Here is a 72089-nt window from a genome sequence, read left to right as displayed (position 1 = left end):
TAAAATGGAGAGGAGGAGAACCATGTAAGTAGCCTTGGGTTCCTTGCAAGAGGGGGGGAAAGGCAATATCTCATATAAATGTAATAATAAATAAATGTATTATATTATATTATAATATAATATAATACATTTATAATTTAAATGTAATAATAAATACATTGTGGGTGGTTAAAACAGCCCATGGGTTCTGGGAGGTCTGTTACCCACGTCAACAAACCACCCTCACTGGGTTCAGACAACACGACAATCTTCAAGCGGGGGTTGGGTTGCGGAATGGGCACCCATGGATGCCCCACAAACGATGGTGTGGCTGAGAATGATCATGCAAACCAGGTCAGTATGTTCCAGTTGCTGGGGAGCAATGACAGGCACTTGCCCTCACATCCTGCTTGTTGGCTTCTCTGAGCAAACTGATTGGCCGCTGTGGGAAACAGGATGCTTAACTAGATGAACCTTTGGTCTGATCCAGCAGGGCTCTTCTTATGTTCTTAAGGTGAGCCTGAGGCTGGATGGGGAAAGTGAGGAGGCAAGCACCAGAAGATTGGGAGTGGGCTTCTTGGAAGCGGAGTCATAAGCACTGGTGCTCCTGGGCCCCAAACGTTCTTTCAAGGAATTTGCTCAAAGCGCTTCATGTGGGCTAGTCCCACAGGCTATTAGTGAGCCGAGCCAGAGTGAGCAGCGAAAATGGAACCCTGAAGAGTAGAATCCATCAAAAAGCAACTGGCCCAAATCCAGAGAGGGTTGCATAAAACAAAGTGTTGAGAGTGACTAGTAACCGCTGAGAGATAATTCCATGCAGTTGCCCCAAATAGCCTGGTAGCTAGGGAGATGTGTTCTCCTCAGTGCCAGCTTCAGGTATCTGGAAGCCCTTGGCCAAGGCACTCTTAATGGGTCCCTCCCTTAATGAGTCTCCCTTTTCACCACCACTGTTGGCAGCTGCCGCTCCACATTCTCCTTTTCCTCATCACTGGCTTGACAGGCAGAGAGCCAGGGAGCAAGCAGACCACAGCATCTCCTGCTCCTCCTCTTCCCCACCACCATTATCTGGGCCGGAACGAGAGGCAGGTGCACAAGCAGGTTGCCATGGTGAAAAGGCACAAGTCCAGAGGGTTCTTGTCAGTGGGCCCCTGCTGGAATGTAGGTCCTCAGCAGGTGCCCAACAGTGCCTACTATTGATGCCAGCCCTGTTACTCTCACATGGACACCTAAGGCGTGAATTCACAACCAGTGTCCGAACGTAAGAACATCCTTCCAAGATGGATGGACCATATGGCGAAGGACCATATGGTCTGGTGTTCTGTTTCCAACAGTGCCCAATCAGCCGTCTCTTCTAGAAGCTTACAAGCAGGGCAGGAAGGAAACAGCCGCCCCTAAGGTTTGTCTGCAATATCTGGTTTTCATTTCATTTCTTATATTTCTATACAGCCCCATAGCCAAAGCTCTCTGGGCGGTTCACAAAAATTAAAAAAACATTAAAATACATTACATAAAGTATAAAACTATTCACGTAATAACATAGAACAAACAACACACACAACAATAATATATATCTAAAACAATTTAAAACAATCAGCCAAAGACAATCAAAGAGACTCCTTATATGCTGCCAAATGCCTGAGAGAGGAGGGCGGTTTTAACCTGCCGCCAAGAATCGTGTATCATCCCTAACCCTGTGGCTTATTCCACTTTGCTATCATGGCTAACAGTCACTGGTAGATTGATCCTCCATGAATTTGTTTTCTCCGCAGATAACTTGATATTGGGTACCCTGTTCCCAGTTTCTGTTCTATCTATTTATTTTTATTTACAATATTTATATACTGCTCCTCATCAGAAGATTTCGGAGTGGTGAACAACATGATAAGAATGAAACAATGGTTAAAAGAGTTTAAAAAGTTAAAACATTTTTTAAAAAGACAAATCCCAACCAAGTGGAGTTCAAGAAACCATGGCTGGTCCTGAAAGTAAGGCCTCTTGAAAGAACAACTTCTTCAGGAGGCGCTGGAAAGAACACAATGTTGGTGCCTGCCTGACCTCTAAAGGCAGGGAATTCCACAGGAAGGGGGCCACCACACTGAAGGCTCTTCTCCTGGTGGACTCCAACCAGGCCATGTTCATGTGGAACCACCAGGAACATGCCCTCTGATGACCTCAGTGACCGGGCAGTTTGGTAAGGAAGGAGGCGCTCTCTCAGGTATCCTGGTCCCAAGTTGTTTAGGGCTTTGTACACTAGTACTAATACCTTAAACCTGGCCCGGTAGCGAATAGGCAGCCAGTGCAGTTCCCTCAGCAAAGGAGTTACATGCTGAAAAGGAGCAGCTCCCGACAACAGCCAAGCTGCTGCATTCTGCACTAGCTCCAGCTTCCGGACCAGCCTTAAGGGCAGCCCCACATAGAGCGCATTGCAGTAATCCAGTCTTGAGGTTACTAATGCCTGTACCACCGTGGTCAAGCTATCCCTGTCCAGGAGAGGCCGTAGATGGTGAACCAGCCAAAGCTGGTGAAAGGCACTCTGAGCTGCTGCGACCACTTGGGCCTCCAGTGACAATGATGGATCTAGGAGAACCCCCAGACTATGGACCTGATCTTTCAGAGGGAGTGCAACCCCATCCAGAACAGGCAATGAGCCTATCTCCCACTCACCCACAGGGCTTCTGTCTTGCCAGGATTCAGCTTCAGTTTATTGGCCCTCATCCAGCCCATCACTGAGTCTAGGCACTGATTCAGGACTTGCACAGCCTCTCCTGATTCAGATGTCACAGGGAGATAGAGCTGTGTGTCATCAGCATACTGATGGCATTTAGCTCCAAATCCCCTAATGACCGCTCCCAGGGGCTTCATATAGATGTTAAACAACACTGGGGACAGGATGGTATCCTGCGGCACCCCATAGCTCAATTGCCAAGGGGCCAAGGAATAGTCACCCAATGTTACTGTCTGAAATCGGCCCCATAGGTAGGACCAGAACCACTGTAGCACAGTGCCTCCAATACCCATCCCACAGAATCGATCCAGGAGGATATCATGGTCAATGGTATCAAAAGCCGATGAGAGATCGAGCAGAATTAACAGGGTTGCACTCCCCCTGTCCCACTCTCGATGAAGGCCATCCATCAGGGCGACCAAGGCTGATTCAGTCCCGTAACCAGAACAAAACCCAGACTGAAATGGGTCTAGATAATCAGTATCCTCCAAGAGTGCCTGCAATTGGTTCACCACAACCCTCTCAAGTACCTTCCCTAGAAAAGGGGTATTTGCGACTGGGCGGTAGTTGTCTAATACCGTTGGGTCCAGGGTGGGCTTCTTCAGGAGTGGCCACACTACTGCCTCCTTAAGGTAGCAGGGACCACCCCTTCCCAGAGGGAAGCATTTATTACTCCCTGCACCCACCCAGTCATATCCCTTCGGCTACCTTTATTAGCCAGGAGGGACAGGGATCAAGAGGGCACATGGTCGGTCGCATTATTGCAAGCATCTTGTCCACATTATCAGGCCATAACAACTGGAACTGATCCCACAAAATCGGGCAGATGGTGGCATCAGACATCTCGACTGGTACTGCACTAACAACAGCATCAAGGTCACTGCAGAGACTAGCGATTTTGTCCTCAAAGTGCGATGCAAAAAGGTCACAGTGGGTCCTCGACGGGGCCAGGGCCCCATTTACTGGGGAAGATGTTAACAACTGCCAGACCACCCGGAAGAGCTCCGCTGGACGGCTACTTGAGGATGCAATGGAGGCAGCAAAATAACCTTCTTTGCTGCCCACACTGCCACACAATAGGCACAATTATGCACTCTAGAGCATGCTCGGTCGTCTTCACTTCGAATCTTGCGCCATTTGCGCTCCAGCCGACGTCCAGCCTGTTTCACTGACCGCAGCTCCCCAGTATACCACGGAGCAGAACAGGCTCTACAGAGCTGGAGAGGACACTCAGGTGTGATCATGTCGATGGCCCTCTGCATCTCAGTGTTCCACAGTGAGGCTAGTGCCTTGGCTGGATCACCAGCTCTCTCCACTGGAAAATCCCCAAGAGCATTCAGAAATCCATTGGATTCCATCAGTATCCTAGGGCGGACCATCCAAATAAGTCCCCCACCCCCACGGGAGGAGAGTAATGCTGTAAGTTCAAATCTCACCAGGAAATGGTCTGACCATGACAATGGGGTTACTTGGAGCCCCCCAATCTTCAGACTACCCATCTCACAACTTGGAGCAAAAAACAAATCAAGGGTGTGCCCTGCTTCATGTGTTGGGCCGATGACATACTGAGACAACCCCATGGTTGCCATGGAGGCCATGAAGTCCTGAGCTGGAACTCCGGAGACAGCCTCAGCATGGAAGTTGAAGTCACCCAGAACCACCGTCCTGGGTTCCTCCAACACCACATTTGTGACTGCCTCCGCCAGCTCAGTCAGGAAGGATGCTGGGCAGCAGGGTGGGCGGTACACCAGCAGCATCCCCAAATTGTCTCTATGGCCCAACACCAGGTGCAACCTCTCAAGGCCCGCTCCAAGGTGGAGTGGTCTCCTGGTGATAGAGATGGAAGTTCTATGAACCATGGCAACTCCCCCCACCCCGGCCCTCCAACCTATGTTGGTGCTGCACTGAGTACCCAGGTAGGCAGAGCTGAGTCAGGTTGATTCCACCCAGCTCACCCACCCAAGTCTCAGTGATACTTGGTTGGGTCGGCCCTCTCATCCACGATTAAATCGTGAATGAGTGCGATCTTATTGCAGACCGATCTGGCATTAAATAGCAGCACCGCAAGACAGGAGGGCACAGTGGAAGAGCTACCAGCTACATGAGAGCTAGAGGAGGGGGGTAGAAGGGGATGTTCTAGCATTAGCTGTGTATGCAGCCCCAGGCAGTGCCTGCTCCAGATGGTTGGGTGTCCTTCAACAAGGCCTCCAAGAAGAGGCAGGGTGTGTGAACTGAGAATTCCTCCACACCACCTACAGCTTCGTTGGGTGCTGCATGTTAGGTGAGAACGGCAGCACTGCTGTGGTGGCTGACTCTTTTTCAGCTTAGGAGCTCCAACAAAGGCCCCATTTTACCACCCTCACTGGAGCTGGACATATGTTAGAACATGAGAAGAGCCCACTTGGATCAGACCAAAGGTCCATCTAGTACACTATCCTGCTTCCCACAGTGGCCAATCAGATGCCTTAAGGAAGCCCACAAGAGGGGCATGAAGACATTAGTCCTTTCCTGCTGTTGGTCCCTAGCTGTTTGTGTTCAGTGGCATAAATGCTTCTAATCATGGAGGCTCTCTATAAAAAACTTGTAGGCACTTATACCATACTACAGAGCAGCTGTCTTTAACCAGGCCCCCTCCAAATGTGTTGGACTGCAGCTCCTATCTTCCCCAGACACCTATTAGGCAGTTGGGGATGATGGGGTTGTAGTTCAGCACAGCTGGAGGGCACCACGTTGGGGAAGGCTGACATGCTTCTCTCTCCCCACCCCCAGTTACGTTAAACTAGAAAACATGTCACCTACTCTCAGGAAAGGTGATGCAATCAAGAATTGCAAACTAAAACAGGCATTGCATTACTTTCTGCAGGTGTAAACTGCAGTTATGATCTCTATATGAGAACACACTTTCTCGATTATTAAGGACAAAGGAACATTGTGTGTGGGAGGGAGGAGCTGAACAAAGCTCAAGCAGCCATTTTTCATCTTGAAATTATAATTTTTTAATAAAACTCATGGCTTATTCTTCTGGAAGGCTGGTAAGGTGCTGGGATGAAAAAAAGAGAAGAACATTGTTTTTTTTTAAATTAAAAAATAAACCAGTAAAAGGTCATTTTAATAAAATGACATTTTGCTGGTTTATTTTTTAAATGTGATAAATGATTGGCCTGCTTGGACAAAGGAGCTCAGCCATCAGGCTGAACTTTCTGATTTATATTATGCAGGAAACAAGAGGAAATGAATGGTCGCAAAACAGAATGATTTTATGAATAAGATAATCAAAACATGGATATTCCGTCTGTAATATCACAGATGTCTTCTCCATAACCATTGCTTTAGCAATTATATTATCTCATGCAAATAACATTTCTTCCTACTTGCACAAGATTTGTCCATATTTAAGGAAAAGATTGGCTCATCTGGATTTGAAAAGTAAATAGCTACACTTCCGTCAATGCTGATTAACGTCCTTGCACAAGAGATGGTGAGAATGGATTTCTGTGCCCTTGCAAAGGGAGAATGGTCTGGTTCACACCTAATGCCAACCCATGGTTTGGGTTGTTGAATTCTGGGTTTTTGTGATGTGTGAACATGGCCGCACTAACGAACCATGGGTTCGTTAACCATGAACCAGCCAGAAAGAGAGAACCCATGGTTTGTTCTTGAGTTGTGAACTCTGGGTTATTTAAGCCATGGGTTGTCATTATGCACAAACTCAGAACCATGGGTTGTTCATGGGTTGTTTCAGCAGGCTATAGAAGAGGCAGGCAAGAGTGGCTAAAAAACAACAACAGTTGTTCTTCATGCCAGTACTACAGTACTACAAAGGCATTTGGGATACAGGGGGAGGGTGGTGAAGGAGGAGGGAAACAAACAACCCAGAGACTGTGAAAACAAAACATGGTTTGTTTGATTGTCTGTCAGACAAACCCTGGGTAAGGCAACAAAATATGAGTTAAATAAACCATGGGGTAGTGAACCAAGCTAATGCCTTTTTAAAAATTTGTTTTAAAGGTAATTAGCCCTTTGTTGAAGAAGTCAGAACTGGCTACTGCCATTCATACCTTATTCACATTCATATAAAATTACTGTTATATAGTCTATACAGGGCAGCTTTTGAAGATGGTTCAAAAACTACTATTGCTGGTTCAAATTAATGCAGCTGCCAGGTTGTTAACTGAAGGCCTTTAGGTTAGTATACATCCAATATGATGCAGTCTTCATGGTGTCACGATTCCCTTGGCCCCCTCCTTCCTCAAGCACTCAACACACAAAAGGAGAGGCTTCAGCCTCATGCCTTTAATTCATTATTCACAGGTGCATTACAGATGGGAATCCTCGAAGACTCTCTGGCTACAGAGGAATGCCTCCAGGGGTTTCAAAGGGGTTCACCAAATGTTGCCCGCAGTTTGAAAGGGTGGCTGCCTGGCTAGGCTAACTTAGGGAGGGAGGTCCCGCCCCTCGCACGCTGCTTCCCTGCGTAGCCTCTCACACATTGCTAACCGGTTCAACGGTCTCAGCTCTGCCCCTGACATTTCCCTCTTAGCTCTGCGCTGCCGCCTCACGTCTCTTAGGTCACAGTCCCCAATCCCCTCCTCCTCCTGCTCACTGCTTCTCACAGAGGGGGGCAAGGAGGTAGCTTCATGCCCAGCCATCTGGGAGTTGGTAACCTGAGAAGCATGCCTACCCATATTTGAACTGGCTTGTGAAAAAGCCTCCCCCAGTTCTGGCTGCTCCTCTTCTGAATCCAAGCTGCTAACTATCTCCCTGCGCTCAGAATCAATCCTGACACATGGATTGTCAATCTGTTTCTGATCTCAGTTCAGTTACCTTTAAAACCCTAAACAGCCTGGGTCCAGGATAGCTTAAGGTATGTCTCCTTCTCATATAAACCTGTGTAAATGCTGAGATCACTATCAGAGGTCTGCTTTGTTTCCCTCCCACCATTTGAGGTGTAGCAGGTGAGCATGAAGGACGGGGTCTTCTCTGTTGTGGCACCGAGACCATATAACTCCAAATGTTTGTGGCCAACCAGTTCCTTGATCTGGGCCAGGATGTCAGAATGCCCTCATTTAACCTCAGAGAAGTCTACCCTAGGACTTACACTAGACTGGCAGGGCAAGGGGCATTCTGGGAAAAAGTACTGGAGTCTGCTTGTAGCTATATGCAAGGAAGGACCTATAAACTAAAAGTTGTCTATTAAGGTTAGTGTTTATCTAGATTTTTTTATTTCTAAAGGTGCAATCCTATGCATGTCTAGACAGAAAAAACGCCCTACAACACCCAGCATTCTGGGAATTGTAGGACTTTTTTCTGTCTAAACATGCATAGGATTGTGCCTTAAGAGTCCTGAGCCTCTGAACATCACTTTGGCATTGGTAGTGATAAAGAACACTAATACAGAGGGGAAAAAACAAAACAAAAAAGGGACAAAAACCAAGACTATTATTTATACGACTGGGTACTTTTGAAGATGTTTAAAAACATAGATGTTAAAAAAAATCTAATAGAATTATATTCAATTCTAATGGGTTACATTAAAAAGAAAAGAAATCCTCCTGTAACCATGTAAGGTCAACCCTCCTCACACAATTTGCATCTGTGCTTGAACACTCTGTGACAAATCTGTTGGGGAATATTGCAGCCTCTTCTGCAAGTTATAGGAAGGGGGCAGTGCTGCAGCTGGTTAATCATGGGAATATTTGGGCATAGCTAACCTTAGGATCTCTATAGCCTACAGTGTGGTTTCCTGTGATTTGCTCCTCCCCTTCCTTCTTCCTTTAGTCTCTCTCTCTGACCACCTCCATTGCTGGGAGCATATATGCTTGCTTGCTGTCTTGCCTATTGGTGTTATACAACACAAGGAAATGGACCGAACAAACTCTGAAACTATATGCTGTGTCTGCATTGCATGTACAAGAATATTATGAGTGAACTGTTTTTCTTTCTTTCGCAAACAAAGGTGTGGTCTTTTTTTCTTTTCTTTTTGGTGTTATGTGCATGTGGGACTGGTAAACACTCATTCTGTTCTGCCTTTTGCTTTTTCTCTGCTAACTGCCTTTTTAACAAGAGGCAGCAATACCAACTAATTCCCATCAAAAGCTGCCTTTGCCCAGGGATTCCACAAGATGGACTTCCAGTATTAAGGGGGCCCTAGACCACCAGGTAATCACTCCCCGTCAATTTTCCCTAGTGCAGGGTGTCACCAGGAAATGCAGGGTTTTACTGACTTCTGGTATTAACACACAGAGTTTTCATTCAGTAATAACTCTCTGAGACCAAGCTTTTGTCTTTTATGCCTTTTACTTATTTCAAGTAGGTCCCTAGTATAGAATAAACACAAAGCACACAACTTTTATACAAGCAAAAATCAAAATATCAAGACACATTTCTAGAAACAAGAAATGAAGAGCAAAACATCCTAGTAAATAAGGCATCTTACCAGTCTTCCTAAATCAAGCAAAGAAAGTCAGTTCTCCCATGGAGAACTGAAATCTGTGATCACTGTACTGCCTTGTATACATGTTAAGCATTATTACACATGTTCATCTGCTTACGTACATTCTAATTTTATGTTTCCTCTTAGTATAAGATCTTAATATAAGAGGAACATTTAACTAAATCTACTTCAAAAATCCATATCTCCTAGTCTCAAGACCGAATTTCTAGCTACAAAAACATGTCTGTGAAACATCCACGATCATCATTACCTGCACTTGATATGTCAGTGACAAATCAATCATCTCAAAATGGTTGGATTTGTGTTTTAGCCAAGGTTTCCTGTTTCAAGCGTCCCTTCCTGGCCCGGGTCAATAACATCCCTAGTGTATGGCTGTTATTGTTCATGACCTAATACCATTGTGACACCCTTGATTTACCATATCCTATTTTGAGACTAGAACCTCCATGGTCAGCTATTCACCACTCTACATCCTGGCATAGATTCTTCCCAGAATGTTATGTATCACAATAATCACAACAAATTCCCATGGAACTGTACTTGGAAAAACATTTTACTCACAGCCTAAGAGGCCCAGTTGTGCGGGATTGGGTGCTGGAATAAAATCATGAAATCCTAATGCAGAATTTCCTTTGATGCATCTGATCATGGAATCGCCAAACTGCTGCTTCACTAGGTCAGGCTAGTCAATAGGGGTCCCAATATTTGCCACAACCCAAATAAGGTTTAAGTGTTGGTTACACAGTTTAATAAGGATTTTGGGGATTTCTTGGAATCCTGGGAACTGGCACGCTCCGAGTAGCAGCTCAATGTCATAATCTGGACTGGTAAAAGAAATTTAGGCTATAATCCTATACACAGTTACCTGAGAGTAAGTCTTATTGAATTCCAATGGAACTTACTTCTGAGTAGGTATGCATAGGATTGCACTGTTAAGGCTTTTAGTGTAATCCAGTCTTTGCTGTCCGATGAAGCTTTCCAAGTAGCTGACGAAAGAAGGGAAGCGAAAAGCAAGGGAGAAAGGGGAAGATATATCCAACTGAATGCAGAGTTCCAGAGAATAGCAAGGAGAGACAAGAAGGCCTTCTTAAATGAACAATGCAAAGAAATTGAGGAAAACAACAGAATGGGAAAGACTAGAGATCTCTTCAAGAAAATTGGAGATCTCAAGGGAACGTTTTGTGTAAAGACGGGCGTGATAAAGGACAAAGAAGGCAGGGACCTAACAGAAGCAGATGAGATTAAGAAGAGGTGGAAAGAAAACACAGAAGAACTATACAGGAAAGATCTGAATGTCCCTGATAGCCATGATAGTGCGGTCACTGAACTTGAGCCGGACATCCTCGAGAGTGAAGTCAAGTGGGCCTTAGGAAGCATTAGTAACAACAAAGCTAGCGGAGATGACAGCATTCCAGCTGAGCTATTTAAAATCCTAAAAGATGATGCTGTTAAAGTGCTGCATTCAATATGCCAACAAATTTGGAACACTCAACAATGGCTGCAAGACTGGAAAAGGTCAGTTTACATTCCAATTCCAAAGAAGGGCAACGCCAAAGAGTGTTCAAACTACTGCACAATTGCACTCATTTCACATTCCAGCAAGGTGATGCTCAAAATCCTACAAGCTAGGCTTCAGCAGTATGCGAACCGAGAACTACCGGAAGTACAAGCGGGGTTTCGAAGAGGCAGAGGAACCAGAGATCAAATCGCCAACTTTCGCTGGATCATGGAGAAAGCAAGAGAATTCCAGAAAAACATCTATTTCTACTTCATTGACTATGCTAAAGCCTTTGATTGTGTGGATCACAACAAAATGTGGCAAATTCTTAAAGTGATGGGAGTACCAGATCACCTTACCTGTCTCCTGAGAAACCTGTACGAGGGTCAAGAAGCAACAGTAAGAACCGGACATGGAACAACCGAGTGGTTCAAAATTGGGAAAGGAGTACGACAAGGCTGCATATTGTCGCCCTGCTTATTTAACTTATATGCAGAGTACGTCATGAGAAACGCCGGGTTGGATGAATCACAGGTTGGAATTAAGATTGCTGGGAGAATTATCAACAACCTCCGATATGCAGACGATACCACCCTAATGGCAGAAAGTGAAGAGGATCTCAAGAGCCTCTTGTTGAGGGTGAAAGAGGAGAGTGCAAAAGCTGGTTTAAAACTCAACGTTCAAAAAACGAAGATCATGGCATCTGGCCCCATCACTTCCTGGCATACAGAAGGGGAAGAAATGGAAGCAGTAACAGATTTTACTTTCTTGGGCTCCAAGATCACCGCAGATGGTGACTGTAGCCATGAAATTAAAAGATGCTTGCTCCTTGGGAGGAAAGCTATGGCAAACCTAGACAGCATAGTAAGAAGCAGAGACATCACCTTGCCGATAAAGGTCCGTCTAATCAAAGCTATGGTTTTCCCAGTAGTAATGTATGGCTGTGAGAGCTGGACTATAAGGAAGGCTGAGCGCCGAAGAATTGATGCTTTCGAACTGTGGTGCTGGAGAAGACTGTTCCGAGTCCCCTGGACTGCAAGGAGGTCAAATCAGTCCATCCTAAAGGAAATCAACCCTGAGTGCTCATTGGAAGGACAGATCCTGAAGCTGAAGCTCCAATATTTTGGCCACCTAATGCGAAGAGAAAACTCTCTGGAAAAGACCCTGAAGCTGGGAAAGATTGAAGGCAAAAGGAGAAGGGGACGACAGAGGATGAGATGGCTGGATAGTATCACCGATGCAATGAATATGAACTTGAGCACACTCTGGGAGAGAATGCAGGACAGGAAGGCCTGGCATGCTATGGTCCATGGGGTCACAAAGAGTCAGACACGACTGAACGACTGAACAACAACAAGCCTTTGTTCTTCTCCTGTAAACTACATGCAGAATTGCAACTGACTTTCCACGCTTCAGTGGGTATAGAGTTCTTGCATGTATTTACATCTGTCACATGGGGTGTCCCCTTCAACAGGGGAGAGATGTCACCCTTTCAACCAAAAGAAAGGACTTCACAATGTAAATGCACCAACTCTAGACTTTATTAACCCTTGTTACAGCACAGGATCTTTCAAGTCAGCAGTTGCAGAAGCAGAATCCCTTCTTAGTAAGTAGCTGCATGATAAATCAGAATGCCCCTGGAGCAATACTGGCAAGTAGCTGCAGGATCAGGATATATGCTTATGGGGCAATATGGTTCAGTATCTACAGAATCAGAAGGAATGCCCACAGAGCAGGTAATACAGGACCAGACTAGATGCCAATGGAGTAATATGGGTAAGTAGCTGCAGGATCAGGATAAGTGCCTACAGAGAAGGGTAGGTAGCAGTGAGACCAGGGTGACTGCCAACCTAGTAACACAAGTACATTTCTGCATGGTCATAAAGAATGCCTCTGTAGTGGTGCAAGCTGTAGGTAAGTAGTTGTGGAATGAGGGTGATCTGGTACTGAGTTTTCTGTGGAAATTGGACAGGCTTTTATCATGCCATCATCCTACCTCATTTACAGAATTCTATGGAGGTTTCAGATGATGTCATCTTCCATTCATAACCTTCCCATGTTTGTCCAGCACTTATTCCATCTTTTTTCTTACTGTAGAAAATCCATTCAGAAGAAAAAGATGGAATAGAGGCACAGTTATGCAGCTGGTGCGCAATCAGGGCCGGCCCCTTCATGAGGTGGAGTGCATCCCTGCCTCAGGTCGTGGAGCAGAAAGAGCAGTAAATTGTATATTCACCACCACCAGCAGGAGGGCTTGCTGTCACTGCATGACGCAATGGGATGGGAGACACAGTGTCAAAGGGGTAAGTGGGCTGGGCAGGAGACTAGTGGATGTGTAGGTAGTGGACAGGTGAGGGAGGGAGATGGACAGATGTCGCAGTGGCAATGGGTGGGAGAGGGGAAGGAGATGGATGTGGTAGTGCATGTGTGTTCTCCTGCTTCAGTCAGTGGGACAGCTGGTGCTGTGTGCAAGAGACAGTGCGCAAGAGCTGGTGCTCTGCTGCCAAAATGCAGCCAGGAGGGCAGTTGCCCTGGGGAGCATGGGTGGGAGGGTGGTCTTGCACTCATGCCCTGCTTGTGGTTTCCCAGTCAACAGCTGGTTGGCCACTGTGTGAACAGAATGCTGGACTAGATGGACCCTTGGTCTGATCCAGCAGGGCTCTTCTTATGTTCTTATGTTATGTTCCTTTTCAGCTAAGGAGAGGCAGTGCAGGATCTCTCGTGAGCTCTGCCCTTTGCCTGTTATTCCCTTCTCCAAGGGCAAGCCCTTTTTGGTTGGGAAAGGTGGGGCAACAAATGTAGAAGCTGTGCTCCAGCCAACTTGGCTCTTGTAGCGTTCATATTGCACACTAAAAACAACAACACATCACCTTTGAGGGTTCTCAGGAGTTCAGCAGGCGCCAGGAACATTCAAAAAGCCCCAGTGGCTTCCAGAATGAGCCAGCAGGGGATTGTACATTCCTCATTGCCACCTCAAGAAAGAACCTTCTATGATTCTGTGATTCTATAAGTACTTCCTCACACAGCACAGAGTTAAACTATGGAATTCGCTACCACAGGATGCCGTGATGACCACCAATTTGGATGGCTCTGAAAGGGGGTTGGACAAGTTCACGGAGGAAAAGGCTAAAAAGGAGCATGGACAAGTATACGTCATTTTATCTGTATTAATAAAAACATATAAAATGTTATCAGGTTATCTGAAAGACCATATTCTCCCCTATGAGCCTACTCGTGCCCTGAGATCTTCAAGGGGGGAGCTTCTCACCGTCCCGCCACCATCACTGGCACGTCTGGTGGGAATGCGGGAGAGGGCCTTCTCAGTGGCTGCCCCAAGGCTCTGGAACTCCTTTCCCAGGGAGGCAAGAGTGGCACTCCCCTTGATATGCTTTCTCAGGCATGTTTGTTCTGGCAGACCTTCGGGGATAGCTAGTCTGGACCTGTGAGAATGGACGGATGGATACTATATTTCTTGTTGTCTCTTAACGTTTTGATATTTTATACAATTTTAATATTATTGTATAAAATACAATATAATTATATTGTATTTTATACAATATTTAAATTATAATTATATTTTAACTTTTTATACTTCTAGTTATACTTCTATTTATAGGTTTAATTGTACAAGTTTTAATGTCGTAAAGCCGCCTTGAGTCCCAGTATTGGGGAAAAGGCGGGATATAAATAAATATAATTTTAGAAATAATAATAATAATAATAATTTTAAAAATTCAGAAAAATATAGGCAATTGTACTTGGAAGTTTATCAAAAGTTTGAAGCACTTCAGCATAGGAAATAAATGGAATCCATGGTGCCATAATATCATTCTTTGAGTTAGGATTCCTCGATTGTGGCACTCTCGAATAACTGTGGTGTAGTGGCAAGAGTGTTGGACTGGGAGCTGGGAGATCCGGGTTCTAGTCCCCACTTGGCCATGGAAGCTCACTGGGTGACTTTGGGCCAGTCACACACTCTCAGCCCAACCTACCTCACAGGGTTGTTGTTGTGAGGATACAACAGAGAGGAGGAGGATAATGTAAGCTGCCTTGGGTTCCTTGCAAGAGGAAAAAAGGCGGGATATAAATGCAATAATAAATAAATAAATAAATAAATAAATAAATAATGAAAAAGTTTATACATACTCAGAGTCTCCCAAATTTTTATCAACACACTGCTCTTTAGCTGGTTGCTTTGGAGACTTCCAGTCACGTGATATGCATCACTTTACAGCTGCATGCAATTGCTTCAGAAGGTCTTTATGCAGGAATCCAGGATCATTAGGTTCAAAAAGATGAAACAGCATTGCTTTAGGAGTCACCTGTGATCTAACATGAAGAAATTCCTGACAGTAATCAGCAAGCATGTTCCAAAACTCCCGCACTGTAAAACATTCCCACTCAAGATGGAAGTGTAAACCGATGTGACCACACCCCTTCCAGCAATATTGGCTATAATTTGGATGTATTAGGTGAAGCTTTGCAGGAGTAGCGTACCACCTGCTTCCTTTGTATTAGTGTTGATTGATACAGATGAAAAAGAAGCCCAAATATTCTGCCAATCATCTTCTTCCAAAGACTCACCTAAGGGCGCAATCCTATGGGGGTAGGCGGCTGCCTCCGAACTAGGAGGCATTAACTCTGAGTTATTGTTGCATTGTAATGTATTATAATTATGGTGATGGTATTTGTTTTGTGCACTGCTTTGAGCATAGCGTACTGTGGAAAATCTGGCATGCAAATAAATTGAGTCCAACAATGGTAACAGCTCATTGTGAACTGGTAATTCCAGGAAGCTTCTACCTGGAAGCACCCATAGATGCCGTATAAAAAGTGAGTTCAACAAAGCATGACTATTCCAGAGCAAACCTCTAATCTGAAAGTACCCTGAGTGCCACACTTGTTACTGTTTTTAAAAAAAATTGATCTCAGTGGTACTGGATCTGCAATTTTATAATATATATTAGTTAACCTCTGCAGTTGAGAAGGGGCCTCCCCCTCCTGGGGTGGAGATGGGGAGTGAAAGTCTTATAGAAGGTGAGCTTACTATATAGCAATGGAACAACCCAGGCGGAGTTGGTTTCCTTCACGGGAGAGAGCACTGGAATCTTTCAGTGCCTGGGTGAAAATAAATGTATTCACACCTCTATATGCTGAGAAGGAATCGATACCAAGCGAGCAAAAATCAATACAAGAATCAATGAAAGTGCTTTTGGAGCCCGCGTTGTTCAGGTCACTTCAAGGCAGGAGAACCGTCTTGCTGAGCAAATGTGTTGACTGCAACCTGCATATTCCCCCATAATCAAAACCCGAAGCCTAGCCCTGATCCTGACGGCCCAGCCCCCTCCCACCGCCACTTCCCCTAGCTGTTGCCTGGGCTAGCGCCGGTGGAGGCTCGGATTTTGGCGGGGCTGTGAATCCATCCTGGGTTTCAGGCAGAATCAGCCTGAACGCTAAAGGAGCTGTCCAAGTTGCTGAGCCTATTTCTAGAATCCTTTAGAGTTCTGGCTGGGTCTGACTGAAACCCAGAATGGAGGACAGCCCCACCACAATCAGAGCCACCAGCCTCCACTGGCTAGCGCTATGAAAGTTACAGGGTTGGGGGCATCAGTAGAATCTAGAATCTTAACCTCAAGTTCAGTTGTCTCTATGAACATAAATTGGGAACACATGGTATAAGCCGTGGTGTAGTGGTACATTTTAAAGTGCAAGCTCATGACTGTCCCCATTCTGCCCCCCCCCCCCGAGAGTATAAAAATGCAGGCAGCTGTCTTGATCCGTGTGTGTGTGTGTGTGTGTGTGTGTGTGTGTGTGATATATGACTTTTATTTATTATTATTATTATTATTTATTTATTGCATTTATATCCCGCCTTTTTTCCTCTTGCAAGGAACCCAAGGCGGCTTGCATAACCCTCCTCCTCTCCATTTTATCCTCACAACAACAACCCTGTGAGGTGGGTTGGGCTGAGAGTCAGTGACTGGCCCAAAGTCACCCAGTGAGCTTCCATGGCCGAGTGAGGACTAGAACCTGGTTCTCTGGGCTCCCAGTCCAACACTCTCACCGGCTCTCCAAAGCCCCACAGTAAGGTCTAGGTTATTTATTATGCTTTGCACATGGATTTGTTTGTAAGTCATCTTGAGGGCATGTGCTGAAAAGCAAGATATAAAAACTGTAAGCAAAACAAATAAAATTAGAATAAAAAATCCACGTCCCCAAGGAGTGTCTTTTGTATAGTTAATGGTTTTTGATTTCCCATTCGAGACCAAGCCACACCAGAATACTATGCGTTGCAACAGGGACGGCTCATGACAATCCATCCCCCCCCCCACTTTCCCAGCTCCTGTGAGCCTCGCAGCTCAGCTCAGAGAGAACAGGGAGGGCTGAGCCAGGTGGGTGGGACAGATGATGTGATCATCCCCACTAATCAAAAAGTCCTGGTGATTCAACCCTGCAAACCCTGGCTCCACCACATCACTGGGTAGCAGGGCAGGGGTGGGAGCGGGGGGGAGGGAATCTCCTCTCCCGACTTGTGGAATTCACATCCACAAGAGGTAGCGACAGTCACCAAGCTGGACAGCTTTAAAAGGGGACTAGACAAATTCACAGAGGACAAGGTTACCAATGGCTGCAAGTCACGATGGCTGTGTCGACTGCATCCAGACTCCAGTACCTGGGCTAGCCTGCCTCTTGATGCCAGCTGCTGGGCAGCGTGAGCAGGAGGGAGCTGTTGCGCTCGTGTCTCGCTTGTGAGCTTCCTATTTGGGCCTCTGGTTGGCTACTCTATGGAGCAGGATGCTGAGCTAGATAGGCGCTCTGGGTCTGAACCAGCAGGGGTTTTCTTGCTTAACTAATATCAGTGGAGGCTGGTGGCTCCGATGTCCATGGGGCTGTGAATCCACTCTGGGTTTCAGCTCTGAAGGAGCTTTCCACGGTGCTGAGCCCCATCCCTGAAATGCGTTCAGCACCTTGGATTGCTCCTTTAGAGTTCTGACTGGTTCTGACTGAAACCCAGAGCAGACACACAGCCCCACAGACATCGGCGCCACCAGCCTCCAGTGATGGATGTGTTTCCATCTTCTTGAAACTGGCCTGATTCACAATGCATGTAATTTTCTGTACTCTTGATTTGTTGTTGTTGTTCAGTCGTTAAGTCATGTCCAACTCTTCGGGACCCCATGGACCATAGCACGCCAGGCCTTCCTGTCCTCCACTCTCTCCTGGAGTGTGCTCAAGTTCATATTCACTGCATTGGTGATGCCATCTCATCCTCTGCCGTCCCCTTCTCCTTTTGCCTTCAATCTTTCCCAGCATCAGGGTCTTTTCCAGGGAGTTTTCTCTTCGCATTAGGTGGCCAAAATATTTGAGCTTCAGCTTCAGTATCTGTCCTTCCAATGAGCACTCAGGGTTGGTTTCCTTTAGGATTGACTGATCTGACCTCCTTGCAGTCCAGGGGACTCGTAAGAGTCTTCTCCAGCACCACAGTTCGAAAGCATCAATTCTTCGGCACTCAGCCTTCCTTATAGTCCAGCTCTCACAGCCATACATTACTACTGGGAAAACCATAGCTTTGATTAGACGGACCTTTGTCGGCAAGGTGATGTCTCTGCTTCTTACTATGCTGTCTAGGTTGGCCATAGCTTTCCTCCCCAGGAGCAAGCGTCTTTTAATTTCATGGCTACAGTCACCGTCTGTGGTGATCTTGGAGCCCAAGAAAATAAAATCTGTCACTGCTTCCATTTCTTCCCCTTCTATATGCCAGGAAGTGATGAGGCCAGATGCCATGATCTTAGTTTTTTTAATGTTGAGTTTCAAGTCAGCTTTTGCACTCTCCTCTTTCACCCTCAACAAGAGGCTCTTGAGATCCTCTTCACTTTCTGCCATTAGGGTGGTATCGTCTGCATATCGGAGGTTGTTGATAATTCTCCCAGCAATCTTAATTCCGACCTCTGATTCATCCAACCTGGCTTTTCTCATGATGTACTCTGCATATAAATTAAATAAACAGGGCAACAATATACAGCCTTGTCTTACTCCTTTCCAAATTTGGAACCAATCGGTTGTTCCACATCCAGTTCTTACTGTTGCTTCTTGTCACTCGTACAGGTTTCTCAGGAGACAGGTAAGGTGGTCTGGTACTCCCATCTCTTTCAGAATTTGCCACAGTTTGTTGTGATCCACACAATCAAAGGCTTTAGCGCAGTCAATGAAGCAGAAATAGATGTTTTCCTGGAATTCTCTTGCTTTCTCTATGATCCAGCGAAAGTTGGCGATTTGATCTCTAGTTCCTCTGCCTCTTTGAAACCCAGCTTGTACTTCCAATAGTTCTCGGTTCACATACTGCTGAAGCCTAGCTTGTAGGATTTTGAGCATCACCTTGCTGGCATGTGAAATGAGCGCAATTGTACAGTAGTTTGAACACTCTTTGGCATTGCCCTTCTTTGGAATTGGAATGTAAGCTGACCTTTTCCAGTCTTGTGGCCACTGTTGAGTGTTCCAAATTTGTTGGCATATTGAGTGCAGCACTTTAACAGCATCCTCTGACCGGCAGCTGAATGTGTGAGCTTACTCCAAATGAAAAGTGCTGAGCTTCAGACAGACTTCCCCAACCTGGTGCCTTCCAGATGTATTGGAGTTCAAAGCCCATCATCCCCAGCCAGCATCGTCAATGCTCAGGGATACTAGGGGTTGTCGTCCAAAACATCGTCCAAAACATCTGGAGGGTACCAGGTTGGGGGAAGCTGGCCTGAGATGAGGGAAAGTGATGTGAGAGTTCTACCTGGTTGCATTGGTTACCAGTTGTTTTCCGGGCCAAATTCAAGGTGTTGGCTTTGACCTTTAAAACCCTATACGGTTCCAGCCCAGCCTATCTTAAGGAGATCCTCCAGCAACACCAGACAGGCCACTCAATAAGATCAGCCTCGGATGGCCTTCTCTCTGTCCCATCAGCCAGGACAGCTAGACTGGTGGGGATGAGGGAGAGGGCCTTCTCTTTGGTGGCCCCCACTCTGTGGAACTCCCTCCCTAGGGAACTCTGCCATTTGTTGTTGTTCAGTCGTTCAGTCGTGTCCGACTCTTCGTGACCCCATGGACCATAGCACGCCAGGTCTTCCTGTCCTGTCAGGACATGACAGGACAACTCTGCCATGCCCCCTCTTTAATGAGCTTCTGCCATGCATTAAAATGTGTTTGTTCAGGCAGGCATTTGGGGTGGGTTAGGGTATTTTTAGAAATATGATGTTTTTACTGTAGAATTTTATTGTTTTAACCTGTTCTATTATACACTCTGTACATCACCCAGAGTGGCTGGGTGACCAGCCAGATGGGGGATTAATAAATTTAATACATACATACATACATACATACATACATACTTACATACCTGTGGCGTTAAATCAGTGATGGCCCGCTCTCTCGCTTGGAGGTCATCATTTGACAACACAGCCATCAAGTGATAAATGTGCATGTGTGAGTCAGTTCCTGGCCTCGTGTTTTAAAGCAGAGTGGCAACACTGTACACTACATTAGAAAGGGAGGTGGGCAGACAGATGGTTGACAGCAATCAAATCTGCAAATCTGTGGTGCAGCTACACTTAGACTACTGTGTACAGTTCTGGTCACCACACTTTAAAAAGGTTGCTCTACAGTTGGAAAAAGCACAGAAAAGGACAACTGAAATGACCAAGGGCCTGGAACAACCCCCCTATGGGGGAAGGTTACAACAGCTAGGATTGTTCACCATGGAGAAAAGGTGAGTCGGGGGAGACACGATAAGAGGTCTACAAAATTATGCACGGTGTGGAGAAAGTGGATAGGAAGAAATTTTCTCCCTCTCTCATAGTACTAGAACCTGGGCTCATCCCATTAAGATGATTGGTGGGAGATTCAGGGCAGACAAAAGGAAGGACTCCTTCACACACCACATAGTTAAACTGTGGAATTTGCCACCACAAGACATAGTGATGGCCACCAATTTGGATGGCTTTAAAGGGGGATTAGACAAAGTCGTGGAGGAGAAGGCTGTCAATGGCTACTAGTCCTGATGCTGGCTGAATGCTACCTCCAGTATCAGAGGCAGTATGCCTATGTACACCACTTGCTGGGGAACATGGGTGGGAGGGTGGTGCTGCACTCTTGTCCTGCTTGTAGATTTCCTGTGGGCACCTGGTTGGCCACTGTGTGAACAGGATGCTGGACTAGATGGACCCTTGGTCTGATCCTGCAGGGCTCTTCTTATGTTCTTCATCCAAGCCTGAGGCAGAGTTGGGATGGAAGCTGCCATTCAAGTCAGCAGCTAGCCCTACCCATCGTGCTGTTCAGGGCAGTAGAGTCCTATCTGCTGAGACATGGAGCCATCGTGATACCAACGTAATGATGCATAATTGCATAGCATGCTGGCAGTCACTAGCCCTTCTTCCCATAGCATAAAAGGATCACCGTTTCCTTTTATGCTATAACACTGCTCTTTGCAGTGTTAGGTATTAGAGCAATGATCTGAAACCTTAATCTGACCAGGGAAAGCATGCACACTTGGGAAAGGCATATATAAGAAGACACCCCCCCAAAAAAGATGAAGGGATGAGAAAATATTGGCAGCTAATAGGATTTGCTTGACCAATTTCGTTTCACACCTGAGAGTTGAATTTCCTATGTGGCAAAGCGAAAGAAGGTAAGGACAAGTTTGGTCTCAAATTACACAAGAAAGGTGACAAAGTGCCTGTGAATATTCTGTAATGCTGTGGATACTGAGTTATGCAGAAGAAATGCCTACAGAATCATGGCAGGATAATGACTTGGGAGGGATGGGATGACACGAAGGTGAAGTGCTTACTGAAAGTAGCCAAGGCAGCAGACTTGCGTCAAGCAGCACCAGAATTAGCCTGGCCGCTGGAGAGATGGCATTTTGGTCCCTGGTGCAAGCGAGGAGTGCGGGGAGTGCCAAATAGCCAGCTGCCCAACATCTGCTGCTCCAACCTGGTCTTTCTTCTGACGTTGCTTCAACGCTTCTAGGCTGGCCATTTGGCCAATCCAGAAGAGGTGACTTGGAACCCATGCTGTGTTTGCTAGGCAGTCACATTGTGTTTGGCAGCTATGTGATTCCGCACCTGCAGTCTGACGTTTTTATCACTGTTGTGTACTGCTTTCCCAGTGAGCTATGAATTTAAATACGGGTCTTCTGGAAGAACTCTGCTGTGTGCTGCTGATCTCACATACACTACAATCACCTGATCTTCTGTTCGTGTGAACTGGGTCCAAGACACATTGAAATCAATGGGAACAAAGATGCTAATGCAAAGATATGTGCATTGGCTATTGATTTGTGCGAGCCTACGCCCCAAAAGATGGTTGGTTCTGTCAGCTTGGGGAGGGACCATAATTCAGTGGTAGAGCACATACTTTGCATGCAGAAGGTACAGTTTGAAATCTTGGCATCACCAGTTAAATGAATCAGGTGGTAGTTGATGGGAAGTACTTTTGCCTGAGATCCTAGAGAGATGTTGCCAGTCAGTATAGACAGCAATGAGCTAAATGGACAAACAGTCTGATCTGGTATAAGGTTTTGTGCAGGGCTAGTGCTAGGCAATTCCTTATTATTAAACTCAACACCTATTTATGCAGCATCTTGAATTTAAGGAGATCTCAGAGTGTTTTACAATGTTATGCAGAATGGACATTTCCAGCCCCTGCAAGTGAATGAAGGACAACAAGCAGGAAAACGACAGAAATGTGGCAATACCTCCAGACCAAGCAATGGAAAACAGGCTGGGGAAAGGCAATAGCGGTAGAAAGGAAGCAAATTACAACTGATCCTAATCCTGTATTTTCAACTTACTGGTTACATGAGTTCATGGCCAGTTCTACTACTTGACAGAAGCCACATTTATGCAGAGCACCTCATCTCAGGAAGTGCCATAAGATTGGGGGGGGGGACTACAGATCTGAGGTAGCACCAATACAGAAGGTCCCAGATTCAGTCGTTTGCATCTCAAGTTAAAGGGATCAAGTAGTAGCTGATGGAAAAGACCTCTGCCTGAGAACCTGGAAAGCATCAGCACACTTAGAACAGAGGATGCTAGTCAAACAAATAATCTGTCCTGATATAAGGTGATTTCCTATGGACCTAGGTTTTATGAGCACTAATTACCTGTTTGGAGGTGGGGCTTCGGATCCAAGACTGTCCTTCTCCCAGATAGGAAAGGCAGCATCAATCCGTTCTTTGGAAGGGATGGAGGGCTTTGGATCTTAGATCTTCCTTCCCTTCAGTGGGAAAAGTGGGGGAAACAGGAGTTGATTTCAGCCCCTTATAACTCCAAATAGAAGACTGGCACTGCCAAAATGAACAGCACCAACCATCTGTGTTGCGAAGAGGCAACGGTTCTTTTTAAGATTCAGAATACAGTAAACACACTCATGGGTGAAGGCTAACAGTTTATTAAGCAGGAACAAATGAACAGTGTGATGAAAAGAAAGTGAAGCACAATAATTGCAGCAATCTAATTCAAAGCAAGATCATAAGCTTACATCCCTACAGTTGTCGGAGGATCCCAGAATAAAAATATGACAATGGACATGAAGCCAAATGGCCTCTCCTTATGCAGCACCTCTCCGGATCAGCCTGCATCAAGATCTCCTACAGTGAGAGTGTCTCAGGGACTCATATATAACTATTATGCTGCTAGTAACCCCACCCCTATTCTGAAGCTCCACTCCACTGACTTCAAGAATATTTTGGCAGTAAGCCAACATAGATATAACAATCCTGACTACTCTCACAACAAGTGGCCAACCCTAAGATCTCACCAGAGGCTTATCCACTAGCATCTTGAGCTGTGCAGTCTCAAACAGATAATTGGCATTGGGAACTTATGGGAAAAAGAAGCTTCGCTACCCACTAAAAGTCACAGGCCCAGCCAGAAGTGTAGCCATGAGAAGCAGCTATTTGTTGTGCACCATTAACTCCTCGAACTAACAATTGTCTTCCACCTTTCCACTAAATCTAAATGGGGACACCATGTGTGAAACTTCATTTGCCAAGATCCAGAGCAGCTCTTAGGAAGCACTAGATAGTACTTAAGTGATCCAGCACTCAGAACCAGAATTCTTGATGCCACATATTGATCTTGATCCATCAAGGAATATACATACAGAAGGTTGCTTGTACATTAACAGCACCTTCAATAGATCAGGTCCGAAGTGTGTAGCTGGATATTTAGTTTCCATTGATTTCAGAGGCCCACGTCACACATTACTTTTTTTTAAGTGTACACTTGAGGTGATTTAAATGTACACCTAACGTACAACATCTGGATATGCATTTCCAAAGACACGTATCCTACTGATGCACTTCCAAAAGAGATAGGGATGGGTGAGAATTTTGTTTCAGTTCGGTTTTGATAAGAATTTACCAAAATTCACAAAGTTCATATTTGGGAAAGAAAGACCTTGAAATTAAAAAAAACGTGAATGTGGGAGAAAGCAAAACTGACAGATTTGTCCATCCATTGAGTGGTTTGCTCTTAAACATTGGGATTTGAACTCCTGTGTATTCAACTATGTTAATGCTGAATTTGGGTTGCCACCTTTTCTTTCTGACAGGCTCCTCATCTTTAACAGCTATATGGTTGTCAGGTACAACAACCACTCGGCTGTTGTCAGGAGCTGCCCCTTTTCAGCATGTAACTGCTTTGCTGAGGGAACTGCACTGGCTGCCTATTTGCTACCAGGCCAGGTTTCAGGTATTAGTACTAGTGTACAAAGCCCTAAACAACTTGGGCCAGAATACCTGAAAGAGCTCCTTCTTCCTTACCAACCTAACCGGTCACTGAGGTCATCAGAGGACATGTCCCTGGTGGTTCCATGTGGATTCCATGACCCAGCTGGAGTCTACCAGGAAAAGAGCCTTCAGTGTGGTGGCACCCTTCCTGTGGAACTCCCTGCCTTTGGAGTTCAGGCAGGCTCCAACACTGTGTTGTTTCAGGTGCCTCCTGAAGACATTGTTATTTTGAGAGGCCTTCCTTGAGTGACCAGCTGCGGTTTATTAAATTCAGAATTTGTTTCTTTTAAAATGTTTTAATTGTTTTGACATGGTGTTTTATTCTTTTATCTGTGCTGTTCACCGCTCTGAAATCTTTGATGTGGAGCGCTATATAAATATTGTAAATAAATAAACAAACAACAAACATGGGCCTTTCCATACTAGGAATTGCTGTACCTATTCCATTTGGCTGGTGCAGATGGGTGAGATGTTCATTTCAGTTCAATTTTGATAAGAATTTACCAAAATTGACAAAGTTCATATTTGGAAAGAAAAAAACTTGAGATTTTAAAATATTCGATTGGGTAGGTCCCTGAACTTTGGAAAACCTTCTCCCAATGTGAAATCTGATGCTATCAAGGAACAGCAGTGTTCTGAAAAGTGAGGTGCTATTTGTTCCCATATCACTCCACCACTCCGCTAGCTAGAGACAAACAATAACAGTGCACAATCTGAGTTTTTAGATTGTGTGGAAAATAGTTAACAAATTTAGGTATATCATTTTATCTAAAATACAAAAGGGTTATTTACACATGAGAATGTGCTAATTAGTGATTTCTGGGAATAGCTTGCATTCTGTTGTGAAGACAAGAAGAAAAGAACCTTTTTAACCTCCATGGATCTTGTCATATTTGCTATTGGGCAGGACAAAGCCGTTATCTTGACGCAGTGGATGTACTTTATTGCTTAATGAAAATCTAAATGCAGTGGTTAATTCTGTATTTGAACATGATTTTTAATAACCCATTAAAGCGACGAAGTGTGTCTGCCTTGAAGGTTAATATTTCTTCTTTAAACCGAAGCCCAGGAAACTCTGGAAATAGCTAATAGCAACCAATACTAGGCTGTAACAGTGACATTTACCACAGAGGGGGAAAAGTGACGCTGCTAGAGACCATGGTAATAGGTACCTTCAAATGTCATTTTCTTTGGTTTCAAGACTCAGCTGCTCTTTCAAATATCAGTGTTGTCTATCTTCTTTTTTGCTCTCAGTTGATGGTCACTTGTCAAATTAGCAGCTCACTAAGGGTGCAATCCTATGCAGATTTAGCCAGAAAAAATGTCCTACAAAAATGTCCTACATGCTGGCTGAGGAATGCTGGGAGTTGCAGGACATTTTTTCTGTCAAACATGCATTGGCATGCACCCTAAATAGTGTACCTGTAGCCATGGCCACATCTGACCCACATGCTGCTGCTTTAACTCTGGTGGCTTTTCACTTGACATTTCGAACTTCACCACGTATGAAATACATGCACCGTGCATCCTTTCCGAATGGTGCATGTGCGTTTAGATTGCCAGTTTTCTAAGGAAAGCTAAACAACAGCAACGATCAGGAAAGGACCCATCCTCTACTTCCATTTATTTCAGAGCCAGTGTGGCATCGAGTTTAGATTGCCAAACTAAGACCAAAGAAATCCAGATTCAAATCCCTGCTCAGCCATGAAGCTGAGTGGGTGATCTTGGGCAGTCACTATCTCTCTGCCTAACCTCCCTCTCACAGGGATAAAGAAGTGGGGTGGTGGACTTGTTGTACAGTACCCTGAGCTCCTTGAAGGAAGGGTGGAATAAAACAGAATTAAGAACATGTTTTGCCAAGAAAAGGCCAGTGATTTAAACTTGGATGCATCATTCTCAGCTGGCACAAAGTACCTCTGTGTTGTGCAGTGGTATAGTGGAGACACAGCTCACAGGGTGGAATACCGGAGCATTTTAATTAGCACGGACTATTCATTTATTTATTATATTTCTATACCGTCCCATAGCCAAAGCTCTCTGGGCAGTTTACAAAAGTTAAAATATAAAAATACAATATACAAAGTTTAAAAACCATTTACATAAAACTTACAGACAAACAACATATAACTAAAAACAACTGTGAACTAAAAACAATTTGTTTAAAAAATCCAACAATAAAACACAGCTTAAAACAACACATCTTAAAAATAATATACAAAAGTCATCAGAAGGAACAAGAGCCCTAAAAAGGGAAGGCCTGCCGGAATAACAGCGTCTTTATTGCCTGCTTAAACGGCCTCAACGAGGTCAGCAGGTACATTTCAACTGGCAGGTCGTTCCACAGCTGAGGGGCGGCAAAGGGAAAGGTCCTCTTGCGTGTGGCTGCCAGTCTCACAGCAGCCGCAGCAGAGAGCCCTCAGAGGACCTGAGGTGGCGGACTGGGACGCAGGGGAGAAGGCGCTCCTAATGGTGTCATCTGCTGCCTCCCCCACCTCAGAGATCCTTTTTCCCTCTGAGCTTAGCTGCAATCTTCACAGTAGCTGGGGGAACATGGATTTTCCCAGCAACAGTATGTGTGTCTGTGTATTTGTGTGTGCATATGCATGCACACATGCACGCAGAGAGAGAGAGAGAGAGAGATCAACCCAGCTGTCTGCATTTTTGGACTCTCCTTAGGAATGTGGCCATGGAGACTGTCGTGATGAGCAGCTGCACTTCAAAATTTACCCCTACACCACTGCCGCTGTGCTTACATAACTTTACTGAGCATATCACACAAGAAGCCGCCCTTTGTACATTGCAAGAATCTGCATTTAGCTTTTTAAAAACCTTCTCTGAACGTTGTCCACAATGACCTTTTGGGAGGAGCCAAATAATGCTTTGGTGTGCAAGCCAACACTGGCCCTCTGCACAAAGAATACATGACGACACATGGCAATGAGCTGGACCAGTCAGAGCCAGCTGAGAGAGCAGAACTGGGACCACAATGCTAATAAGAGTGGCAGTAGGTCCAATGCCCAAGCATAATTTCCGTGGGCCTGGTCAGGCCTGTCTCCAAGTATTTGGGTACCCAGGTCGTGGTGGTGGTAGCCACCCCTCCTCTTCTCTTCCTCCCCCACCAGCACCAGCCTCTTCTCCCCTCTGCCTTCCTCTTCCCCCATCAGCCACTCTCCTCCTCTTCTCTTTCCTGGCCACGGTCACAGCTACAGAACCCTCCCCTCTTCTCCCTCAGTGCCTCACTTTGAGGGATCCTTCTTGAAAGTGAGCGAGGCATTCTGACTGAGGTGGCCCTGGGGATCACCTGTGCTGCAGCTGCACGGGCAGTCTTCAAGGCCACCTCACCCAGAATGCCTTGCTCACCTTGAATAAAGACTTCTCAAAGTGAAGCATTTGGGCTGGGCGTGTTCTCCGGAGAGCTGCGCTGGGCACTTTTCTGCTGCAGCATTTCTTGTAGCACAGAAGCAGCCAGAAGCTTCCCAGAGCTGGTGGGTTGATTGGTACCCCCAGAATTTGCAGCCCCAGGCACCTGCCTAATTCGCCTCCATCGAGATATCCTTAGGCCTGGTACAAACTTGTAACATGAGCCCAGTCACTCACTCACAAACACAACCCGCATGAAAAGCCTTGCCAGTTTTGAAAAACAGGACTGGAGTTCTTGAGCTTCTATAGGTCCCTTTTTATTTCATGGCACTATGGCATACGTGTATGTTCATTATACTTGAAACAAATGCTCTTTAGCCATTGTACACCAGGGTGGGGAGATGGTAGATCACCAGATGTTTTGGACTTCAACTCCCATAAGCCCCTGCCAGCATGGCCAATGTTCAGGAAGGTCGGGAGTTGAAGTCCAAAACACTTGGATATCTACCTTCTGCCCACCTGTTGTACATCCTTCCCCAACCCGGTGAACTCCCCGTATGTTGGGTTATAACTCCCATAATTCCCAACCAGCATGTTGACCGTGTTGGTTGGGGTGGTTGGAGTTGTAGTCCAACACATCTGGAGGGCACCAAGTTCAGGAAGGATAGTATACACAGCCCCTGAGAATTAGTGTCAGCTTTTCTTCAATGCACCCTTGAGACTGGAGGCCTAACTCATTTACTCACCTGGAGCCATGTAAATCCTATTAGCAGAAATGTCTCCCAGAGTCCTGGGATCTCAGAGTCCCTGATTATTATAGTGCTAGTTTCTCCCTCCTGCTCCCTCCTACTAGTCTGCTGCAAGGCTAGTAGGCCTAGAATTATCTGACTCCCCCTCCCATTTTAAAAAAAGAAGTGCAAGATTGGCTACCATGTAAGGAGGCTGATTCGAGTGACAACTAGCTTATTTTTGTTAGAAAATCAAGTTTCACATTTGCGCTTCTTATGGACTCGGTCATTTGTCAGTTAGCCTTGAATATCTTCTCTGCCAGCATGGCCAGTCGTCAGAAACGCTGGGAGTGGAAGTCCAAAACATCTGGAGATCTACCTTCTGACCATCCCTGCCCACCCCTCCATGCCTGCACGTTCTTAACCAATTCTACAAATGGCTATTGGTCACATAGGTGGAATGAGAAGAGGGAGCTTGCAAACAAAGGATCCAGCTTGGGAAAGCTCTATTAATTTAGAGCAGGGATGGGCAAAATGTATTCCTGGATGTTTATTTAATAAAACTTTGGATACATGCAGTCTAGTTCTTGGCCCAGTGTGAGAGGCAGCAAAGCTCTAGTTGATTTCATCCATCATATCCACCCATCCCACCAACACATTCCTCAGAGATCACACAAAGAAATCATTTCACTTTTCAGCACTGGGCCTTCAGTGGTCTTCCACCTCTTTGTTATCCAATGTTCCAGTGATAACAAAATGGATAACCAAAAGGACAGATCGATTTTCTGCTATGGCAGAAACATTTTGTACATTAATAATATAAGGATCCAAATCTGAAAAGCTCCTGATTGGTGAATACACCAAAAATCATAACGGCACCCAAATCTGTGGTGTAGTGAGATTTTATCTAAAGTTTGATTTATGCTTTGGGTCAGCATGTGCAAGCCATTGGTTATGAGATCGAAGGGAATGGTGTTTCTCCCTTCTCATCTTGTTGTATCCAGTAACTGACTGAAGTAGACGAAACAGACAAGCTACATGTTATGTATCTCGGGGGGGGGGGGTGTTACTGCGGCTTAGTTATTGTTTTGAACCTTGGCAGCTCCTGTAGAGATGTGAGTAGCAACAATGGGTGGAGCTTCTGCTAAGTTCTTCACTTCTCTGTGTGATGATTCTTACAGGCATTCCCTCACCTATACAACACTACACAAGAGTGATTTTCTGGTCCGATTTTGAAAATTAATTTAACAAAACTGCATGTTTCGGGGTTATAGTTATGGCTACACTTTTTATCGCACCGAGGAAGACCCTTAGGCTTGAAACACGTCTGGGACAGGTTGATGTGTATTAATATAACCTACTATATGATTATTTCAAATCAAGAATGTTAAAGAAGCTTTGTGACTGTCAATTTTCCATTTTGGTACAATTTTATATGGTTTGTCATATTAGATTTTTATCACTACTTTTTTACACTTTGTATTACAGATTTATTATTTTCTGTAATTTTATTAAAATGCATGTAATGGTAGCTTCATCCTAATCTTGCAGTTCCTAAGTTCTCTTAAACCCATTTTGCTTTGCGCAAGCATCAAAAGTAACCATCAATTTTGTATGTCTAGTGCCTGACAACACTCATCCTTCCCAGTCATTCATTTTAGGACCAATATAAAGGTGAGTGAGGGCAGTTATGACGTGACAGCAGTCAGAGATATGTCTGCTTGATCAATCTATTTTAAAGCTGAACAGTGATTACAGAGGTTAGTGTACTTATTGTGAATGGTTTCAGGTGAGTTCTGAAGACGACGCTTGCTATGGTGACTGCTGAGAAGGTCTAAATGACCCGCTTGAACTTTTCCTTTTTTCCATTCAGCCTAGAAGACTGTTATTTGCAAAATAAATATCACAAAAGCCATTTTATGAAGAGTAGCAACATTTGCTTCCTGCTCAAGCTTTTGTGTAGCAACCTGCCTGTGTTCTTGTTGTTTCAGGTATCCCAGATGACAGACTAAAAATGACCTTAAAATTAAAATCACTCCATGGACAAAAATATTGCATGGGGATATTTGATAAAAGTGACTATAAAAAATAAAATAAAGTATTTTGGGAACCTTGATATGTGATAAATGAAGTATAAAGATGGAATGGACAGACATTTTGCATTCACCACCTGTTTAGAAATGGGGTGCTGTGTTGGGAATGTGTTGCTGGATTTTAGAGAGTTTGTTCAAGAACTTCAGCCAGCAATCAAACACAGCAAGGGCATAATCCTATGCATGTATAGACAGAGAAAAGTCTTAAAACTCCCAGCATCCCCCAGCCAGCAAGTCAAAATTTCCATACACTCCGTAGCCTGACACCTCTCTGAAAATTATGGTAGTTGGTAAGTGTCCAAAGTTTGCTCAGCTAAACATGGGGCTTCTCACAGGGGAGCGCTGCGATTGGAGTTGTCCCCGATTCCCCATGTATGAGGACTGGCATTTTATTAAGAACGTCAACAACATAATGTATTTAATACAGAGTATCAGTGTTTTGTTTATATTTCAACAATTCATAGAAAATAAATTTAAAAAGAAAAGAACAGTCAAGGAAGAAGTCTGCATTGGTGTTTTAAAAGTGCAATTTAACAAAAGTTAAATAAATAATAAATAAGAGCATAATCAACCATCAACCCAGTAAGGTTTTCAAAAATCAAGCAAGCTAGTTTGGCAGCCAGCCTCACATCCAGGTTCCTCCCCCACCTTCTCTCACCTGGGGCAAACTCAGTCTTTAATTAAGGGTGCAATCCTATGCATATTTAGACAGAAAAAAAGTTCTACAACTCCCAGCATGCTCCAGCCAGCATGGAGTTGTAGGACATTTTTCCTGTCTAAACATGCATAGGATTGTGCCCTGAGGTGATTTAAAAACAATATGTTTCTAGTGTAGATTTGCCTGAAGCAATTCTGTGTGATTAACACAGGTAAAATGTTTTGCTAGTGTCTCCATAATGCTTTCCTTTCGACCAGGAGTGGGCAGAAGATAAATCTCCAGATGTTTTGGACTTCAACTCCCATAAGCCCTTGCCAATGGTCAGGAATGCTGGGAGTTGAAGTCCAAAACATCTGGAGATCTACCTTCTGCTCACCCCTGCCTTAGGGCTTCATCAAACAAGGCTAAAAATTCTGCAATTTACCGGGGCTTCTGCTTCTGGAATCTTTGTGGGATTAAATCGGGTCCTTTCCACATGGCTTTTAAAAAACAACTAAATTTCTATGTGTCTCATTACAAATCCACTAGGTGGTGCTGTTGTTTTATTTGCAATAAAAGTGACTTTCAACAGTATACCCTCATTTCTATCAACTCCATGGTGGGAGAAGGGAAAATGCTGGACTTTCTTTGTCATGGAAAACAACACAATAGAGCTCACAGAGAGCGGGACGTTCCTGGAGGAGGGCTGAGTCGTGTACAGGACCTGCAAACTTCCAAGAGTAAGCAATCTCCATAGCAGGATAAAAGCCCCATGGGAAGGAGCCCTTAGACTCCATGCCTGCCAATTCTACAAATGGCTATTGGTCACATAGGTGGAATAAGGACAGGGAGCTTGCAAACAAAGGAGCCAACTTGGGAAAGCTCTATTAATTTAGAGCACGGATGGGCAAAATGTATTTCCAGATATTTATTTAATAAAACTTTGGATACATGCAGTCTAGTTCTTGGCCCAGTGGGAGAGGCAGTAAAGTTGCCCCCACCAAATGTTAAGCAGGTGGTTACTAAGGAGAGAGACTGTTTTTGTGGTGTCACCACAGCTGTAGAATACACTCTCCAAAGAGACTTGCCTGAGGCCTTACAATCCTTTTTACCCTGCAGGGCTTTTTTGTCTTTTAAAGTTTTTTGTTTTTTTTATGGTGATCATGCTTTTTAGATTTTAGCACTGCTGTTTTATTTTGTAGCTGTTTTTATTATTAGTTTTTTATGTTGTGTTTTATGTTTTAATACTTTAACGTTTTAGCTCTATTTTATGACCTGCTCAGACAGCTTCAGCTGTTGGGTGGTATACAAATGTAATAAAATAAGGAACCCCCGCCCCCCCAATCCCCTGAGCAACATCTCAAGGAGGTTCATTTCACATGTTGAGAATAACTAATGAATTTACTCTGCAAAGGGGCCCATAAATAAGCCACAATTATTATTATCATTATTTATTTATATAGTGCTATCAGCATTCGCTACCGGGCCAAGTTTAAGGTTTTGGTACTAGTGTACAAAGCCCTAACCAACTTGGGATCAGGATACCTGAGAGAGCATCCTTACCAACCTGCCTGGTCACTGAGGTCATCAGAGGACATGCTCCTGCTGGTTCCACATAGACTTACAGCCCGACTGGATTCCACATGGAGAAGACCCTTCGTGGTGGCCCCCTTTCTCTGGAACTCCGTGCCCCTTTTACAGCCTCCTAGAAACGGCTCTTTTCCAGGAACCATTCCTTAACTAAGCAGCCACTGTTTTTATTGGCAAAGAACAATTCTAACAATGGTGTTTTAATTCTTCTTATCTTTTTACTTTTTTATTTCTTATGTTCACTGCTCCAGAATGTTTTAGATGTGGAGTGGTATCCAAATGCTGTAAATAAATAAGTATGGCATTTTAGTGTACAAAAGGACAGGGCTGCCTCAAAGAGCTTACAATCTGAAGTTTGACACAGAAAGACAGTTAAAGGGAAGGGAAATGGAGGCAGGGTTAAACAGGGAAACAGTGACCTGGTTTGCACAACACGATGGGCTCATTGTGGGTTATTTAACCCACAATGAGCTGCAGTGTGTGCTGGCTGCCATTTTGAACATGAAACCCCCAATTGGGGTTGTGAAGTGTTGTCTGAACTCAGCCATGGGGGTCATGAGAAGGTTAAATAACTCTTGTGTAACCCTCCGTTAGTAGTAGAGTTGTGCGAAGGTTATTTAACCATCGCAAAGCCCCCAATATCTGGGTTCAGATGACATGCCACCACCATCGGGGGTTGCATATTCAAAATGGTGGCCAGCACACCCTGCAGCTCATCATGGGTAAAATAATCCACTATGAGCCCACTGTGTCATGCGAATTAGCCCAATATGTGGTTGTTTCAGTTGCACATTCTTGGGCATAGTTTCAAGCTGTGTTACAGTAAGGTGTGGGAACTAGATAGTTATTCCAAAGTCTTCATGCAAAAGGTGGGTTTTGAGGAAGGATTTGAATTAATTAGGGAAGGTGGTATCATGCAGATATTCTGGGAGGCCATGGAACATCTCCTTTAGGCTCCTGTATGAGTGGAAGAGGGGAGGCAGAAAGAAAACTACCAACAGTTGTTGGAAAATACCAGGATCGAGACTCCATAATCCAGGGTTGCAGAATCTCTTTCAGCCTGAGTGTCGAATTCAATTTCAGAGAAGCTCTCGGGGGCTACATTCCACTGGTGAGAGGGGACAAAAAGCGTGGACCCAAAATACCAGCTTAAACCTCTTACTGCCAGTAACTAAGCCTTAGAAGAGGCATTCGACCTTTTAGAATGCAGAAAGAACTGCACAAAAGCTGGGATATCACCAAATGATTGGTGGTTGGGAGAAAGGGGTGGGGCCATGGGAAGGAGGCGTGGCTTTTAGGGGAACTCCAGAGGGCTGGATTTGGCCCCCAGGCCTGAGGCTCTGCATGCCTGCCATAATCCATGCCTTCATGATCTCTCATTTAACTAGTATAATGCACTCTTTGTGGTTTGACGACCATCATAGACTTCAACTGGTATGCAAAGCAGGAGTGAGATGTTTAATTTGTTCAAGTTCTGGAGACCCTTCAACAAGAGCCCTTGTTGTAGGTGTACATTTCTCACCTGTCTTGTTCCTGGTCGCAGTTCAAATAGCTGATTCTCACCGTTAGGTTCTATGTGGCCTCGGCACGTTGCCTATCTGAAGGAATCACTCCTTCCGTGTATTGCTCCTTATGCGCAGAAAGAGCCAGAGGAGGCTCTCTTGTAAGTGCCCCCACAATTTAAAGTATGGCAGTAGGCCTAGAGCCTTCTCAGTGATAGAGGTCTACAGCCTTCAGTGGCAGCACCGCAGCTGTAGGATTTCCTGCCCTGGGGAGTTTGCGTGGCACCCCACCAACTGGCTTTCAGATTAAAAAAATACAGTTGAAATAAATTAAACTAGATTTGGGGGCCTTCTTTAGCCAAAGCCTTTTGTCTTTTATTATTTCCTCTTTTTAAAAGGTGATGGCAGCATTACAGCAGAAAAAGCCACCAAAAGCCACCACTACACATGAGGCCAGAGCCATTTCTTGTGGCCTTGTTTTAACTAGTTACCTTCAGCAACCTACATACATAACTTACAGCAGCTCACCCTTTCCTCTCACTTCCTTCCTCTTTCTATCTTAATCAGGTTTCATGTTTCAATAAGAATAAAAATGAAGACTAATTAGTGCTCTTCACCTGAAGACGAATGGATGCCTGGAACTTCCAAAACCTCTTCAAGGTTAATCCCATGAAAGAGCATCCTCCCAAGACAACATGTTTTGAACAAAGAAACCAAGTATATGTTAGGCTGTTTAGCAGCTTCTTAGACAGGGTTGTGAGCAAAGAGCCAGCTGGCCTCACCAAAGGCAAGACACTCCCACTGCTTCACATATGACACAAGCAGGAAAATGCACAGCTCTTTCCAAGAAATAATCACTTTTTCCTCTGGACGTTAGCTCCACTGGGGCTCTTTGTGTCTCTGTGTCTGGGAGCAACCTTAGAAAGATTTAGGGCTGTCACCCTATAAAAGAAACCTTAGGGCACAATCCCACGCAAAATTAGACAGAAAATAGTCCTTCAACTCCCAGTATTCCCCCACCAGAATTTTCTGTCTAAGCATGCATAGGATCGTGCCCTTATTTGATTAAATTACATAAGTACTGGTGTTGATTTAGCACCAAACACATTATGTTAATTGCATTATTACATTTAACAAGACTGTTGTTTAAAACAAAAAATACAGGGAGTACTTATCAGGGCACAGGGTCCCCTGATAAGCATAGGGACCATGGGAACGGGGCAGTCTGACCTTTTCCTGCAGTCCTAATGAAAATCACCTCTCTCCACCCCACAAGCTGATATTTTCATTGGGAGGAAAGCTCCCAGTGGCCACCATGGTAGATATAGTTCCTCCAAGTGCTGTTGAACTACATCTGCCAGCACACTGCCACCTCGCACAACAGGGTGAAGGAGAGGAGGGCACCCCACAGTTGAAACGGAAGGGAGGGGTGGATTTGGGGCCGACAGTGGAAATTTTATGAAGCTTGCAGATTGGCTCACACAAATCACCGAGTTTCTTCTGATCTTTTCCTGGAAGAAATTGGGTCATATCCGATTTAATCTGAGTTGATCTTTGGATAGGTCACCCAACAATAACAACCAGCTTTCAACACAGCTGAAAGCCAGAAATTGGCTGAAATGGGCCATCAGTGGCAGAAAGCCTAAGGGTCATACAAACAGGTTCTGAGACAAAGCACAACTAACATTTTCGAGAAAAGGATCAGTACTTTCTCCAATTATTCAAGGTGTTGGGTTCTTTTGAAACTACACTGGCCAATATTAATTGTGAGTGTTAACAATTATTAATCCATCCTCCCACCCTGTCATTCATTCATTCATTCATTTATTTATTGCATTTATATCCCGCCTTTTTTCCTCTTGCAAGGAACCCAAAGTGGTGTACATGAACCTCCTCCTCTCCATTTTATCCTCACAGCAACAACCCTGTGAGGCAGGTTGGGCTGAGAGTCTGTGACTGGCCCAAAGTCACCTAGTGAGCTTCCATGGCCGAGTGGGGACTAGAACCCAGATCTCCCAGTTCCCAGTCCAACACTTGATCCACTACACCACACTGGCTCTCCACATTTCCTCCCATTAAGAAATGGAAGCTAGGAATAAACAAAAACAGACAATAAAAGAGCAGTTGCTGAAAGAGCAATTCAATGAATAGCAAGTTCTTATTCCTTCCTAGCTGCACAGCATTTTGTATTCTACTAATGGGTAACCAAGGACCACATTCAAAGCAATACAGCTGAAAGGATAAAAGCGTCTTTGAAAGATGTGCTAAAACAAGTCAGTCACTGTTTTTCCATGTTTTTTCCCACAACTAACAAAAAATTGGCTGCCTCTGATCTTCATGTGCCTTGAATTGGATTGTGGCCACAATCCAACACAAAATTAAGCTCTCAACCTCTATGTTTTTAGTATGAATAAAGCCTGCACACATACAACCAGATCAATTTAAGAATTACTACAGTATACCCTTCCTCAGCCTGGTGCCCTCCAGATCTGTTGGACTATAACTCCCATTATAGCTGCCTGGGGAACTATGGGAGACCTAGTCCAACATATGTGGAGGGCACCAGTTTGGGGAAGGCTGCTCTATGTCATTAGCTCCCAAAAAGGAAAAAAAGAGAGTTACTGATGTGTCCTTTTTAGCTTTTGAGGGGAAAGAAAATTCTATGGTCAACTGCTTAAGACAGACAGACATTCTGAGAACATGGTATATTTCCCTCCCCACCCCCTTTCTCTAAACAGAAGCTGTGTTGCCAGCTACCATTTTATAGGCTTCTGACTCTGTGCTTCTTCTGTTTTTACATAGTCGTCATACAGTTCCTTTAGATGCAACAGTAATTCCTCCAGATTTTCTCCTGTCAGAGCAGACAATGGGATGATCCTCTGTTCCACTCGCTCCTTAAGGAGGGGCAAATTCCTCTTCGACTGTGGAAGATCAAATTTATTTCCTATGATGGCATGAGGTCTCTTTGACAAGCCTTCACCGTACTGTTCCAGTTCGTATTTCAAGTCTTCCAGCTGAGTCCACGGCTCAGACAGCGAGAGATCCAACACATACAGAAGAAAGCGGCAGCGTTCTATGTGCCTTAGGAAGGCAAAGCCAAGCCCCCTGTTTTGATGGGCTCCTCTTATTATTCCAGGGATATCAGCAACTGCAAAAAAGGTGACAAAACACAGGAATATAATCATTAAGGTTCTGGTTGTTTGAGCAGTCACAAAAACGCGTAACTTTGCCTTCCTGACAACAGCCAGCATCTCTCTGAAGGCAGCATTCATCCAGCAGGCAAGGAACCCCAGCTGTGAATTCAAGGCCAGAAGTAACCAGCAGGCAGGAGTAAGAGGAGATGCTATACATTTGCTCCTAAATATCACAACACAAGGGTCCACAATATTTGCCTTTGCTACCAACTCTGGCCCCACCCCTGCCCAAGTCCTCTGGTATGGGCAGAGGGCTTTTGGGGATAGGCAGGGATTTCTCTTATTTGTGGTCAGGTACAGAAGACAGGAAACTGCAAGAGTCTCTCCTGCTGTTTCTCACGTTCTTCAACCTGCTTTGTGAGTTACCGAAGACACTGCTTCTATCCCAAGCCCTCCAGCACGTACAGAGGCTGTGGAGGAAAAGCACAGTCTTGTCTTACTTGTGTACAGGCTTGGAGAAGATAAGAAACGGCAAGAGAAACTCCTGTGGTTTCCTCCCATCTTCAAACTCCAGCACGAGTGAACACCTGTTGGAGGCTGCTGGCAGTTCTTCTTGCCAGGGAACCCAAAACATACATACTTACACAGAAGCCCGGCTCTGGAGTTCAGGCAAACACATGAAGGTTTAAAGTGAGTAGAGGATTGGGGGGGCCCCTATGCCTCTGGGCAGGCTGGCTCTGCTCACCTCTGTTCAGATCATGAACTGGCAGGTCTGAAAGGGAGTTCTACTCATGTTCACTAGAATGCGAGTAGAACCCTGTGCAATCAGGAACCCTGACAAGGCAGGGTCTACAATCATGCAGAGAGTTCTATTCTTATGTTCAAGTGAACACAAGTAGAACTCCCTTTCAGACCTTGCCACTTCAACACAGCAAAGTCTGAACTGAGGTGGGTGGGGCCAGCACACCTGGAGAGGTAGGGGGCAGGTGCAGCATGCATGGTCCCAACTCTCTACCCCCTTGAAGCCGTCACGTGTTCGCCTGGACAGGGCTGCACAACAATGTGGATGCCAGGCAAGCTTTCCTAGGGACAGCATTCCAAACTTGGGGAGCCACCACTAAGAAAGCCCTCTCTCTCATTTGATGCCTGGATGCAGCTCCAGACATCTCAGTGCAATATAGCAGTAGAATCATAGAATCATAGGATGGTAGGGTTGGAAGGGGCCTACAAGGCCATCGAGTCCAACCCCCTGCTCAATGCAGGAATCCAAGTCAGAGCACCCCTAACAGATGGCTGTCCAGCCTCGTCTTGAATGCCTCCAGTGTGGGAGAGCCCACCACCTCTTTGGGTAATTGGTTCCATTGTCGTATTGCTCTCACAGTCAGGAAGTTTTTCCTGATGTTCAGTCGGAATCTGGCTTCCTGTAACTTGAGCCCATTATTCCGTGTCCTGCACTCTGGGATGATCGAGAAGAGATCCTGGCCTTCCTCCCTGTGGCAACCTTTCAAGTACTTGAAGAGCGCTATCATATCTCCCCTCAGTCTTCTCTTCTCAAGGCTAAACATGCCCAGTTGAGCAGGATTGAGCAAGTAGGACCCAGTAGTTGAGTCCTACTTTTACTTTAGCAGTAAAGTACTTCACTCCTCTGCATCCCCAGTATGGGAGGGAAAAGTACTGCCATAAACACTACTGGACTTTCCCTTCTTCACAACAGGGCTGTCTACCATCAACTATCCTGTGAGAAGGACTCCATGAGAGAGGCAGGCAGGCAAGGATAACACCAGGCATCTGTTCTGGTTCCAACTGGACTCTCCCCTCAACTCACAGGCCCATCTACCCCCAGCTGTCCAGTGGGAAGGATCCCAATTACTTTTTAATATGTTAATATTGCTTATTCTGATGCTATTGATGTTATTTACTTATTCCCACTTATTTTTGATGTTATTTATAAGCCACCTTGGAAGAGTTCGTATCCTGAAAGGTGGGATATAAATCATATATATAAATTATTTTTATATATTTTTTATTTTTATTTTATATATATATATATATATATATATATATATGAAATAAATAAATAAATAAATAAATAAAAGAGAGAAATGCTCACTCATACTCTGTCTTCCACCAGGAGACTGAATAGGCTGCACAGCTTCTTCTCGAATATAGGGAAACCTGGCTCCTTCATAGTCTCCTGGTGGGCTAATACAAGGCAGCAGTGATGAGGGATCTTTTGTGGGGGACTGGAGGTGGGGAGACAGGAAACAAAGAGGGGTTTCTGTTCTGGCAAATTGTCAGTCCCATCCCTCATCACAGCTGCACATACTGATGGCTAGAGGACTCTGGGGTTTGAAATCCTCACATTATGCAAAGAGCAGCAAGCAGCTATCCAGACTATAGTCTCCTAGCAGTTAGGACAGGTCACTGTTGCCATGAAAGATGCCTCCTTCTCCCACTGCCACCTCCATGGGATTGACTCCCAGAGGGTTTGCTCATGGACTCTTTGCAGTTGTCCCACAGCAGATGTACTCCCCAAATGAGAAGTTCCCTACTTCAATGCTTTCCAGCTCTGGGTCAAGCAAAAAGAATGCTCAGTGGCTATGTTTTCTTTAGGTCCTGTTTAGGCCAAGAATATTCAACTATTTCAGAGGACAGAGGAAAGTTAGCACAACATTCAGTTCTCTAGAAACAATATCCACATTAGACGATTTGTTATTTACTCTTTCTAAACAAAACACTATAAAGCAGCATGAAAAACACTCCGCAGCAGAAATAAAGAATGCAATTCTATGCCTGTTTAGACAAAAAAAAGTCCTACAACTGGCTGGGGCATGGAATTGTAGGACTTTTTTCTGTCTAAACAGGCATAGGATTGCGCCCCTAGAATGTTAACACTGTAGAATGGATTGTGCCACTTCAGACTGCACATGGAGTATCATGTTTTTAAAACCAGCTCCTACACGAACAATTTCCCCCAAAGCTGTCTGGGGAATGCCAGGAATTGTAGGACGTTTTCCTGTCTAAACAATCATAGGTTTGCCCCGGAAGGGTTATAAAAACGCACCTGCAACTTGCTCATAGCCTTCGTAGTGGACAATGCCTACATGCGGATTTAAGGTTGTGAATGGGTAAGGAGCCACTGCCGGTTTTGCATTGGAGATCGCTCGCAGCAAGGAAGACTTCCCAGCATTAGGGAATCCTACCTGGAATGAAGAGCCCAAACTGGATTATCGAAAAGGCAGCCTTCTCTGGCAACACCAATCAAGGGCCCTTGCTACTTGCCCTAAGGCAGGATGCTGCATTTTAACGTACTTCTATGCACAGACTTCATTTGTGAAAAAACAGCACCTGCATGCTGTTACTTAATTCTGTGTGACAAGATGGAACCAATATCCTGCCATTGTGATCCATGCCAAGCCAATAATGGCTGGACAAGGTGGGCGCATGTTTTCAGGCTGTTGCTATCAGGAACATCATAGCTTGCAAGCCAATAGGTCCAAGACAGACTCAAGAAGCAGAATAAAAATCTAGTAGAAATTATTCCAATTACTAGATACTTTAAACACATATATCTCCCCCACCAAAGAGTATGGAGGTTTTCCTGAATTAAAATTAAGGTTTGTTCCTCCACAGGCAAGTGTCCTACTGAATAAAGACATTCTTACCATCCCTGCATGGGCCATAGTCTTGAGCTCCAAATGGAGAATTCTTTCTTGACCCAGTTCTCCTGGAGTAGCAGTAGTTGGTGCTCGATTGTCATTGGCCAGAAAGAAACGATTGCCTTTCCCTCCAGCTCCACCATAGGCAGCAACAAATTCCTCACCATGCTGGTTGAGATCAGCAACGACTTCGCAGTCCTCCTTCACCACAGTCCCAATGGGAACCTTGAAAGCAAAGAAATTTACAACCAATGGTTGCGGTGCTTGCAATTTGCTCATGCCTGTGTGCAAACGAAGGCTCAGATTGTGCCAGCAAGCTCAACAAGCTCTTGCACGTGCATCAGATTAGTCCCACATGGAGGCATTTAATGAAATTTAAAGAAAATGAAGGCACTGTAAATAATCTAATGCGTGCCAATATAGAGTGCCTGTATCTTGTGTTGGGCAAACAGGACAGGTTAGGGCTTCTATTGATGTACTGCCCACCCTGCTCCCAACTGTCTCCCTGCCTGAGCTAGCAGGGGTGTTTTCAGATTTGGTGTTGAGGATTCAAAGCATGATGGTTCTGGGGGACTTCGGTATCCATGTCAAGGCCACCAGGGCTGCTCAGGACTTCACGGCCACTGTGACAACCATGGGGCTGTCCTAACGTGTCATCAGCCCAATTCATGTTCCCGGTCATGCTCTGGATTTGGTTTTCTCTACTGGACAGGAAGATGGTGATCTGAAGGTGGGGGAGTCTCTATTCCCTGGTCATGGTCAGACCACTTCCTGTTGAGATTTAGGCATGCAGTAACTATCTGCAGGGGGGGCAGGACCTATTAGGATGGTCAGCTCCCAGAGGCTATGGATTCCAATGATTTTCAGAGGGCTCTGGGGGATTTTCTGGCTAGTATGGTTATTGCTCCTGTTTAAGCCTTAGTCACTCTGTGGAATACAGAGAGGACCAGGGCAGTTGACATGATCGCTCCTGAGTGTCCTCTTCCGCTTTGCAGAGTCCATCCCGCTCCTTGGTATACATCCTAGCTGAGAGCAATGAAGTACCCCCCTTGGAGGATGATCTGGAGCCTCCTGAGTCAGATGTCCTCGTGGAATAAGTCACTTCAAGGAATCCTGGGGCTGACCAGGAGGTCCTGGGCCCTCAGGACAGAAGGCTTTGGATCTTTCCCCCCTGAAAGGGTGGAAAGTGCAGCTTCTGAGGCAGAGGGAGATGCTCGGCCACCACCTAACCCCTGAGAGCACCAGCGCCTTAAGATTTATGATAGGGTGGTGGCCAGGAGGAGCGCTTGCTTGCTAAAGAGGGCTCCTCATGAGAAAAGGACTACTCATGGGTCAGGCTCTCCTCATGAGGAGGACACCTGACACAAGTCTCTAACGTGATGGAGCAGAACTCTGGGTAGAAGTGGGGCTCTGGTAGCTCTACCTATATAAGTTATCAGTTGTAACTTGAGAGCTGCTGGAAATGTCATATTCTCACAAGTCTCTTGTTACCCTGACCTTGGCTTGTGTTTGGATCTCTGTGCTTCTGACCCCTGGGCTTCTGCCTGACTCTGCTTTTGGACTGTGCTTCTACTTGACTGATTTCCTGTATTATGACCTTGGCTGTGTGTCAGACCTCTCTCTGGAAAACTTCTACTTGCCTGGTAAAACTGTGCCTGACCATTTGCCTGCTAAATTCTCTACTGTATCCGTCCCTGTATTTGCCTAGCAAAGAGCTGGACCAAGTTAGAGCAGGATATGATACAAGCGGGGAGACAACTGGAACACAGGTGGAAGAAAACTCATCTCGAATCTGATCAAACACAAATAAGAACTCATCACCAAGCCTACTCTGTGGCAGCGATGAGGGCAAAGAAGCAATTTTTCTCCTTTGTCGTTATGGCCTCTGAGTGTTGTCCAGCAGAGCTTTTGTGAGTGGTTCTATCCCAGTGGGAGATCTGATAGAACCCTTGGTAGCATGCTGTGACACGTTCGCAAAACATTTTAAGGATGAAAAATGGCTTAGATTCCACAGCTCAGGCAGTTCAATCTGTGAAGATATCCAGGGAACTGTCTGGTTGGATATTGTTGGATGGTTTTCAATTTTTAGGATCCAAGTATGTGGACAAAGTGCTTGGTAAAGTTTGTCCAACGACCTGTTTGTCCGACGACTCCTGTCCCTTGTGGCTCATTACAATCAGCAGGGAGGGCATGACAGGCTGGCTGCAAGAGGCTATAAATTATTCTCTACAGGAGTGAGTGGTCCCAGCCTCCTTAAAGTGAGACCATTTTGAAAAAAACATCCTCAGACCTTTAGTTATCAGGCCAATGGCTAACACCCCTTTCCTGGGCAAGATTCTTGAGTGGGTGGTAGCCGATCAAGTCCAGTCTCTCCTGGATGAAACAGATTTTCTAGATCCATTTCAGTTGGGGTTTAGGCCTGGTTTCAGTAAAGAAACTGCCTTGGTCACTCTGTGGATTACCTTTGCCAGGGAAGAGGCAGGGGGCGTGCAAATGATTCTCCTGGATGCCAGTTACGTTCAATACTATCAACCATGGTATACTTTTGGAGAGGTGGTCTGAGTTGGGTGTGGGTGGTATAGCTTTGAAGTGGTTTTGCTCATACTTGGATGGCTGTTTCTGGAAGTTGGCACTGGGGAACTTCTGCTTGACTCTGTGGCATTTATGCTTTGGAGTCCTGCAAGATTCCATCTTGTCTCCTGTGTTATTTAATATCTACATGAAATAGCTGAGTAAGGTCATTTCGAGATTTAGAATACAGTGTCAGCAATATGCTGATGACACACTGCTCTACCTCTCTTATCAGAGTGAGGTAGTGGAAGTTCTTAATCAGTGCCTGGCTGCAATAATGGGCTGGATGAGGGCCAATAAACATAAGCTCAATTCAGACAAGACTAAGCTACTGTGGTTGGGTGGTTCAACTGTCCAGGTGAGTGATATTCATTCAACCTGTTCATTCCTAAAGGATGAAGTCCATAGCTTGGGGGTGCTTGTAGAACAAACTTTACCACTAAAAATATGTCTCCTGTGGCTTGGAGCACCTTATACCAGCTTAGGCTGGTATGCCAGCTATGACTCTTCCGGAATAGTGACAGCCTGGCTTCAGTGATCCATGCCCTGGCAACTTCCTGGTTGGATTATTGTAATGCATTGTATGTGGGGCTACCCTTGAAGATAGTCCAGAAACTTCAGTTAGTACAAAATATGGCAGCAAGGGTACTGACTGAAACTGGGAGTTATGGCCATAATACATCAGTATTGCAACATCTTCAATGGCTCCCAACTTGTTTCCAGGTCCATTTCAAGGTGTTAACGTACAAAGCTTTTCACAGCTTGGGGCCACAGTATCACAGTAATGGACCACCTCTTCCCATATGTTCCTGCCCGCACCCTGAGATCATCATCTGAGGCCTTGCTCCGAGTACCCCCACACAGTTTCAATTGGTGGCTACTTGAGCGGGCCTTTTCTGCAGTGGCTCCCAAATTGTGGAATGCCCTCCCTAGAGTGCCAGGCAAAGAGGTTTTTTTTATTCTCCCAGGCCTTTTTAAAGTATTTTAACTGCTACTAGCTTTATACTTAATATGCTTAATGCTGCATTTTAAAATCATCTTCATGTTCTGAGCTGCTCAAGTTGTTTCTCTTTCAAATGGTGAATTCTTGTTGCTGCTTTTAAAACAATACCTTTAATGTGTTTTATTATGTGGTTTTATCATTGGTTTTATTTTCGCTTTTATTATGTCTGTCGCCCTGAGAGTTTCGGCTATAGGGCAACTCATAAATTGAATAAATGAAATGAAATCTAATAACAAACATTAGCTGCCTACCTTAACATAAATGCATTTACCAGCAGCTCCATAACAGTTTTTGCTCCCACCATTTTCTCCACTGAAACCTCTGTATAGTGGCAGAACAGAAACCAAGGATTTGACTTGCTGATCCACTGTAAAACAAGATTCAATATTTTTAAAGTGCACAGATGGGTTTTTTCCCCATAAACAAAATGAATGATGAGGATAAAGACACACCACAAATACCAAACCTGTTCTGTCTACTGAGTGCATGCTAGGACAAGGCAAAACCAGAAGCTATCCATTACTTCTGCTAGTCATCTGCCTAAACAGTATTAAAGTGCTAAAGGTTATTGTACATTAAAATCAATTTGAAAACAATGCCTTTGAGAAGATTATTATTGCATTTCACTGGAAACTTCCATCAGCTTTGGGAGGTGGGGTGAATCATAATTTCACTTAATGTATTCTATATAGTCCTGTTTCCAGTACTTAAACACTGTCAAAATTTGTTAATTCCTTTCTGTGGATTGTACACACGCGTTGGTAGTTCTCTTTTGTCCTGTTTGGATTAGTATAATACTGTTTTAGGCTGCAATCCTTTGCATACCTGCATAGGAGTAAGCCCCATTGTCTTCAATGAGTCTTCTTTCCAAGTAAACATGCACAGGTCTTCGTTATTCCTATCTAAAGCATCCTATTTCTATCCTACACTCTGCTATCCATCTTGGGATTTTTCTACAAGCAAATATGATTCTGTTTTTGTGGCTTTTGATTTCTTTGTATTGGTAACCTTTTCCATTTCACATTCAATTTAAGATACAAAATTTCACTGTGCGAGTGGAAGGCAGTTCTATTTGTGTTAGGGGTGTGTGTATCTGTGCGTGGCCTATTCCCCCACTTCCCACAGCCTCTTAAAATTGGGTCTAGAGGTTCCAGGCAACTTTTTGAAGGGCTGAAGATAGGGATGAAAGGAGCCACCCCACATGAACAGAAGCAAATTCTCGTTGCTCAGCGACATCTTTAGATCCAAGCCTATGTCATTCATCTTTAAAGTGCATCCACTTCAAAAAATAAATAAGCTCCTGTTTATCTTTACCTTTGATTTCTGTACATTCATCTTTTTATCTTTGTTTTCTGCTAGCTTTCTCTTGATTGTTCAGCCTCATACTTTTTCGTCAGTTTCACCTTTGCGCTTTTCCCTCTTATTGCTTGTTTTTATAGAATTCAATGCCAGCTGAGAGTTGCTTAATTTATTCTATTCCCTTGTTTAAATGAGTCTCAAGGCTCATCTATTTAGCTGTATTATGACCAACTTGTTATGGTTTTAATTTCGATGTTCTCCTTTTCTTCCTTCAGTTGTAATTATTTTTCTTTGTTGTCTATATCAGCTTGCAAGCCTACTTGGGCAGGACCCACTTTCTTATGTATTCAGTACAGTGCTTAGTTTTTTAGGTGCTTAAATAATAAATATTATAATTAGCATTGCTAAACTCATTAAGATCTAATTTTATAACAAAATGGAACTGAGATTAGCACATGTGTTAGCTTAAGAAAATTTCTGGAATACAAGTTAAAATATAAGTATGAAAAACATTACCATAAAATAATCACTAAACATTTTACAGCTACTGACTGATTTTGAAATAGGTTCAGCCTTCTGTTGGAATTACCTTTTCAAGGCATTTGCCAAACAGATAAAAAAGTTATAAGCACTTATAGGATTTATTTCCCAACAGTGTTACCACAAAGTTAAATAAAACTAGAAACTGAGCTTATCAAATAAGCAGAGTTACTACCCAGCAGAGTTACTACCCATTACTGCAGACACTGTTAGTTTAATCTGGCTGTACTGTAGGCATAGAAGTTTGAAAATTCAGCAGCAAGCTGGATAAGGATGCAGTCTTAAGCACACTTTTGTGGACGTAAGCCTTGGTGAACACAGTGAAACCTACTTCTGAGTAAAGATGCACATAACTGGACTGCATAACACTTCTTGCATCAGGGCAGAACTCTGAGGACTTCCATATGTAATACTGGTTGTTGTTGTTGTTCAGTCGTTCAGTCGTGTCTGACTCTTCGTGACCCCATGGACCATAGCACGCCAGGCCTTCCTGTCCTGCGCTCTCTCCCGGAGTGTGCTCAAGTTCATATTCATTGCATCGGTGAGGCTATCTAGCCATCTCATCCTCTGCCATCCCCTTCTCCTTTTGCCTTCGGTCTTTCCCGGCATCAGGGTCTTTTCCAGAGAGTTTTCTCTTCGCATTAGGTGGCCAAAATATTTGAGCTTCAGCTTCAGGATCTGTCCTTCCAACGAGCACTCAGGGTTGATTTCCTTTAGGATGGACTGATTGGACCTCCTTGCAGTCCAGGGGACTCGTAAGAGTCTTCTCCAGCACCACAGTTCGAAAGCATCAATTCTTCGGCGCTCAGCCTTCCTTATAGTCCAGCTCTCACAGCCATACATACTGGGAAAACCATAGCTTTGATTAGACGGACCTTTGTCGGCAAGGTGATGTCTCTGCTTCTTACTATGCTGTCTAGGTTGGCCATAGCTTTCCTCCCAAGGAGCAAGCGTCTTTTAATTTCATGGCTGCAGTCACCGTCTGTGGTGATCTTGGAGCCCAAGAAAATAAAATCTGTCACTGCTTCCATTTCTTCCCCTTCTATATGCCATGATGGGGCCAGATGCCATAATCTTCATTTTTTTAACGTTGAGTTTCAAACCAGCTTTTGCACTCTCCTCTTTCACCTTCAACAAGAGGCTCTTTAGATCCTCTTCGCTTTCTGCCATTAGGGTGGTATCGTCTGCGTATCTGAGGTTGTTGATAATTTTCCCAGCAATCTTAATTCCAATCTGTGATTCATCCAACCCGGCGTTTCTCATGATGTACTCTGCATATAAGTTAAATAAGCAGGGTGACAATATGCAGCCTTGTCTTACTCCTTTCCCAGTTTTGAACCAATCGGTTGTTCCATGTCTGGTTCTTACTGTTGCTTCTTGTCCCTCATACAGGTTTCTCAGGAGACAGGTAAGGTGGTCTGGTACTCCCATCACTTTAAGAATTTGCCACAGTTTGTTGTGATCCACACAATCAAAGGCTTTAGCGTAGTCAATGAAGCAGAAATAAATGTTTTTCTGGAATTCTCTTGCTTTCTCCATGATCCAGCGAATGTTGGCGATTTGATCACAATACATTGAACATTGGGTCTGTCTAGGCACCATTCAAATCAATGGAACAAGTAGGTGGCTGGGGCCACTTTACACATTTTGAATTTCCCAAATGGAAGGTACGTCCATGCAGCAAGTCATGTGAAGCCTGCATGTAAATTGTCACAAGACGCTTTGGTGCAGAATAGACAGTATCCAATGCTGCTATATACTAGCAGGACCTCCCGCTGGTGCAACGGGAAGCTAGCAGTTCAAGAAGCAATAGGAACCTAGCAGAACCGCTCGTTTTTGGAATAGGGCAAGTCAGTGGAGCTCACAGAAAGGAGCTCAGCTGACCTGTCCTGTTCCAGAAACAGGTGTTTCTGCTAATTTCCAGGACTGCTTTTGGAAGTGTTGGTTCCTGTTGTGCTAGAGATTGGTGCTGTGGGTGCAAAAGAACAAACAGGCACAGCAGCATTATTGGATGCCACCCAAGGTCTATGATGCATAAAGCAGCTCCTTCAACATATTAGCTGTTAAAATGCCTTTGGCCTAATCTCCCCACATTTATTCTGAGAACCCACCACTATAAGAGCTGACTCTTCTTTCAGAGAATTCCTGCCTTATGAAACTCTGATGCTAAACCAATATGCAGTTTCTAGGCTCTTTTTAAGTACTTTCGGTACTGACTCTCAAGAACGCTATTCTAGTCTACTCAGGTTTTGATGCTACTCTTATCACAAAACCGAAGTGCATTCTGGAAGTATAATGAAAGATATAATAAGCTAGCTTTGGCCTTCAAGAGGGAAAATGTTATTGACTTCCATATATAAAAGCAAGGTCACATACACAATAAATATGGTATCCATTTCATAATATCTCAATGCCTATGGCAAGTCTAAATGATTCAAGACAATTTGACTGTCATTATCTATTTGGATTGTGTCTTCATTTTAGTGATACATCCCAAATAAGTTGTTCATACTTGCAGCTCACCTTGAATCCTGACACTCCACCTTAAAGCGATAGCCACTATTTAACAAGAAGTTGCTACCCATCTCCATGAATTCCACAGGCACTCCTTTTCTGAATCAAGTCCCCCTGCATCATTGAGACTGACTAAGCAGAGATCTTTTTGTCTTCCTAGTGGCCATGTTGATTGCCACCCAAAAGCAGCTGATCCCAAAGGCATGGTCACTATAGATGACATAAACATGAGCAGTGTACAACATGTGTGTTGTGGGGTGGCGGCAGAAGAGGGTATGAGTGAGAATGTACTTTCAGACAGCTCTCTGGCCTATTTATCAGTTCTGTCCCCCCAAATTCAACTTTCAAGGGACAGGGAAGGTTAGCAAAAAGAATCAGACAATTCCACAAAAAAACACAATTTTTAAAACGGAGATTTGTACAACGGATATTACCCTATTACCTTTCAATATAATATTCCCCCCATCTCCTCCGTCTCCCCCATCAGGACCTCCAAAGATTTTTCTAGGTTCGCTGAGAAAACAGGTAATGCCATCACCGCCTTTGCCTGCTATCATATTTACTCTTCGATGATCTATGAAGTATCGGGTCTGAAACAGGGAGAAACACCATTCAGAAAAGCAAATCAGAACACTTCAGAGAAGCTCGAAGTTTCAGAAGCTTTCATTTCTAAACATACTAGGAATCAAATTTAAGTTTGAAAGAAAAAAGACATATGCATTTATTGTACTGGCCAGATGAATTTTATCTGGCATTTATGCCCAACATCCATACCTACCATCATCAAGGCTGTAGCCACAGATAGGGGAGCAAACAAGAGCTGGCCAGGGGAGTTCGGCAGGGGAAGTCAAGGGGGAGGCCCCAACAGTCTTTCTTATTTTTTTTCTTTTTTTATTTATTTAAAAATCAACAACACGTTTTTTCATTTAAAAAAATATATTTGTCTTGTTACACACACTTCCATACCAGCGGGACTGTTTTTAACCTGCAGTGAGTAGAGGACCAGGCACAGGCTACTCTAGAACACCCAGAAAGCTAGACACAAAAAAGGGAAAAGAGACTATGGAAGGACAAGACTCTCCAGTGGTGGCGACTTGCAAGGTGTGTGCCTTGTTTGTTTTCTTGCCTGAGAACAACATGGCCTACACCTGCAACAAGTGCAAGTTGATCACGCTGCTGGAAGAAAAAGTAAGAGGACTGGAGCAGCGAGTGTCGTGTAAGAGAACACAAAGAGTTCTGGGACAGAACGGTGGAACTACAGCAGCAAAGCGAAGTACAGGAGCTTGAAGAGCAACAGTAAGCTGAGGCAGAAGAGGCAAATGCTAAGGTGAGGAAAAATGAAGTAGACCATACTCCTTGGAAAAGGGTGACAGTTAGGAGCAGAAGAACTAAAAGACACTCGGTACCAGTGGAGGCAGTGGCACTAGAGAACCGTTTCCAGGTACTTGAGGATGAGATTGGAGGACGGCCGGCAGAGGAAGAATTACAGGGGAACCTGCATGAGAGCAAGCAAGGGGCTGAAGGCCAGCCAAGCAGAGGCGATGTAGCCCAGGCCTACAACAAGAAGAAGAGAAGAGTAGTAGTAGCGGGAGACTCTTTGCTGCATGGGATCGAAAACCAAGTATGTTGCAAAGATCCGTGGACTCGCCAGGTATGCTGCCTCCCGGGAGGACAGATTAGAGATGTGACTGAAGGGTTGCCTGCACTCATAAAGCCCACTGACAGGTATCCCTTTCTTCTCATCCATGTGGGAACAAATGATACCACCAAGCAGAGCTACGAAGAAATCACGGCAGACTTTGAAGCTTTGGGCAGGAAACTCAAGAATTTTGGGGCCCAGATGGTTTTCTCATCCATCCTTCCAGTAGTTAGAAGAGGGATAGAAAGGGAATGAAAAATACTCCGGCTGAATGACTGGCTACGAAGGTGGTGCCAAGGAGAGAGATTTGGATTCTGGGACCACGGGCTATACTTCCTGGAAGATGGACTGTTGGCAAGGCAAGGGTTGCACCTCACAAAGGCTGGGAAGAATGTGTTTGGCCACAGCATGAAGAACTTTATCAGGAGGTCTTTAAACTGAATCCTATGGGGAACAGGCTGAAGGGGCAGGATTGCAGCTTGAGATTGACAGAGATATGGTCAAGAAACACCTAATTACTTTGAATGAGTTCAAATCTCCAGGGCCAGATGAACTGCACCCTACAGTAATAAAGGAACTGGCAGAAGAGCTCTCAGAACCACTGTCTATTATCTTTGAGAAATCATGGAGGACTGGGGAAGTGCCAGATGACTGGAGGAGGGCTAATATTGTCCCTATCTTCAAAAAAGGTAAAAAGGAGGAACCTGGGAATGACAGACCAGTCAGTCTGACATCTGGAGCAGATGATAAAGCGATCCATCTGTAAGCACCTTGAAAACAATGCAGGCATGATTGATTGATTGATTGATTGATTGCATTTATATCCTGCCTTTTTTCCTCTTGCAAAGAACCCAAGGTGGCTTACATTTTCCTCCTCCTCCTCTCCATTTTATCCCCACAACAACAACCCTGTGAAGTAGGTTGGGCTGAGAGTGTATGACTGGCCCAAAGTCACCCAGTGAGCTTCCATGGCCGAGTGGGGACTAGAACCCAGATCTCCCAGCTCCCAGTCCTACTCTCTAGCCACTACATGGCTTTGTCAAGAACAAATCCTGCCAGATGAATCTGATCTCATTTTTTTGATCAAGTAACCTCCCTTGTGGACTGTGGGAATGCTGTAGACATAATATACCTTGACTTCAGCAAAGCTTTTGACAAAGTGCCCCATGATATCCTGATGAGCAAACTAGCTCAAAGTGGGCTAGATGAAACAATGATCCAGTGGATCCACAGTTGGCTACAGAATCAGACTCAAAGAGTGCTTATCAATGGGACCTTCTCAAACTGGGGAGAGGTAATGAGCGGGGTACCACAGGGCTCAGTCCTGGGCCTAGTGCTCTTCCACATTTTTATTAATGACTTGGAGGAGGAGGTGCAGGGAATGCTGATCAAATTTGCAGATGACACCAAATTGGGCGGGATAGCTAATACTTTGGAAGAGAGAAACAAAATTCAAAGTGATCTGGATAGACTGGAGCGCTGGGCTGAAAACAACAGAATGACATTTAATAGGGAGAAATGCCAAGTTTTGCACCTAGGAAAAAGAAACCAAATGCACAGTTACAAGATGGGGGATACGTGGCTCAACAACACTACAAGCGAGAAGGATCTTGGAATTGTTGTAGATCGCAAGCTGAATATGAGCCAACAATGTGATGTGGCTGCAAAAAAGGTAAATGATCTTTTGGGCTGCATTAATAGAAGCATAGCTTCCAAATCCCACAAAGTACTAGTTCCCCTCTACTCAGCATTGCTTAGGGCTCATCTGGAGTACTGTGTCCAGTTCTGGGCACCGCACTTTCAGAAGGATGCAGACTAGCTGGAGCGGGTTCAGAGGAGGGCAACAAAGATGATCAGGGGATTGGAAACAAAGCCCTATGAAGAGAGACTGAAAGAACTGGGCCTGTTTAGCCTTGAGAAGAGAAGACTGTGGGGAGATAGGATAGTGCTCTTCAAGTACTTCAAAGGTTGTCACAGAAAGGAAGGCCAAGATCTCTTCTCGATCATCCCAGAATGCAGGACATGGAATCATGGGCTCAAGTTACAAGAAGCCAGATTCCAGCTGAACATCAGGAAAAACTTCCTGACTGTTAGAGCAAGACGACAATGGAACCAATGACCTAGGGAGGTAGTGAGCTCTCCCACGCTGGAGGCATTCAAGATGAGGCTGGACAGCCATCTGTCAGGGATGCTCTCACTTGGATTCCTGCATTGAGCAGGGGGTTGGACTCGATGGTCTCGTAGGCCCCTTCCAACCCTACTATTCTATCATTCTATGATTCTATAGGGAGAGGCATACTATGGGGGCCTTATCCATCCAGGGATATCCATCACAACCATCATTCCTGGGAACGCTCGTGGCCCTATTTTGGGTATGCAGCCAATTGCACACCCAAACCCTGGGTTGACTTTTTAAAGAAAAATACTTTGGACCACGTAGTGTATTAACGATACTAGAATCCCCTACCCAAATACTGATGTACCACCTGAATTTTTCCCCTCCCTCTCAATCCTGAGGAGGGTTTTCTGCCCCGCTAATGACTGCTCAGTTGCAGTGAGATTCAGCTGGGTCAGAGCTTTGTCCCAGCCTTTGTCCCAGTTTTACTCACTGCTATCGCCAGGTAGGACAGAGAGAGAGAGAGACTCCTGCTTAAAACCCAGGAGAGCTGCTTCCAGTCAGCGTAGTTAGCACTGAACTAGATGAATCAATGGTCTGACTTGGCCTAAGGCAACTTATTATGTTCGTAGATGCCCTTGATCCCTATTTTTGGGGCGTTTTCCTTTCCAGCTTATGAGCAGAACCCAGGAGCAAATATGGCAGGTAGCGTTATTTGTCACAGGCTATCATAATTCAGTGTACAATGTGCTTCATGGTTATATAATTTATTCCAGGGGTGGGCAGCTTGTGGCCCTCCAGATGTTTTGGTTGTCAGGGATGAGTCCCAGCCCTTTCAGATGTCTGACAGCTCCGATTCTAAGTCAGAACTGTTAGATCAAAGCATGTGGAAGGGACCCTCCCTAGAGTGCCTAGAAGCTGGGAGAGATTCCTCCGAAGGCCTTGACAAACAGATGGCCCAGGCTCAGGCCCTGCCCCCTCCCTCCATCGTGGGAACTCAAGTTGAGGAGGAGGAGGAGGAGGAGTGTGACTTGAGAGACGATATGGGTGCATCGCAAAGCTAAGCAAGAAAGGTTCCTTTTCCTTGCAAGAGGAAAAAAGGCGGGGTATAAATGCAATAAATAAATAAATAAATAAGGTTAAGGGCAAGGCTCAGATGTTCCTCCCGGATAGCCACTCTTAGAAGCCAATGTAGGGGGGAGCCACTGTAAGGGAGGGCAATCACTGCAAACCAAGCTTGGCCATAAGGTAAATACCCAAACTGCCAGCAACTTCTCTTCCCTCTAATTCATCACTTCTGCTTAAAGAATGTTGATTAGTTGTTTAGAGCCTAAAGCAGTCTGAGAGTTTCCTTGAATCTGCATTTGTAGAGAGGCTGGTCTCTAGCAAAATTAAGCCATATTAGCCTGAAGCTTTGTCTATTGTAGTGTTGGTTGCAAAGGGAAAGGACGATCCATTTCTTACACTGGCCTACAACTCCCATCAGAACTCACCATTGGCTATGCTGGCTATGGCTGATGGGAGTTGTATTTATTATATTCATTCAAACACAGTGACTTTCAAACTGCTCTGGGGAAGTTTAGAACCTTATCAGGGGTTCTTCAATGAAAAGATCAGAAATAGCAGACAAATTGGTATGAAAGTCAGCTTGCCCACCACAAGGCAAGCTGCCTCCTAGGCTAATTAATTGGCATCTTTGCCTGCAATGAACTGCTGCAGGGAGCGGCTGGTATTTTCAAGGGCAGAAGTGGGCCACTTGTGGCCCTCCAGATGCTTTTGCCAACTCCCATAATCCCTCACCACTGGCTATGCTGGCTAGGGATGATGGGAGTTGGAGGCCAAAACATCTGGAGGCTCACTAGTTGCTCACCCCTGCTCAAGAGCATGCTCTTAATTATTGTGGGGTAGCAGTGAGACCCAACAGGCTTGGACCAGTGGCTTGCACGAACTGAGTGTGAACCCAGAACATGCCCAAGCACTCTTTACACAGGGCTGCAGCGCCGCAGCATAAATGTTAGAAAGCTTGAAAACCACTGTAATGTAGCAGAACTGTGAAAGGGAGATAGTGTAAAAAGGAAATGGTTGACCTTGTTTTTGTGCTCTCTGAATCAACTCAAGTCTCACCATGTAAAAAGAGTAATCAGCATTTAAAGAAAATATTTATCTAATATTTTGTGTCTCCTGAAAGAAGGAGAGAAACAAAGTTCACTAGCAATCCCAACAGCAATCTCATTGGCCTAGCAAATACAATGAGAATTCATACCCAATTAATTCTTGATTTCACTGTCATCTCTTCTATTTGCTCTAATATAGCCAAATTAATTGCTATGTTCTCAGAGCTTTAAAAAAACACGATAATCTTCAAATCAATGCACAATTTATGGCAATAGCCTAGTCTTACAATAACACCAAAGGACTCCAATTTATTTTTTAAAGCTCAAACAGCTGGAAGGGCACTGTTTGTCACATAACCACTTACAAAAATGCTGCTGAGAAAGGTCCACCTTGGATACTGAAAGTAATACAGGCTTAGTGCATGAACAAAATGCAGATGAGCAGCTGTGTACTTAACTGTGATAGTAGTACTGAAGCAACATAGCCTTTTCCAAATTTGCATAGCGTCACCAAGTGGTTAAAGCAGCAAACTGCTCTGTATTACTTACAAAGAGCACAAGAAATGCCTGCCTTTTCTATGTTCATTTAGCCATAAGGACTTACATAGCCAACAACTTGCAATCACTAGCACACAGAGAAGTATATTCAATAAGAGACCCCTCTGTTGTCACAGTGGGGTTTTCTACAACCATTATTTCCCCCTACAAAGTGACTTCTTTCACTTCAGAACAGATGCCCACAGGTACTCTGTATTCTGAATTACTGATCACACTTTCAGATTGTGAGCCAATCCAGACTAGACAGATAGAGTCCTGGAGATGGGCTGGATCACAGTCTGGCCAGGGGTTCCTTCATTTACAAAAGCAGGATGCAGATGACCATCCACCGTCAGATAACTGAAAAGTCTCCTTGAAGGGGGGAAAAAGGCTGGAACACCTGCATTTGCAACACAAACCGGCCATGTAAATCTACAGTTTTTTTCTTTCATTGATGAAATTGACATGGCCAATTACACTCTGAATGTCACTGCATAGTATTGTTGAATACACACAGTCACCTAGAGAAACAAATAGAAGGATTAACTAGTAGAGACATGCAACACAGCAAAAGCTAAAGATTAGTGAGCCTGGTAAATCTAGTGCATATTCAAGAAACTGAAAATCAATCAACAGGCGTAATAACACTATAAAAATAGCTAATATCTAGTGACATTGGGGCCATTGTTGTTGTTGTTCAGTCGTGTCCGACTCTTCGTGACCCCATGGACCATAGCACGCCAGGCCTTCCTGTCCTGCGCTCTCTCCCGGAGTGTGCTCAAGTTCATATTCATTGCATCGGTGATGCTATCTAGCCATCTCATCCTCTGCCGTCCCCTTCTCCTTTTGCCTTCAGTCTTTCCCAGTGGCTCAACCATTGGCCAACTGGTTGCACTTAGGCCAGCCATCATTCCCCAGCCTAAACTCTCTCATGAAATTGTTGTGAAGACAGAAATTGGGGGGAAAAAAACATGTATGCTACCCTGAGTTCTGGGGAGGAAGGATGGGGTATGAATTTAATAAAGAAGCAATGGCAATATACAGCTCGATCCTATTCATGTTTACCTCAGAGGAAAGCTCCATCAAAATTCAAAGGGACATATTTGTAAGTGGGCATAGGATTGCAGCCTTAGGACACATCGTATTGATTATGCCCTTGGTGATCAGAAGCCCCTGAAATCGGAAGCATCCAATCATTCAATGCAGGGCAGGAGCAGCAGCACAGGTGATTGTCACCTCCCCATCCTCCTGCCCTACAGATTGTGCTAGACGGCCTTTTTAGCCTGTCTAGCGAGGGTGCTTCAGAGCAGGAGGGAAGGAGGCTGGAAGAGGGTCAGGATAACTTGTATCCTGGCCTCTCCAGTCTTCTCCCCTCCCCACTCACTGGAACACCCCCTCTTCCCCCTCTCCAAGGTCAAATTTTTGACCTTGGAGAGGCAGCTAGCACAGTTCTCTCCATGCTGGCTCCAAGGCGGCAGATCTCCGATTTACCCTTCTGAGGTTGGGGTGTGGTCTCTGACCTCTGAAGGATTTTATGAGCAATCCTATGGTCCCTGGGATGCTCTCCCAGGGACCACAGGATTGCTGTCTTAGTCAATCTGTGTACGGGATTCCTTCTATAACCATATCACCCTGGAGATCTGCATCCTGCAAACACTTGCATGCAACAGAACTATTGAAAGAAAATCATAAGGAAAAAAAGTATGGATTGATAAGAATGTTCAAGTCAGTATTTGTGGCTCACGTATCTGCAACCATTGCATAAACAGAATGTGAGAAAGAAAAATCCCTGCATCTTGTCAAATGCTTAATTATAAAACTTAATTCAATTGGGAAGGGGGGGAATTATCTTAAATCGGTATTACAGGAAAGTGGAAGCATGGGAACTCCAAAGGCAGTTAAAAGACAAGAAGAGTCTTTCAGTGACACATAGTTTACATATTATTTACGGCTAAACTGAACATTTGTTTAGACCTTACCAGCTTCTTTTCTGAAATGTTTCTTTTATGTCCAAGCCGTCGAGACTTCGAACACCTTGCGTAGCTTGTGCTAAGATTCCTGTGCCAGCTTTTAAGTTGCTTTTGCAATAGGCAACTCTGTATATGTGAATTTGCCAGTCTCCACTGGCTTTCCAGCCAAGCTCTGACAGCTATTTGTAGCATATTTGCCTAGAAGGAAAAAAAAGTGATGTGGAGAGTGAGGTAATTAAGACATACCAAAACAGCACACATCAAGAATACGAGAATCATGGTTGTAACAAAACTGAGCACAAATTCCTTCTTGAAAAAGACTAATCATGCACAGCTGCTCCTATTTCTGATTTGCTGTTGTTGCAAAAGGGCTAGAAATTCAAGCACACTTAACTTTGATGAATTGCTGCCCTCACAAGAGCATTCTCACAAATGCTCTTTCTATTCCAGAACTCCCCCAAATTAGGCCTGCCATTCTATGTACACAATAAAGGTACCTCATTCATTCAAACGCTAACCCTTGTCATCCCACTCAGAACACATTTGCAAGATCGAACTGTCACGCTAAGTACATGGGTTTAGCACAGTCAGACTTTGGTAAGTGGTGAAACAGCTGTCTGGTTACTTCCTGTTCTAGGGTATAAAAGTCAGTTTCCCGACATTCTGTCAGTTTCCAGCGTGCCCAAGAAACAGAGCCCATAATAGGGTGATGAACGGAAAAGCTCGATTTGCAATTGTGGGCTCACCAGGGAGAGCGCTTCACTCAATGGTGTGGGCTAAGTATATCCCTTTACTTTTTTTCCATATAAGTGAATACTTGCCATTCAGTCCTATGGGCAAAAGGAAAGTGCTGCACTTAGGGACATTGTAATACAATGTCAAACAAGCAAACAAGCTCCCCAAAGTGGTATGGCAGGGATACTATCAGTGTGCAAGATGTCACAGTGTGCGGAGTTCACACAGGCATGTTACAACTCAAAAGGATTCCATGCAATGCACAACACCCACATATCCCATCATATGGAAAGGTATTTTATAAATAAATAATTAGTATTTATATAATGCTTTTACTAAGCACTCTAAGTGCTTAAGATACATTATCTCTGGAGTCCTCACAACCCTGCAAAGTAGGCTAGTATGATTATATCCCACCTTGGGTGACTCAAATTGAGGAAGAAAGGCAGGATAGAAGTGTTTCTAATCAATAAAATACTCTATCCCCAAATTACAGACTGGGGGAAGGGGGCTGAGAGAGAAAGGAACTTTCCTAAGGCCACAGAGTGATTTCCTTACTAAGGTGAGATTTCAGGCTGGTTCACAGCTCAGGCTCCTAGCTACTGCTCTACATTCTGTCTCCTAGTCAGCTCATCCACTGTGTTATCACCTAATTTTCAGAAGCATAGTAAATCTGGCCGAGTTGAAAAAGTGAGATATGAAGCAATCACATGACTGATTCACCGCAATCTCAGCATAAGACAATCCACTATGTGAGTCGATCCTCAGTACCTTCTCTCATCATTGTTACTGTACTCATCAGTCTTGTTCTTACTGGCACATCCTAATCAAAAGCCAATCCCATCTAATACTGGTCATCAATCTTCAGGGAGATGAGAGAATCCCCTCACAAAAACCCATCATTGCACCTTCCATCTTTATGCCAGTCCAATATGCCTATCACACAGCCCAACTAACCCTCCTTAACAGCAGTGACTTGGATCCAGACAGCCTCTTCTGCTCATAGAAGGGGGAAGATCCTTCAATTTCTGCTTATTTCTCCCCTGCTCCCCCCGCTCAGTTTTAGAATCCCATGCTACATTGCACACCATTCTGTACAACCCTCAGAAATGGCTTTTGGGGAGGGGGGGCACAAGGATGCAGCATGGAACTTCACTCACTGTTCTCTGGATTCACAGCACTTTTGGGAGCACAAAAATTCAAAAACATAAGATTAGTTGTCCATTAATAGATTTTTGATCATCCAGCTATATTCAGTGTCAGGAACTGGGTTTTTCCCATAGCATCAACAGATGTTTTATGGCTAAACAGGGTTCTAATCCAGGTTAGTCTGGACTAGTTATCACAGAGCACAAGGTGCACACATTATGTGGAGGTGAGCACAGGTTTTCCAGCATGTGTGCACTTCATAGGGAGCCACAACAAATCCCAGTTTTCTGATGAGTAGCTGTTGATTCACAGATTTTATTTATTTATTTATTTATTTATTTCATTTCTATACCGCCCAATAGCCGAAGCTCTCTGGGCGGTTCACAAAAATTAAAACCAAACACACAATAAAACAATTTAAAATATATAGAACATTAAAACCACAATATAACAATACAACCACAATAAAACCTAGCAGCAGTACAGGAGTTTAAAATACAGATTTAAAACAGCAAAGATAAAAATTTAGAAAGCTAAAATGCTAAAATGCCTGGGAAAATAAAAAGGTCTTCACCTGGCGCCGAAAGGAGTACAATGTAGGCACCAGGCGAACCTCACTAGGTAGCTCATTCCAGAGCCGGGGTGCCACAACAGAAAAAGCCCTCCTCCTAGTAGCCACCCGCCTCACTTCCTTTGGCAGGGGCTCACGGAGAAGGGCCGCTGATGATGATCTTAAGGTCTGGGCAGGCACATATGGGAGGAGGCGATCCTTCAGGTAACCTGGCCCCAAGCCGTTAAGGGCTTTGAATGTTAACACCAGCACTTTGAATCGGGCCCGGAAATGGACTGGCAGCCAGTGCAGCTGGAAAAGTACTGGCGTAATATGAGCTCGCAGGCCAGTCCCTGTTAACAATCTTGCTGCCCTATTTTGGACCAGCTGAAGTTTCCGGACCGTTTTCAAAGGCAGCCCCACATATAACGCATTGCAGTAATCCAGATGAGAAGTTATCAGAGCATGGATAACTGTAGCTAGGCTATCTCTGTCCAGATAAGGGCGTAGTTGGTATACCAGCCTAAGCTGATAAAAAGTGCTCCGTGCCACTGAGTTCACCTGTGCCTCAAGTGACAGTTCTGGATCCAAGAGCACCCCCAAACTACGAACCTGATCCTTTAGGTTTACATTATTACATTACATTATTACAGATTACATTATTCAGATGTACACCTATGATGTTTTGGTACACCTACAAAAAAAACCAAAGACACATACTTTTTCTAAACAGGAGTAAAATACAAGTATTCTTGTTAGGGAGAAAGGATTGACTTCCGCTTCTTCTGGAGCATTAATTAATAACAAAGCTATTCACTAATGTGTTAAAGAACCCTAGAGTGTAAGTATGATGCATATATTTGCAAACTCATTTTTGTCACGGTAACACTTTTATGTTTTCAGGTACATTTACAAAAAATTAGGTGTACCCCTAAAATGGAATGTGTGAAGTCAGTTCTATTGGGAGTTCAATGGGTGCTACAGGATTGCAGCTTGACAGGTTTACACAGCATTCATCCCTATGATTTTACAGCGTTCAATACATTTGCAACTCAGCCTATTAGCTGTCCATCCCTTCCTTCCTTAGATATTCACCCATTATGGGCTTCACCACACCAGGCTTTTTATCCCACATCTTATTGGGGCTTCTGCTTCCGGATTCTTTGCAGGATTAAGATCGGCTCCCTACACGGGCTGCTTTCCAGGGCTGTCTTTCTCAGCAAGTTCTCTATGTTTCATTTTACAGCCACTAGATGGCGCTGTGGTTACAGCACAACTCCGTTATTACACACTGCTGATATATTGGATTAACGTTCCCTATCAGGTTATCTCCGATCTTTTAAAAAGTAGGATAAAGGTCAGAAAGTGCAGGAGACGCCCTGGAGTTAGATAACGTTGTGTAAAGAACCCACAAACTTCTGTGAATGACCAATCACGAGTGTGCAATAAAACATTGGAGAAATGCTCTAGGTCTCCCGTCCTCACCCAGCCGCCATTATTATTCATTCATACCATGTGTGTACTATCATCACATATGGTGCATTACAGGCTGCAATCTTATAAACACTAACCTGAGAGTAAACGCCATTGAACTTAATGGAATTTACTTCTGAATAAACATGTATAGGATTGCTCTGTACATGATTAAGCTAAAGGGTTTTTATAACAGGTGAGTTTTGAAGAGGGATCTGAAAGAAAACAGGGAGCGGAACTATGTACATATTCAGGTAGGTTGCTGTGCACATTCAGGACTCAATACTACTTTTCATGTTCAGCTAGAAGTTACTCCCTAGACTTATTTTCAATAGGTGAGACCTCTCAAACACTGTGCTTCACTATTATTATTATTATTATATAGCACTATAGATGTAAGCAGCATGTCACAGTAAAACATGAACTCTAAAAGAAAATGAGATAGGCTCCTGCCACAAGGAGCTTACAATTTAATCTCACTGTTCAAAAAAAAAAAAAAGTGTCAGCACCCATACACAAATATCAGTTTTATACTTGCTTAGAGGAGATAACCCCTTCATGGATCACTGCCTTGTTGTGGCAAACGGGCTGACAAAATGTGGTCCACCGGAGAAGGAAATGGCAACCCACTCTTGTATTCTTGCCAAGAAAACCCCATGGAACATATCACAAGGCTAAAAGATATGACGCCGGAAGATGAGCCCCTCAGGTCAGAAGGTGTCCAATATACTACTGGGGAAGAGCAGAGGGAATTTCCAAGTAGCGCCAGAAAGAGGGAAGCGGCTGGGCCGAAGCCAAAAGGACACTCAGCTGTGGATGTGTCTGGTGGTGAAAAGAAAGTCCAACGCTGTAAAGAACAATACCCGGAATGTAAGATCAATGAATCAAGCTGGAGGTGGTCAAACATGAGATGGCAAGTTTGAACACTGACATCTTGGGAATCAGCGAACTAAAGTGGACAAGCATGGGCGAATTTAGTTCAGGTGACCATCATATCTACTACTGTGGGCAAGAATCCCTTAGAAGAAATGGAGTAGCACTCATAGTCAACAAAAGGGTGGGAAAAGCAGTACTGGGGTACAATCTCAAAAATGATAGAATGATCTCAGTACGAATCCAAGGCAAACCATTCAACATCACAGTAATTCAAGTCTATGCCCCAACCACTGAGGCCGAAGAAGCTGAGGTTGATCGGTTCTATGAAGACCTACAACACCTTCTAGAACTAACAGCAAAAAAAGATGTCCTCTTCATCATAGGGGATTGGAATGCTAAAGTGGGAAGTCAAGAAATAACCAGGATAACAGGCAAGCATGGCCTTGGTGTACAAAATGAAGCAGGACAAAGGCTAATAGAGTTTGGCCAAGAGAACACGCTGATCATAGCAAACACTCTTTTCCAACAGCACAAGAGACGACTCTACACATGGACATCAACAGGTGGTCAATATCGAAATCAGATTGATTATGTACTTTGCTGCCAAAGATGGAGAAGCTCTATACAGTCAGTAAAAACAAGACCTGGAGCTGACTGTGGCTCAGATCATGAGCTGCTTCTTGCAAAATTTCGGCTTAAATTGAAGAACGTAGGGAAAATCACTAAACCATTCAGGTATGACCTAAATCTTATCCCTTATGAATATACAGTGGAGGTGACGAATAGATTTAAGGGATTAGACCTGATAGACAGAGTGCCTGAGGAACTATGGACAGAGGTCCGTAACGTTGTTCAGGAGGCAGCATCCCAAAGAAAAAGGAATGCAAGAAAGCCAAGTGGCTGTCTGATGAGGCTTTACAAGTAGCTGAGGAAAGAAGGGAAGCGAAAAGCAAGGGAGAAAGGGGAAGATATATCCAACTGAATGCTGAGTTCCAGAGAATAGCAAGGAGAGACAAGAAGGCCTTCTTAAATGAACAATGCAAAGAAATCGAGGAAAACAACAGAATGGGAAAGACTAGAGATCTCTTCAAGAAAATCGGAGATCTCAAGGAAACGTTTTGTGCAAAGGCGGGCATGATAAAGGACAAAGAAGGCAGGGACCTAACAGAAGCAGATGAGATGAAGAAGAGGTGGAAAGAATACACAGAAGAACTATACAGGAAAGATCTGAATGTCCCTGATAGCCATGATAGTGCGTGGTCACTGAACTTAAGCCGGACATCCTAGAGAGTGAAGTCAAGTGGGCCTTAGGAAGCATTACTAACAACAAAGCTAGCGGAGATGACAGTATTCCAGCTGAGCTATTTAAGATCCTAAAAGATGATGCTGTTAAAGTGCTGCACTCAATATGCCAACAAATCTGGAACACTCAACAGTGGCCACAAGACTGGAAAAGGTCAGTTTACATTCCAATTCCAAAGAAGGGCAACGCCAAAGAGTGTTCAAACTACCGCACAATTGCGCTCATTTCACATGCCAGCAAGGTTATGCTCAAAATCCTACAGACTAGGCTTCAGCAGTATGTGAACCGAGAACTACCGGAAGTACAAGCTGGGTTTCGAAGAGGCAGAGGTACTAGAGATCAAGTTGCCAACATTCGCTGGATCATGGAGAAAGCAAGAGAATTCCAGGAAAATGTCTATTTCTGCTTCATTGACTACGCTAAAGCCTTTGATTGTGTGGATCACAACAAACACTGGCAAATTCTGAAAGAGATGGGGGTACCAGACCACCTTACCTGTCTCCTGAGAAACCTGTACGAGGGTCAAGAAGCAACAGTAAGAACTGGACATGGAACAACCGATTGGTTCAAAATTAGGAAAGGAGTACGACAAGGCTGTATATTGTCACCCTGTTTAATTTACATGCAGAGTATAACATGAGAAACGCCGGGCTGGGTGAATCACAGATTGGAATTAAGGTTGCCAGGAGAATTATCAACCTCAGATACGCAGACAATACCACCCTAATGGCAGAAAGTGAAGAGGATCGAAAGAGCCTCTTGTTGAGGGTGAAAGAGGAGAGTGCAAAAGCTGGTTTGAAACTCAACATTAAAAAAACTAAGATCATGGCATCTGGCCCCATCGCTTCCTGGCATATAGAAGGGGAAGAAATGGAGGCAGTGACAGATTTTATTTTCTTGGGCTCCAGGATCACTGCAGACGGTGACTGTAGCCATGAAATTAAAAGACGCTTGCTCCTTGGGAGGAAAACCTAGACAGCATAGTAAGAAGCAGAGACATCACCTTGCCAACAACGGTTCGTATAATCAAAGCTATGGTTTTCCCAGTAGCAACGTATGGCTATGAGAGCTGGACTATAAGGAAGGCTGAGCGCCGAATAATTGATGCCTTCGAACTGTGGTGCTGAAGAAGACTCTTACGAGTCCCCTGGACTGCAAGGAGGTCAAATCAGTCCATCCTAAAGGAAATCAACCCTGAGTGCTCATTGGAAGGACAGATCCTGAAGCTGAAGCTCAAATATTTTGGCCACCTAATGCGAAGAGAAAACTCTCTGGAAAAGACCCTGATGCTGGGAAAGATTGAAGGCAAAAGGAGAAGGGGATGGCAGAGGATGAGATGGCTAGATAGCATCACTGATGCAATGAAGGTGAACTTCAGCACACTCCGGGAGAGAGCGCAGGACAGGAAGGCCTGGCATGCTATGGTCCATGGGGTCACGAAGAGTCGGACACGACTTAGCGACTGAACAACAAGAGGAGATAAAGTAGAAGGACTCCTAAGTCTCTCTATAGCTATATATGTAGCTATTGTATTGTGTTCTTAATTATATTGTTCCATAGTATTAGTCACCTTGTACAACTGAATGGATAGAAAGGTAGGCTGTAAATATTTTAAACAAGACACAAATGAATGCATTTATTTGATTTGTTTATGGAAGCATTTATATCCCGCCATTTTCACTACACAGCATCCACGACAGCTAATGGAAAATTTAAATGGATGTTAAAATAACAGCAAGAGCAGTAGCAGCCCCATCAGCATTACATATACTTTATGAAGTATTTATCTCCTGCTCTTCTTCCATCATGCAACCCAAGGCTGCATACTGGGGGGGGGGGGGGGGACAGGGGAGGTGGAGTCCCACGACACTGACCTGACCTAAACCTGCATAGCTCCGGTACAGTTGCTGCATCATGTGCCTTCGGGCCACGGTTAATAACGCCCTCGCCCCGACACACGCTCTATGGCAGCCTTCCCTAATCCGGTGCCCTCAGATCATAGAATCATAGAAGGGGGGGGGGGGGTTGGAAGGGGCCTGTAAGACCATCGAGTCCAAGAAGTGTTGGACTACAACTCCCACAATTCCACAGTGAGGCATGCTGGCTCTGGGATCATGGGATTTGTGGTCCAACAAATCTGGAGCGCACCAGGTTGGGGAAGGCTGCTCTGGGGCAACCTTCTGCTTCTCTTCGAGCTTTCCCGCTCTCTGGCAGCGGCTCCCCCGCCCGCCATCCAGCCCGTGCCCCTCCCGCACCTCGCTTCCTTCACATCCCATCCTTCTCCACGCCACCCTCGCCTCCATTCACCCCTTATCCCTTTTTTAGGTTATGTACTTTCATATTATTTTCTTTCCGTTTTAAATTCTACTGTATAAGACATCGAAAGGGTCTTTTAAAATCTTTAAAAAGCAGCATATAAATGTCATTACACTTCAATCAATAATCTCACCCACCCCACGCCTCATCCTACAGCAGCCATTTTCTGACAGGCCTTGCCCGCTCGTGGGCTAAGCGTCACACGCTCTGACGTAACAGCCGCGCGCCCAAAGTAAGGGGGAGGAAAGCGACAGAGGCATAGAAAGAGAAAGTGGTAGCGGCGGAGGGAGAGCCGACGACGTCACCAACCGCCGCCCTTCTCGTCCTCGCGCAGCGCCTATTGCGCAGGCGCGGCCCTAGCAGTTGTTGAGGAGGAGGAGGGCTGTGGGAACGCATGCGCACCTCTCGGTCAACGATTCAAATGTACAATCTCTGGAGCGGAGCGGTATTTCGTGCCCCCACCCCAGCCCGTGTCGACATGATTGAATGTGATTGGCGGAGGAAGAAATAGCAGCGCTATGAGTGGCTGAGGAGACGGTGGAGGCGGGAGAAACAGGAGTTAGGAGGCTGTTGTGGGCTGAGGCGCGGCAGTGTGTGTGAAGTGGCTCCACGCTTAGGATCGCTGCCTGCTGTTCTGCGCCAGTGCATCCTTGACGTGTAGAAGTGGGCGCAGCTTCATACGTAGAGATGTAAAAGGCATGGGGGAAAACCCAGAAAACTGGGCGGGGGGAGTATTGAAAAAATATATTGGGGGGGATGGTTATCCCCCCAATTTTCTGGTTCCCCCTATTTTTCTGAAGCCTTCAGGGCTCTATTCATATGCCATTAAGCATCACCATCATTATGAACACATAATTCATACCAATTTCGTTATTGGTAATTCTTTTTTGGTACACATTTGGAGATCTTTTGCCTTACTCTATTATTGCATCATTTTCTATGTACACTGTTAGCAAAACTCAGGTGCTGAGTTATGATAGCTGTAGAGGCAAGATTCTTAGACTGTTCGTAGATGTTTTCATGGTATTTATTTTTATCTGTATTGTGCTGTTTATGGTTTATATTGCTTTTTTCTGTTTTATTAATCACAGATTTATGTATTGTGTGTATACTTCACAGTGGAAAATGACACAGACATATAATAATAAGGCACCACCCACAGAGAGGGAGGTATCAGTGTACTTGAGGGAATCCCAACATTTGCAGAAATAGAAATATTTAGGAAAACTAAACCTAAGGGGCACCTCTACCCACCTCCAAACAGACCAATAAGGACTGAGTGTACTCTGTGGCCACCGAATGTTGAGTGTCTGTAATTATTTTATTTAAAAATATTTCTGTATTTCATTTTTAAAATCCCGAAGCAGTTTGCCACAAATTATAAAACAATACATTATAAAAGCACAACAATATTTAGACAAGGGTTGGGAAAAGCCAGGGGAATAATCACTGAACGCACATGATCATCAGTGCCTGACATATCACAGAGGGGGGAGTCATCCCAGGGGGAGGGTGCCACCACAGAGAAGGCCATTGCTGTATTGCTGCTGGATGGGACTCTGTAGGATGAGGCACAGACAGCAAGGTCTCCCCTAAAGATCGTAGTGGTCTAATAGGTCTATGTAGGGGGAGACCATCTTTCAGATAACCTGGTCCTAAGTTATTTAGGGCTTTAATGTGTCAATAAGACCACCTTGAACCTGGGTCAGTAGCAAACTGGCCCTCAGTGCAGCTCTTTCAGCACAGATGTTATGTGCACATGACAAGGCACCATATTCAACAGCCTTGCTGCAGCATTCTGCACTAGTTGCATCTTCTGAACCAGGCTCAAGGGCAGCCCCACATAGAAAGCATTACAGTAGCCTAGTCTGGAGGTTACCAGTGCATGAATCCAGATTGGAATGGTTCTAGATAATAGTTTGTTGCAGGGGTGGGGGGTGGAATGAAATATTCTGTGAGGGCATGACTGGCTGGAGCACTGAACAGGACCATTCTATATTGTAATATTTTGTTGCAGGGTCCATTCAGGTAATGACTGTTATAGAATGGGAGTGTCAGGCTTAAATGAGCCAAAGGTTCCCCACTGCCCCCCAGAAATGCTCCATGTCCAAATATTTTCACCAAAAATTGTTTACTTTGATTAGGGTAGTATTGAAGTGTTAAAAATATTTTCCACCCATTCCAAATGTCACATCAGTACACATGTTGGTTCCTAAATGTCTTTACCAGCACCACCAGTGACCACTAAGTGTCACCCTCTTCCCAGTAGGCTCTGAGCCCTCCAGCAACTTTCAGATCCCACCATCTAAACCCCCTACTCACGTTTGTTTGTTTGTTTGTTTGTTTATAATGTATATCTTGCACCTTCAACATAAATGCATATTCCTAGGGTGGCTAACAAAGTGGTAAGAAGCAAAATATACTTAAAAATAGAAAACAAGTAAGACTTGCAACACAGCGTTGCAGTGTGTCTTCTCCTCCTAAAGGGAGAGTTCAGGTTCAGAGCTTCAACCTTTCCTTTTAAGCAGGGCATTCCACTCCCACCCCCCAATTTTCACTTTATTTTTCTTTCTTTCTTTCTTTCTTTCTTTCTTTCTTTCTTTCTTTCTTTCATGCTTGTAGTACCGCAGACCTTGGGGTTTCTCCAAGTATGCTGATAATACCCTTTTGCTTCTCGTCCTTCTTTTGGCTACATAGCCATCAGCACGCCCCACCTGACTTCACTATTAGAGGGAGTGATGATAAAATAAATGTCACTGCTTGCTCTCCAAAACCTTGTCACATGCCAAACAGCCCCCCCCCAATCCTGCCAATGTAAACAACATCTACATCAGTCTACACACATACACACACACACACACACACACTGTATCCTTCCACTTTGGATGCAAATACAGGCAGATGTAAAATTCCGGTCTGCTCCAATGCATGCACCTCCCCCTCTCCTATATTCCGCACATCTCTCACTTGCTTTCTACATGGCTACCTTAAAATGGATAATGGAAGAGGCTGACATCAGCATTTTCAACCATTGCTGTCAACCATCATCCCAGCCCACTGCACTGATGCTGATCTGGAACAGCTGTGGGTGTTGGTACCTGCTGATGACATTAGACATGGGCACCTTGAAGTCACTGGCCAACCTGAAGCTGGGCAAATTTATTTTACTTAGTACATTTATATCCCATCTTTCTTCCACCACGGAGCTCAAAGCAGCATACACCAAACTTTCCAGACAGTCTGTCATCCAGACACTGACTAGGCCTGAACCTGCTTAGCTTTGTCAAGGTGGCTAAATCATGCGACATCAGATCATGCTTTGGGACTGAAGCCAAGCTGGTAGAAGTGGGGTGTGGTAGGATGGGGCCACTAATAAGCAATTGATTTAAAAGAGCTGGGCTACAGCTATCAGGGATATAGATGATGGCAAAACGGCAACTGGAAAGAGTAGGGCAGGGGTCCCCAACAAAGTGCCTGCACGAACCTTCAGGGGCGCTCACAAATCTCTCCACTCTTTGCCCAATTAAAAAGAAAGAAAGAAAAAAACCTTGGAAAATGTTATGGCAGTTCTTTCTTTCCCTTTCTAGCCAAACTGTTTCTATTCCCCCACCTCTTTAGCTCACTGTTTCTCCCCCTCTTGGCCTCTAGACTTGCTCTTTCTCTACCCCTTTGTCTACCTGTTTCCTCCTCCCTTCCAGCCTCTAGCTTTGTTATTTTTCTCCCCACCTCTTTACTTTGCTGTTTCTCCCCCTCCCGGTTTTGCTCTTTCTGTCCCGTCTACCTTGCTGTTTCTTCCTCCCTCCCAGCCTCTAGCCTCACTATTTGTACACACACACACACACACACACACACACACACACACACACTTTTAGCTCACTTTTGACTAGCCAGGCCCGCAGGGCATCCATTATGTGACTGGCCATATCCTCTGTGGGAGCCATTTTGTGGTGCTGCCCACAGCAGTTTCTCAAATTCCCAGATGTGCCCACTGGTCCAAAAATGTTGGGGACCCCTGGAGTAGGGAATGGACCGAGATGCGGTGCAAACTTGGCAAGTCCACAACTACAGGGAAGCAGAGGGGAGAAAGAGTAAAGGGAGATTTCAACAGAGAAAGAGCACAGGGGGAAATATTTAATCCCTCAGCACCACACACACTTTCCTAACTGAGGCTTTCTTCCCGCCCTCGCAGCTGCGTTAGAATTAAAAAAAAAAAAATTCAGGAGATACAATTGTGATTGCCATCTCATCTACTTGCACCCGAAGACATGTTGGTTTATGCATGGCTTACCAATTTCTTCTACTTGCAAATTCTGTCCAAGCGGGAAATGTCATGTCTGAAGCAATCTTCAACCCTGCTGATTCTCAGTTTCTCACCGGCTTTAATATACAATTGACCATGGAATCCTTCTGGATTGACTTGACATATACTTGGGAGCACTGGTCTGGTCTTTTCTGGAAGAATGTGTCCAGGAAGTGTGGTGGGGCTACTGTTCTACCCTATGGCCTTTGGCATATGGGGTACCTCAAGGTTCCAGCTTGTCCCCCATGCTCTTTAACATTTACATGAAACTGGGGAGACAGGTCATCCAGAGATATCATCAGTATGCTGTTATTACTCAGCTCTATCTTTAATTTTCAATACAAATCCCAGGGAGGCTGTGGAAACTCTGAATTCAGGGGCAGTTCTGACATAGATGAGGGCAAACAAGCTGAAACTTATTCCAGACAAAATGGAGATGCTGTTGGTTGAGAATTCTCTTGATGTGGGCGGAGGTATTCAATCTGTTCTGGGCAGGGTGGCATTCCCTCTGAAGAACCAAGTATGGGCGTTCTTCTGAACCCAGCACTATCTCTAGGTGCACAGGTAGTGTCAGTGGCCAGATGTACCTTTTACCAGCTTCAAGGCCCAATTGTTTCGCTAATTTTGACCCTATCAGAAAAGTGTAGATCTAGCTTCAATCTTCAGCAAAGGAGATTGTTACCTTGTCGTGCTGGAGCTGGAGCACCTCAATGACGTCATGAGCTAAACCGTGAAGGGACACCCAAGATGGGAAGGACATGGCAGAGAGGTCAGACTAAATATGATCCCTGGGGAAGGAAACGGCACCCCACCCCAGTATTCTTGCCATGAAAACTAAATGGCTCAGTACAACCAGAGATATGTCGGTATTCCATCGGAAGATGGGACTCCCAGGTCGGAAGATGGTCAAAATGCTACTGGGGAGGAACAGAGGATAAGTTCAACTAGCCCCAGATGTGATGACGCAGCTAGCTCAAAGCCGAAAGGATGGCTAGCAGCCGATGGTGCTGGTGGTGAATGACGAATCCGATGTTCTAAAGATCAACACACCATAGGAACCTGGAATGTAAGATCTATGAGCCAGGGCAAATTGGATGTGGTTATTGGGGAGATGTCAAAATTAAATATAGACATTTTGGGTGTCAGTGAACTGAAATGGATTGGCATGGGCCACTTCACATCAAATGACCACCAGATCTACTACTGTGGACAAGAGGACCACAGAAGAAATGGAGTAGCCTTCATAATTCATAATAAAGTGGCTAAAGCAGTGCTTGGGTACAATCCAAAAAATGACAGAATGATCTCAATTCGAATTCAGGGTAAGCCATTTAATATCACAGTGATCCAAATATACACCCCAACCACAGATGCTGAAGAAGCAGAAGTAGATCAGTTCTATGAGGATCTGCAGCACCTACTGGATAGTACGCCAAAAAAAGATGTTATTTTCATTACAGGAGACTGGAATGCTACGGTGGGTAGTCAAACGACACCTGGAATTACAGGCAAGCATGGTCTGGGAGAACAGAATGAAGCAGGACATAGGCTGATAGAATTTTGCCAAGACAACTCACTGTGCATAACAAACACTCTCTTCCAACAACCTAAGAGACGACTTTATACATGGACTTCACCAGACGGTCAACACCGAAATCAGATTGACTACATCCTTTGTAGCCAAAGGTGGCGGACATCTATGCAGTCAGTAAAAACAAGACCTGGAGCTGATTGTAGTTCAGATCATGAACTTCTTATTGCACAATTTAGAATCAGACTAAAGAGAATAGGGAAGACCCACAGATCAGTTAGATATGAGATCACGAATATTCCTCATGAATATGCAGTGGAGGTGAGGAATAGATTTAAGGGACTAGATTTAGTACATAGGGTCCCGGAAGAACTATGGACAGAAGTTCGCAACATTGTTCAGGAGGCGGCAACAAAAAAC

The 72089-nt window shown here is 44.6% G+C and overlaps 1 protein-coding gene across 1 annotated transcript; it reads right to left on the bottom strand.

Annotated features, from left to right (window-relative positions):
- Positions 1-34686: 34686 nt before the first annotated feature.
- MTG2 (mitochondrial ribosome associated GTPase 2) lies at positions 34687-66026 on the bottom strand. The gene is made up of 7 exons (XM_084854326.1): positions 65976-66026; positions 57446-57634; positions 49503-49650; positions 44959-45074; positions 41140-41358; positions 40539-40677; positions 34687-37488 (listed from the first exon to the last, which is right to left on the bottom strand). The coding sequence occupies exons 1-7, from the start codon at positions 65985-65987 to the stop codon at positions 37094-37096; spliced, it is 1218 nt and encodes a 405-aa protein (XP_084710452.1). The 5' UTR covers positions 65988-66026; the 3' UTR covers positions 34687-37093.
- Positions 66027-72089: the final 6063 nt, after the last annotated feature.

The sequence above is a fragment of the Heloderma suspectum genome, chromosome 4 (assembly GCF_057233095.1).
Source record: "Heloderma suspectum isolate Gila_16-S chromosome 4, 16-S_ref, whole genome shotgun sequence".
NCBI classification, from domain to species: domain Eukaryota; kingdom Metazoa; phylum Chordata; class Lepidosauria; order Squamata; family Helodermatidae; genus Heloderma; species Heloderma suspectum.
This window is presented reverse-complemented; position numbering and strand designations above follow the sequence as displayed.

Coding starts and splice junctions, on each gene's coding strand:
- MTG2 (XM_084854326.1), bottom strand. Junction 45,075..49,502: donor GGGGAATATTATATTGAAAG/GTAATAGGGTAA, acceptor CTTGTTTTACAG/TGGATCAGCAAGTCAAATCC. Junction 37,489..40,538: donor AGGCTATGAGCAAGTTGCAG/GTGCGTTTTTAT, acceptor CCTTTTTTGCAG/TTGCTGATATCCCTGGAATA.